The sequence below is a fragment of the Barbus barbus genome (assembly GCF_936440315.1).
Source record: "Barbus barbus genome assembly, chromosome: 5".
Taxonomy (NCBI): Eukaryota; Metazoa; Chordata; class Actinopteri; order Cypriniformes; family Cyprinidae; genus Barbus; species Barbus barbus.
Window position 1 is genome coordinate 31475980 of NC_136733.1, and position 72089 is coordinate 31548068.

The 72089-nt window shown below is 39.2% G+C and overlaps 1 protein-coding gene across 1 annotated transcript in view; it reads right to left on the reverse strand.

The window, feature by feature from the left end:
* The window catches only part of LOC306869310 (zinc finger protein 703), a 3798-nt gene extending 3198 nt beyond the window's left edge, over positions 1–600 (reverse strand). The window contains exon 1 of the mRNA XM_079416010.1: positions 1–600. This exon is cut by the window's left edge and continues 116 nt beyond it. Within this exon, the coding sequence (XP_079272136.1) occupies positions 1–142 (142 nt within the window). The 5' untranslated portion in view covers positions 143–600.
* Between the last annotated feature and the right edge of the window lie 71489 nt (positions 601–72089).

The window sequence follows — 72089 nt, forward strand, 5'->3', positions numbered from 1 at the left end:
CGGGATCACGGTACGGCAGTGAGGCTATCGAGTCGGTTTGGGGTCTTAAACAGGTGGGCGAACTATCGTTGTTAATAAAACGACTTTTAAGGGTCTGCTGGTTCCGTGAACTGACTGCAAATCCAGGAGGAAGTTCGCTCATCTGGATCGGGGCGGATCAGAGACCTGTCGAGGGCAGCGACGGGGCGGGTGTCCTTCCGTTTTCATTTAGAGATATCCAGTATTTTCGAAAAAGAGCCAAACGACATTATATCCTTATCTACTTGCAGTTAAATATCCCGTTGAAACATCAGCTCTGTGTGTAGTCCAGAGAAAGAGAGCTGTTATAGTCTCTATGAAGAACGTACACTCCGTCTCCACATCGTTCCGTCACCGAGTCAGTGTTGCCTTGAAGCCCAAAGCGATCGCGAGTCCTTGACGCGCAAACGACGACTTGTAAGAGAAATAAGAGAAGTCTTGTTTACTTGTCGTAAAATAAAAAGAAAGAAACTACGCAACAGAACTACTGAGAAATATGGTGTCAAATAATGGCATTGCGTTGGTCCGTGCGCGCTCCGGTGTGTGCTCCACAGCCTCCGTGCGCATATACACTCTGCTCGTGAAGATCTGAGGGAGAACTTCAAAGCGCTCCGCCGCCGTCCAATCGCCTGCATCTGCATTAGTAATAAGTGGGTAGGCACAACAGAGGAGGAGACTGTCCTCCTCGCTCCTGACCCGCTGGCCAAGTGCTTGCTCGTTGTGTGTCAAAACATGCAAAGACTCTAACATGACGTTTTTACCGTTTATTTTATTACTTATCTAGTTTTGTTAATGGTGGTTATTTTTATAGTTAATTTTTAATCACCAGTAATTTAGTATGACTTCAATTAAGAGTAGCTTATTTTGTATTCACTATTTATTACAATAGTAACTTTAATTAGAGTAGACTTTACACTAGTAATTAATTCCTTCACACTAGTCACTTCAAGTATCTTTTCTTATTCTGTTCTGTGTTAATGTAAAAGTGGCCATTTTTGCCACTGAATTCTTTGGGTCTGTGGTGATGTTGGCTCATTTATAAATATTTTTAGTAAATATGTAGACTGCTACTAAGCTTGAATTTTCATTAGTAAGTATTGGAATAGCCACTGTTGGATTAGTAGTCATTTTTAATAAGAGTAATGCATTCTAGTGAGTTTTAAAGAATAAATATTGAAACGCCTTGTGAACAAAGATATTATAGATTCATCACTAAGTTGACAGTTTTTCAAATATTGCTGCTAGTTATTAATAAGTAAACCAATTCAGATGTATTTTTACATGTTGTTCAAAATGACATTCATACTACTATAATTTGTCTTTGCATAAGGTCAAAAGGTTATATTAATAATATTGTCTAAAAAGCATTTCACACTTATACACAAAATTGTATAACTTATTGTATATTTTATTGTTATATCTTATATCTTAATTGTATATCTTAACTATAATAATAGAACGTTGTGTTAAAAGGAAAAGCTGAGAATGTGGTAGCAGTTTCTTTTTTAGGTCAAACAAGTCAAATGATATTGAGCAATACATTCATACATAATAACAGCGCATGCCTGTGTGTGCGCCTCCAGTTCTGGAATGTTAATAACTTTATTACATTATCCCATGTTACTTTGCCATTGAAGTAATTTAGCTAACTTAATTATGCAATGAATTGGCTTAATCATTGAAAAATGAAGCCTGACAGAGGCTATTACAGGGAGACTGTGCTAATTCGTGTCTAAGTAACTTTGAAGTTCAGCATATTTAATGGCTTTGATTGTTCGTAAGTGCTTATACCTATTAAACCTCAGACATTGGACCGAGTTGTATTACATTATTTTGGCAAGCATGTTTGCGAAGCGATCTTGTGTGTACAGACAAAATTGTTTGTGACTTCTGTATGCAATCAAATATGATATGAGAGCTTGCATATATGTGTGTGTGTGTGTATGTGAATTTATTTCATTTGATTTAGTTGTCATGTACTGATAATGCATTGTCCTTAGGATGAGCCATATTACAAACTGACAGTATAACATTTGCCCCCATTTGCACAGTGCTGTAAACATATGGACGGGAGAGAATATTTATATTTCCCTGAATGGCAATACCTGTCAGGTGAGTCAGAGAGATGAGAAAGGCCTGATCTCTGGAGCTGTTCTCGGGGTTAAAAACAAAGAGCACCTGGGAAGCTTCTTGAAAGGTGATGTTGCCTGCCTTAGTGTAATAAAAATGACAAAAAGACAGAATGCATGAACTGTTGACCTAGAGAGAGGAGGAGCCACAGGCAAACGTGTGTTTGCAGGGCTTTGTCTCGCGTATCTGGGTGGCAGAGGTGAATATTCATTTAATAATGGTGTGCAGGGAGGAATGAAAGCCTCGGGACACTGCATTTCAGAGGCAGAAAGAGTTTTAAGCTTGTCAGCAACCTGTCATTTTAGATCCCACATACAGCACACACAAACAGCCTCCCACACTTTCACAAGTACCTACAGACGATCAAAGTTGACTGGAGTGGCAAAGTATTAAACCGCTCTCAATCCTACATAAGTTATTTCTGTCTTGCAAATCTTAGCTGTTAAGTTAATTAAACTGTCACTCTGTCTCAGAACAAAAAGATCCATCTCAAAATATAGTGTTTGTTAGGTTTCAAACCCATGTTGTCTTATTTATTCAGGAACTACACATTGTCGAGTCAACATACAGGCGCATCTGCCATTGTTAAACAAGGATGTCTTTACCCACGGCGTCTAAAGCCATTTAACGTTCTGCACGTGTGTGTGTGTGTACATGTGTGTGTTGAGAGATAGTAGCGATGGTTGTATGAAGTCACCTCTCCTTCTGTCAACAGCCCTGCTGTTTGCTTTGTCTTTATTAGTGTCATCCATCACTTGCCACCAATACAGGAGCCTGTAATAGCTGTGCAAATCTGAAAAACTACAGGAACATTAAAATTCAGTTGCGCTCAGGGTTAAGTGATATGATGCGATCGCTTCCTTTGAACAGATCAGTTGTCTTTGCCCCACACAAACAGATACTTCAGGTTATGACAGGTGTGGTCTAACCTGTCAACGAGCGTGTTAATGCGGATAGCCGTTTTTTCTTTTTCTTTCCTGGTTTACAGACGATCCATCCCTGTTGCCACTGTAAAGTTTGGTCGAGATGTCTGGAATGTTTCCGTTTGTCTAGAATTGATGTTTCTAGTCAGAAACCCAGAATCACAGGGTGTAACCATTGTTGTATTCTTAGGACTGCAAAGAAAATGAAGGATCGCTGCCTTCTTGAAAATTTAAATAAAATCCTAAAACCTCAAATCTTAGAATTCCAATGGTTTAGAATTAAGATGGATTGCCTTACAAAAACATTTTCAGGATAAGTGAGTTTGGCAGGGGGCAAAGGTGTGGGTGGAATGGAGGGAGTTTAAAGGCACCCTAGAGGAGGAAGGGAAAATAAAAAAAAAAGAGAAAGAGAGTGAGAGAAAGAACTGAGGGCGGGCTGGAACAACGGGGAACAGCTCCTTTCAAGTCTGGCCTTGAAGTGGGCTGCTAACAGCTGTTTTGACGTATAAATGACGGATGGTCATTTCCTGTTGTGGGTTTTAAGGGGCAGGACTCCCCTTTAAGAGGCCTGTCTAACCAATCCCTGTTAAGCCCGAAGGCGTTCGCCTATGCATGACTGTATCAAAGCACGGGGCTTTACCATAACTTTGACTAAACAAAGGGCTAAAAGCAAAGGCTAGACATCCTGCTTGACCATAGCCCACTCACATCCCTCACTGTTTCTTGTGAGAGGTCACTCAGAACAGATTACTGAAGTAAAGAAAACCTACCGGAATTTTATAGCAGGCCATCATTCATGTTAATGCAAAACAGCAAAGATATGTAACATGGAGATGAACATGGGAAAAAGAAAAGATTAGAGTACAAAAATAAAAATAATCATTTAATTAAAACTAAAATACCTTGTTTTGTCTGCTAAAAAAACTGGTGTTATATTTTTATACTTGACTGGCACAGAACAGTTTGTCACTTTTCGGTACAGACTGAGAGACGGCAAAACCAAACAAACAAAAAGGATGCAAATGACTTGCATTTAATTACCTGTGACTGATTTATGAGGTGAGTGGTATGAAAAGGGAGCCCAGAGGCAGGGAGTCTGCTGCTCATGCCTGCTCTGTTCTCCAGAAATAATAATCCAGTGAAAAAAGAGGGACAGGACAGCTTTATGGAGTGTAGCTGACATGTGAGACCAACCCTGGAGAACTGTAAAACGTAGCACTCTCTTTCTCTCTTTGCTTTCACAAACCTCACAATCCTTCGCAGTGATTGTGAGATTTTTAGAATCAGATATTTAAAAGTGCACTGTTCCTCTGTGAAACTTGGAGTATTTCTAAGAGTAATGGTTGTGTGCGTGGAAGAGATGATAGAGAGAGCTTATCAAACAAGGAACGTATCATGAAACAAAGCCAAAAAAAGATTTATTTAGCTCGGCATGAATAGCACACACAACATACACGCAGGGGGAACAAATGCCACAAAAGGCTCTTCCCAGAATCCTCAGAGAATGGGAGATTCTCAGGTTGATTTAATGACTCATCTCTGTGTTTTGGTATAATCAGACTTGAACATCTTGAGTCTCTCTGATCCAAAGACGTGAGCGATGGTGTGATGACAGGATAAATATTTGTGTGAAACCACATGCACATGTGACGGAATGGAATATCGTACAATAAGATGGATGAGTTAGACTTGAGTAATAGTTATATACCCAGTAAAAGCTTATTTCCATTTTTTTTCATGATATCGGTGATGTTGAGTGCTCTCACAGGCTTAATGGCTCGTCTCTCTTGTCGCCTCTGTGATCAAGGGCCTGGCAGATCTACTCATCTTCCTGTCTCACTGATTATCTCTGAGTGATTATGTACATGCCCTACAGTTAATGACAGATCTTTATTTAGCTTTCAAACATGTCATGTGCACCAAAACACACAAGCACACACACACAATGAACTTAAATGCACCCTTCTCGCTCAAACAAAAGGTCCCATTGTCCTCCACATGGTGAAGTTATAAGAAGGGGTGGGAGAAATACCCGGCTACACACAGCAGAGCCACAAATCAGATTGCTCTATATTGTTGTGTGAAATATAAGCAGACATCAAAAGGTGTTTTTTATCTGTTGCTGGCCCAGAAAACAGTAGTGTGGAGCAACAGTCACTCCATTCATGAGGCTCATGACACGTTCCATTTTAGTAATGCATGGGGCAAATTAAATATCTCTATTCCTCAGGCAAGTCTGATTTACTTTTTAGAGTTCACAAGTTCCACGCTCGTTCCCACATTTAATTTCTGAGTCATACTCACTGGCGAGCAAAGAAATAATTAACTTTGTCACCCAAAATGGACATCAATGTAAAAGATGATACTGACCTAGCCTGTGTTAGTCTTATCAATCAGCTCACAGTTGACTGACAAGGCTCAAGCGCTTGCCAGTTGATCTCTAAGCAGGTTATGTCATTGTGTCGCACATAATGAAAAGATGTAAACTTGCTGCCTGAACAATAACAACTCAACAGCCCGGTTCTTGGCGGCTTGTAAAAACTGCAGTAAAAACACAGATGCTTTCCTTCATCACCTCCCTGGAGTCCTCCATCAATTCTGAAAATAAGATTACATCATATATTCATATACTGACAAGTACATGATGGCGCATTTTCTTCATTACAGAAGGCATTCTTTTTTCCACCATTTACTAATAGCTGTTAGAATAAAATACAGGAGATCACATCATTCACCATTTAATAATGCATTTTTTCATCACTATTCAATTAAAATATATTAATATATGATTTTTTTGTTATTTCTTCTGCGCTTTGTAACAATTTTGAAAGCATTATAAATGTTAATATTATTTAAATATTTAAAAAATATATATATTCTATTCTTACACTTTGGGACCAGATAGAACACTGTTTCTGTTTTTTTAGATCTGTATTCTTGTTTGTATTGCTGTTTTATATTTAATAATACAGGATTAGAATTAATTTATGGAGTGAGATTTTAAAGGCGTGTGGAAAAACTCTGGCAGAGTGTCAGCTGTCAGTCATCACGGCCCGAGGTATGGAGGAGCGCCCTGTGACTTTGATGTGATGAGAGATGGAGGCGCACAATTAAAAGCCTATCAGCATGTAAGTAAATCAACACCTATCAGCCTTGTCACTTCAAACAAACGTTTATTATACTGCTCTGCCCACCTCATTAATCTCGCACTGTTCGCCTGTCAAGATGAGGTCACAACTGAGGAACGCATAAGACAAACTGGATAAGGAAACGGATCTCAAAACATTTGGTCTAACTTAAATGCAAGCTCACTCGAGAAACAGGATATTATGATTGTTTCATTATGTCCTCTAGGCTGTAATCATAATTTTATATTATAATTTTAACATTCCAACTGTATAATGGTTTTAAATTAAAAAAATAAAAGAGAATTAATTTACGTTTGTTATAAAAATTGCTCTGGCATTTTCTATCTGGTTCCTAAATAAAATGCTCTAATGATGGGGAAGAAGTAAATTGCCTTACTGTATAAAATCATGATAAAGTCATTTGTGCATACTCATTTCAGATGCTATGTTAAGGATAAGTTAGCAATAGCTTACTCTTGCAGTCTCGCTAAAACTCTTTCCCCTTCCTCTTTCACTGTCTTTTTGTGCGATGCTAAATCACACATAAAATGCTGGGTTAAATACAACCCATCGCTGAGTGAAATATGGTAAAAACAACCCAGTTGCTGGGTGAAATGTTCAACCCAACCTTCTGGGAGGTAACCCAACCACTGGGTCAAAACAACCCAATAGCTGGGTTTGTCCATATTTTACCCAGAGCTGGGTTGTATTTAACCCAGCATTTTTTAGAGTGTAGTAAAGAGCATCACATGATGTTGTGCTAAAATTGTCTTTTGCCATTCGTTTAGACACAATTCCCCTGGTTTTCCATGATTCGTTTGATTTTGTTTCTCTGTAGAGGGCAAATTCAGGTTCATTCGCATTTTACTTTTCTGGTCCTGTCTGGATTAGTCTCCCGTGCCCAATGACATGGCCAAGTTTGAGCCTTATAAAAGGTTATTAGTTGCCAAGAGAGAGAGCGCACAAGCTTCTTCCACGAAGCCTGCCAGAAGGTTACACTGCCTGCGTGCTATAAATTACCCTCGACAGACCGCTATACCGGGGAGCTGGAGGAGAGGAAGAGGGGAGGGAAGAGGGTGAAGAAGTGGGTGCAGTTTTCTTTTCGGTCCCCACTTGATGAATGAGCCTCAGAACAAGGCAGAGAATACATCATATCACCTTTAATAGGTACACATTTCCACCACCATAACTCAGCGTTTAAAAATAGAGAAAAGCGATGAAATACGGTGCCGTATATTCCGGCCGTGACACTTTTACGAGTCCTCCCTGCAGTATAAAGGCATTGATTGCTATTTCAAAGTGCCGTGTCAGGCCCAATACTGAGTACAACCAGCTGCTACACCGAGAGAGTGAGAGGTGGGGAAAGAGAGAGAGAATGAGTTATGACTGCTGAGATTTGGGTGATCTTTTCAGAGAGTCATCCGTAGCTGTAAATTTACAGTGTTTGTGCTCGGTGTTATTGAAACCAAACCCAGAGCTGCCTGTCAGTCATCCATTCTCGGAGCTGCTGGAGAGCATTCCTCTCCTGACAGAAACAGTCCCTCAGCGAAAGGTGAAGGAGAGCACAAATTACACATGAAACGACAAAAGACTGGCGCTCGTGCTCTCTCTGTCTTCGTTTATGTCTCCCCTGCCTTTTCTCTCTCTTTTTCTGTCTGTCTTCACACTTGCCTGTCTGAAGACTTGGAGACTAGTATTTGTCTAAATTAAATGCTTGTGACTTTACCCTACATGCCTTTGTGCTCATTTGTAGGACCTTAAAGAGATAGTTCACTCAAAAATGGATATTCTGGTATCATTTACTCACCCTCATGCCATTCCAAACCTGTATGACTTTCTATATTTTGTCTTTTTTATTGATATCAGTGATATGCAGTATTGTTTTGTGTTCCAAAGAAGAAAATTCATACATGTTTAAATGACATGATAGCGGGCAAATTATGGTTCTTTTTGAAACTTTTTTTTATTACAGATTTTTATTTATATAAAGAACAATAATAAAGTGTGTAACCAGTAACACTTCCCACAAATGAATGAAAAAAATGGTGGAGAACTATGAAATCTTTTCAAGTGAAAATAAATAGTTTTTATAACTTTTGTTGTTATATCATTGGTCAAAACATAGGCCAAAATATGGATGTTGTATGTACTTGTATACTTATAGAGATTCTAGTGAAAAATAAATATACTTAAATGTATTTGAAATACATTTATTTCATGCTAAGTATACTAAAAATACATTTTCATATTTATATACTTAATAAAATGCTCTGCAATTGTACTTTTAGTATACTAAACTGGTATACATAAAGTCTGCTGAATTGGAACAGCTAATTTTGTAGTGCTGTTGTACAATTAAAGATATGCTTAGTATATTTGATTGTGCTAAAGTGGAACTATTTCAAGTACACTTCAGGTACACTTTAAATATTTAGCATTTAAAGACCGATATTATTTAAAGATCATGCAATTCTCATCAAAAGTGACATTAAAACACATTTTAGACTGAATATTAAGAAATGTATTAAGAAATGTGCATTGTGCACAAGTACTACGCCAAATAAAGTTTAATTATAATTTTTATATCAGTAAGTCTCGAGTTATCTGTCAGTAAATATGTTAATAGATTCTAACTATGCTTAGTATGAAATAAATGTATTTGAAATATATGACTTTTTTACTAGGGGAGTACTTCATTTATGATCAAAAATTCATTTCAAAATTCAGTACATGCTCTTAAACATGTAGAAATTCAGGAAGATATCTGCTTTTCTAATTCCAAAATCAGATACTTGTTGTAAAATTGAAAATTCAATTCTGCCTATCAATTCCTGTGTAAATCTTTTTTTTTTTTTAGGTGGTGAAAAGGGGCTGTTAAAAATGTATTTGTCTTTGATTCATTCATTCAAGAGGTTCATTCAAAAACACTGATTCATCTTGTAATGAAACAAGTAAATCTTGAGTGAGTCGTTGAATCATTCCATTCATAAATTCCATGAGATTTTGTTTAGTTGTCTAATATTTTTTCTTCAAAATTGTGAGAGAACCACAACATCCATTTAAAAAAAAAGTCTCAGTCTATCCAGAATCGTGCAGCTCTATTTTGCACATAAACAGCTCTTAATCGAGTCCAGTTTTTATGTAGCCGGCAGATTTTTGTTCATGGTATTCAGCAGCAATTAAATGTTTTGTGAAAAGAGACCCAGAATAAACATATTTTATATCTAAATATTTGACTTTGAATCAAAAAGCAGAATCAGAATTGGAATTGAAAAAATTCAAACGATACCCAACCCTACTTGCATTGTGTTTACGATATGCATTTTATCAAACGTATGCATTCCCTAGGAATCAAACCCATGATCTTGGTGTTGCAAGCGCTGTACTCTACCGTCAGGAATGCCGGTTGAAATGTTTTAACCAGATGCTGGTAGCAATTTTGTTCCGTTCACCTCAATAGCTTCCCTTCTTGTCTTTAATTTAGAACTTGTAAAAGGCGTTTGACCTTCGTATGCTTAAAAAACTTGAGATTTACAATATATGACCCCTCTTCCTTCCATAAACAGAGCTAAAGCTATCATTTGTGTCCATTAACATTTGTTAAACATGAGGGTCTTAACTGGCTCGTATTAAAGCAGTGATGAGAAGGACAGGATGCCTGTAATATTATTCAGCAGTCTCCCTGCCCTTGCTTTTTATTACCTATGATATTTATACACTGTTTTAACCTCTGACTCTTTCCAGTGTGCGCCGTAGTCTGTGCGAGCCAGTCAGATACATGCGGGGTGAATGTCTTCTGTTTCCAGCCCCTCTCCTTACAGTCTATTAAAATCTGCTCTGGACTTCTGCCATAGGCACATCATTTATCTCAGCTCTGGCCAAGAAGAATTATTGTTGTGTAAATCTCAAAGCCTTTTAGGAGATCAAAGTTCCAAAATATAAATCACATTTCTCTGTAGATATAAAACGCACACATGCTCTTGCACACATGCGGCGGGGGAAAAAAACGCACATTCGCCTTCCCCGTGTGTGGATACGAGGGAGGTTCTCCACCCAAATCTCTTCCCACAGGGTAGAGCGAAGACAGCCTATCCTCCTCCTTATCTCCCCTTCTTTCCTCTGTTCCACTCCTCCACCAATTCCCTCTTTTCTTTTCTCCACAGAGGATGCACTTAATCCTTTTCTCTTTGTTAACTTTAGCTTTTTTTGAAGTCTCTATCCATATTTTCACCTACACCTACACCCCCATTCTTCTTCAATTCAAGGGAAAAATATTTTAACCTGATTTAAATCACGACGGAATATGATTGATTTCACTATCATACATGTTTTTTTTTTGTAGGCTAGGGCTCACTTGGTGGAAACAGGAAAGCTTAAAGAGATAGTTCACACAAAAATGAAAATTCTGTCGTGTACTGACACCCAAGTCTGTAAGCTCAATTTCTTCTGCTGAGCACAAAAGATAATATTTTTAAGAATTTGTTTGTCACAGGGAATTTGTAGTATTATTTCCATATTATTATTATAATCTTTATTGCTATTTTTAATTGCATTTTATATTTTTTGTTTTAATTTTAGTTTTAGTACTTAAAACTTTATCTGTTAGTTGTCAAGGCAATATATATATATATATATATATATATATATATATATATATATATATATATTGTAAGTATAATATTGCATAATAATTTCAGCTTTTTTTTTCAATTAACAAAAATGCCTTTTAATAGTTTCAGTTCTAGTTTTAGTTAACAATAACCCATTTTTGATTTTTTCATACAGTGAAAATCAGTAGGGTCCAAAAGAACATTGGACACATTGCCTTTTTTATGTGGAAAAACAACAACAAACAAACAGAGAGAAGGAGAGGCATCTTAAAAATGTTCTTTTTTGTTTAACAGAAGAAAGCAAGCAGCGACTGGTTTGGAATGACATGAGAATGAATAAATGGTGCCGAATTTTATTTCGGTGTGAACTATCCCTTTAATCGAATTCTGTTGTGTGAGCTACAACAGGAATGCTGTCTGTTAGATCTTTTAGCATTGTGTCACTATGATCAGTTGATGTCCCATCTAGGTGTAATGCCATCATAAATCTTTTCTGATCCATCTTAGATATATGACTGCTATCTAAAAAGCAAATATCTTACTTGAATACAAAATATATATTTTTGTCCTACACATTGCTGGATGTTTTGTTTTTATATATAAAATATGATGATAATTTTTGGGTGGCATGTTAAAATGATCTCACTTCGGTGACAGGGCCTATATGGGGGCATTATTTTGACATCTCTCGTCTCTGCGATGAGTGTGTATGTGTGTTTGCGTGTGGCAGCATTCTGTTATGTGTTGATCTCAGTCTGCAAGCAGATTCTATCTACAAACACGGCTCGCATGTGGGAAGACTAAATGAAAAAAGGGGTTTGCCATTAAACTGCCAGGGATTATATACTGTGCACTCTGTGATGTGCCAGCAAAACAGATTTGGTGGCATTGATTTGACAGAGAAAAGAGTGACAGAGCGAAGAGAGGGATTGGGGTGAGTGAGGGGTGGAGGGTTGATGGAAGGAGCATTTTTTTGGAGTTTTCTTTTTTTATCCTCTCAGACACTTTGTCATTGTGTACTCGGTGCTTAGAAGTAAGAAAGTAAATATCCTGGATTGACTGCAACTGTCAGGACGGGTAATTTGCAGCATGTGTGGATTTAGTGAGATTTAAGTTACGTCTGTCTGGAGAAGTTCCATCGGTCTTTGAGTGAATGCTTTAGATCAGAATGGATGATAGGAGGAGCCTGTGGAAGACAAGATAATGTCTGTGAGGAAGGACAGATCATATCCATGTACAGCAACTGCCAGTGGAAACTTTTCCAGTGAATAAAACCTCACCGTGTGTTTCTTGTCCAAGCGGTGCAATTTGGAACCTCTACGCTCTCCATAATGTGGATCGGATTATATGCGTTCACTGGAAATATGCCATTCATATGGGGCTCATGATATTTTGACGGCATAGAGGGTTTTACAAAAAAACCTGGAGATGAATGACACTCCGCATTCGTGCAATAAAAGAAACCTTCTCGTAAGCGCTGACTCAAAGCCAAAAACGATGACCGCAGCTTACTAGGTGGTATAGAATTTTACAGAGCCATAACAGCTTCATATCCATTTCCTCACAGAGGTGGGATGTTATGTGTGAAGCAACTTTGAGTAACACCATTCTCCCCTTTAATGTTCTCTTGAAGCCAACTGTAGCATTGTGACAAAGTTTACACCTCATTGACAGGCTAATATCCTCATCCTGACACAGTGGGCGGCCGTCTATGGGAGTTTTAAAGGAAGCTGCGAAATGGAACGCCTTTGCTCATCAAAGTCAGCACACACATTTATAAAGCTGTGAATCCCAGCACTCCAGACCTTTGAAGAGAAGGTGTGGGTTTATAGCGGACAGCTGTTTCTCTAAAGAGCAGGAGCTGGCACTGCAGGGAGGTGAGGTATGTGCTGTTCATGGTGTCACGTGTCCGCGGTGTGCGCGTATGTGCGTGTGACTGAGAGCTGACGTTGATGTGTTAGATTAATGTGTGAACTCAGGGGGCAGAGGGCTATGGCATGAGTCATTGTGAGTTTTTCTCCAGTTTATGCGAATGGGGTCAGGAGAGTGAGAGGTACAAAATGGAATATATGTGTCAAAGGACTTTGAAAATAAATCACAACCTCCAAAAGTGACCGTACTTTAGCTCATCTGGACTCCAGACGATCAATATTATCTGGAAAAAAGGAAACTCGTGCAAGCACTGAATGTTGCAGGAACTGCAGTTCACCTTGGGCTTCACTTCTGAGTGACAGCACAGCTTCTCCCAAGATTAGCACTGTACCAAACATTTTATTAATTTATTAAGTAGTTTCGTCTTAAAAAATGTAAACATTGTTGAAACAAGTTACTTGATTTTCTTTTTTACTGAGTAAAATATTTCAAATTTAATTAGATTTATTTGATTATTATTATTATTATTTTATTTTTTGCATAAACATTCACAACTTCCACAACATAAAACCTAAAAAACAAACAAAAAATAATTTTAGACCTGACTTATTTAAAATATGACACATATCAACTCTCAGTGTCTCTTCCTGACCTCTGTAGTATTTTTGAAGTTGTTCATTATTACAGTTTGGTAATTATGCACTTTTTTGGCAAGAGCTTGTTCATTTGAGCTACTTTTTTGTTAATTGTGTAAGATATGACATGTTTTCAGAGAATATGTATCAGGTTGTTTATTCTTCTTTTATTCATAAAACAATTTATAAGAATTAACAATTTGACTCAATTCCAAGAATAGTTACATTCTCTGAAAACAAGCTGTTTTGCTTCTCATGTAAATTTATCTTGTTTAATAATGTTCAGATATATTTACTTTACTAGAAATAGGCAGAAAAGCCTGTTTTTTTTGTTGTTGTTTGTTTTTTGTAGTGTAAGATGATAAGCCAGTGTAGTTTACATAGCTCTAAAAACATATACTGTTTAATTTTTATTTGAGGTTTTTACAGACCGGAGGGTATGGAGCCCATTTCCACCACTGAAAAAAAAGAAGGTAATTGCGACTTTTTATCTCACAATTCTGACAATTGACAATCACAATTTTCTCACAATTGTGAGTTTATATCTTGCCATTCTGACTTTTTTCTCAGAATTGTGAGAACTAAGTCAGAATTATATACAGGTACATCTAAAAAAATTAGAATATCATGAAAAAGGTCAATATTTTTTGTCACTCATTTCAGAAAGTGAAACCCATATATTATATAGATTCATTACACATAGAGTGAAATATTTCAAGCCTTTATTTCTTGAAATTTTGATGATTATGGCTTACAGATAATACAGATAACCCAAAATTCAGTGTCTCAGAAAATTAGAATATTACATAAGATCAATATAAAAAGGATATTTTAAACAGAAATGTCAGGCTTCTGAAAAGTATGTTCATTTCTATGCACTCAATACTTGGTTGGGCCTCCTTTTGCATGAATTGCTGCATCATTGCGGCGTGGCATGGAGGCAATCAGCCTGTGGCACTGCTCAGGTGTAATGGAAGCCCAGGTTGCTTTGATAGCGACCTTGGGGAAGTCGTGGCCTAATGGTTAGAGAGTCGGACTCGTAATCGAAAGGTTGCGGGTTCGAGTCCCCGGCCGGCACGACTGAGGTGCCCTTGAGCAAGGCACCGAACCCCCAATTGCTCCCCGGGCGCCGCAGCATGGCTGCCCACTGCTCCGGGTGTGTGTTCACGGTGTGTGTGTGTGCATTTGTTCACTACTCACTGCTGTGTGTGTGCACTTGGATGGGTTAAACGCAGAACACCAATTTCGAGTATGGGTCACCATACTTGACAATACGTCACGACTTTTACTTTTTTACTTTTTTCAGGTCATCTGCATTGTTGGGTCTGGTGTCTCTCATCTTCCTCTTGACAATACCCCATAGATTCTCAATGGGGTTCAGGTCAGGCAAGTTTGCTGGCCAATCAAGCACAATAACACCATGGTCATTGAACCAGCTTTTGGCATCTTTGGCAGTGTGTGCAGATGCCAAGTCCTGCTGGAAAATTAAATCAGCATCTCCATAAAGCTTGTCAGCAGAAGGAAGCATGAAGTGCTCTAAAATCTCTTGGTAGACGGCTGCGTTGACTGTGGACTTCAGAAAACACAGTGGACCAACACCAGCAGATGACATGGCAGCCCAAATCATCACTGACTGTGGAAACTTCACACTGGACTTCAAGCAACATGGACTCTGTGCCTCTCCAGTCTTCCTCCAGACTCTGGGACCTTGATTTCCAAATGAAATGCAAAATTTACTTTCATCTGAAAAGAGGACTTTGGACCACTGAGCAACAGTCCAGTTCTTTTTATCCACAGCCCAGGTAAGACGCTTCTGACGTTGTCTCTGGTTCAGAAGTGGCTTGGTAGCCCTTTTCCTGAAGACGTCTGAGCGTGGTGACTCTTGATGCACTGACTCCAGCTTCAGTCCACTCCTTATGAAGCTCTCACAAGTGTTTGAATCAGCTTTGCTTGACAGTATTCTCAAGCTTGTGGCCATCCCTGTTGCTTGTGCACCTTTTCATACCCAAATTCTTCCTTCCAGTCAACTTTGCATTTAATATGCTTTGACACAGCACTCTGTAAACAGCTACACCTTTCAGTAATGACCCTCTGTGACTTACCCTCTTTGTGGAGGGCGTCAATGTTCGTCTTCTGGATCATTGCCAAGTCAGCAGTGTTCCCCATTACCGTGGTTTCAAAGAACAAGAGATACCCGGAATTTATACTGTAGGGATGGTCATTAATTGCAACTCAAATGTAAATATTGTAATATTTTGAGATACAGATTTTTGTCTTTCATGAGCTGTAAGCTCTAATCATCAAAATTAAAACAAAACAACTTTTGAAATGTTTTACTTTACATGTAATGAATCTAAAATATATGAAAGTTTCACATTTTGAAATAAGTTACAAGAAAAAATTTACTTTTTCACGATATTCAAATTTTTTGAGATGTACCTGTAAACTGCCATTTCTGACTTTTTTCTCAGAATTACATGATATAAACTTGCAATGGCAAGTTATAAAGTCAGAATTGTGAGATATAAACTCACAATTGCAAGTTAAGTCAGAATTGTGAAATATAAACGTGCAATTCTGAGACCATATCAGTATTTTTTTCTCTGGACTGGACTGAACTGGACTTTATAACTCATAATTCTGAGAAAAAAGTCAGAATTGCAAGATACAAACTCATTGCGAGAAAAATTTTTATTTCTCGCATTTGCTAATTTATATCCTGCAATTCTGACTTTATATCTCGCAATTCTGACTTTATATCTCGCAATTCTGACTTTATATCTTACAATTCTGACTTCATATCTCGTAATTCTGACTTTATATCTTACAATTGTGAGTTTATATCTCACAATTCTGAGAAAAAAGTCAGAATTTTGAGTTAATATGATGCAAATCTGAGCTAACTCACAATTACGAAAAATTCAGAATTGTGAGATCAAAAGCCACAATTAACATTTTTTATTTTTTATTTTTTAACAAGCTTCCATAGAAGGGAGCTGAAAATTAGTGGAATGGAAAATGGCATAATAGAATCAAACCTGCATATCTCACATGAGCACCACGTGCTAACCACTAGGCTAGACTTGTTGATGTCTGAAAACAATAGTTTTTTTGGTAAATCATTCTTTACTTTGCCTTACAGTGTAACATGTGATGCTACAAGAGTGACAGAATAAATATCACATTTGTCCCACTTAACATGCTACATATGAGCAAAGATATTAAATTATCTCTCGCTCTCTTTTTCTCTCGTTCTCTTTTTCTTTCCAAGGTGTCAGCCTTCAGATGTGAGAAGGAGAGAACAAAAGACATGGAGGATGAAGTAAAGAAAGTTAACGTTCCCCCTGTCCAATCCTTACCCTTAGGGCACAAGTCTCCTCTATTCTCTCAGCCTTTTATTTATCGTTCCCTCTTCTCCACGGACTGAAATGATACACTCTTCTTTTTCTTTCCTCTCATTTCTCCCCAGTCTAAAATTCATCTGTTTGAGCTGCCGGATCGAGTCTCGTGTGCATGTGTCTTTGCCGTTGCGGTCGACAGAGGTCCTCAAGTTTCACAGGGGCCCACCGGTCCCCCCCGGGAGACAGCATGATGTCAGCAGCCATGTCCTGAGCGCTTGTGTCAGTGACTTGTCTATTCCTGAGCCCATCAATGTGCCGTGGCAGCCATTCGTCACTTTGAGTTACCGCACTTACTGTCGCCGCTCAAAGCACAAACACTGACACTGAGGTTTCGCCTTTGATTATCACCATGGTGATCCTGAAAAACACAATACACGTTACGCAACGGCAAAGAGAGATCAGATACGCAGCTTAGGTCTATTTGTTGATCGCCAAAGCCGCTGTAGCAGTACACCAGATTTTCTTAGCATATGTGTGCGAAACTATATGCGTGCGTTGTTTGTGATTGACAGCCCTACTGAGGCAAGGCCAGGTGGCGTCCTGTTGTAAATTTGCTTCTACCTTTCTCTACACACTCGTTCCTCCCAGCTACAACCTGTCATGCTTGACAGCACACACAAAGGAGGAGAAGAGAGAGAGAGGCAGGGGAATGAGGATTAAAAAGAAAGAGATAAAAAAAAAAAAAAACTTTAAAAGATGAAATTAAAGAAAAGAAGATGAGCTGACAGCAGCTTGTGAGAAGGTATTGTCTGATGGGGAAATGTATCTGTGAAAGGGAGGCTTTGATCACTAGAGGACACAAGAAGGGGGGAAGAGCTTGTAAAACGGCACTCTTCAGATGGCGGAGAGACTGCAGGAAAATAACTAGGCCTGCAATTACAGGAGGGGAAACAACACTAGTGCTAATGACACTACAAAATAGATGCTGGGAGGGTCAGTGACAGGAGGATCTCTTGTTTGGGTTTCTGATACTCTTTGTACTGGCACTTTATAGTAGACGACCTCATAAAAGTTGTGTACAGGAACTAGACCAGAGATTTAATCTGTTGACTCTACCGTTCAAAAGTTTGATGTCAGTACGATACATTTTTTCATTTTTGAAAGAAGCAAGGACGCTTTAAATTGGACCAAAGCGAAAGGAAAGGCATTTTTTTGTAATGTTACAAAAGATTTCTATTTCAATTAAACCTTGTTCGTTTTTTGTCCTGTATCATGTTTTGCCAAAAAATATTGAGCAGTAATGGGTTGCTATTTTCAACATTGATAATAAACAGCGACTATTTCAACATTGATAATAATAATAAGTGTTTCACCAAATCAGCATATTAGAATGATTTCTGAAGGATCATGCGACACAGAAGGCTGGAGTAATCACAGGAAAATTAGCATTTTAAAATATATTACAATTTGTTATTTTAACTTGTAATAATATTTCACAATTTTACCCTTTTCTACAGTATTTATGTTCAAATATATACAGTCTTATTGTGCATAAAAGATTTCTTTCAAAAATGTTATTGAAGTCGTTCTGGCCTCAAACTTATGGACGGTTTGGATGTGTATGTGACCAGAAACGTACGATTTTTAGGAACAACAGGAACACAGTGGATTAGTATGGAAGAACAGTTCCTATTTCCCAGGATGCTATTACTTGTTGAATTGTTTTGAATTGCAAGTCAGTCAGTTCCACTTTCTGTCCTTGCCATTCACATTCCAATTTGACTTCCTGTGGTATGTGGCCAATTCTATTCAAATTCCAAGTCATGAATGGAAAGGTATTTGGATACTAAAAATCATTTGAGGTGCTCTTCTCCAACATTTCTTGTACATCCCTGTCAGTATAAGTGGCGAAAGACCAAAACTACAATTAAAAAGCGAGAAGTAAAAGCTCCAACAGAGAGAGAGAGAGCGAGAGAGAGAGGCATTTGTGTGGGTGTGTCTTTGGGAGCTGGGGGTGAAGGATGGTACAGAAAAACCGCTGATGGGTGAGGTCCGAGATAATCAGCCTTATTTAAGGATTTGAGGTGTGTGTGTGCTGAGCGTTGCTTCAGTGCTCTTCTATAGCTCTGTGGCACTTTGATAAGCAGAGCAGCTCGCTGCTGGTGGGGGAACTCATGAGGGGGCCTGTCTGATGAGGACCTGCCACTGTCTGCGTGGGGTCTCTGACTGGAACATGGCCTTTGATGTCTCTCTCCTTTCTTTTTTCCCCCTCTCTCTGTGTCTCTCATTCTTTCTTTGTTTGTATCTAAAATGTAGGTGTATGTTTATGTTGAAGCTTGGGTGTCAGAAATGTACACTTGTGAGAATGTGGTTCGTAGTGCAAGGGAGAGTAGAGGAAATAGAAAAAGAGTCAAGCTGAGGTTTGTGTGTGTGTGTGTGTGTGTGTGTGTATGTGTAGACTCTAATGGAGGTCAAACAGCACCTGTCAACAGCCTTGCTGCTTTAATGTGACATATTAATGTGACCTGCCAATGCCAATAAGTCACTACACATTGCACATGTGCACATATTTATAAGCCTCCATAAATTCAAGTGGCTTGTGAAAAATTTAATCTCCTTTCATGCCCAGAACTGCTGAGTTGCTTCATAAAGCTTTGAGCAAACATTTTTTTTCTACCTGTTGTAAAATTGTGCCATTTTTTTTTTTTACCTCACTTATGATTAATATATATTTATATATTTCTGTACAATCTGTTCAGATATATTCAGATGCAGTGTCTATACAGAGGCTTCAGTTATATCAAACGGCTCAATTAATTAAAGGTAAAAAACCTTGACTAATTAATTCGTGTCATCTCTTACTTATTAATTAACCTCACTGATCACTGTATTAATTATCAGATCATCTCAGTTATGTGCACACGATTGTCATAAATGAGAATTACTGGAATTTTAAGTCCACAAATGACTACAAATGGTAATGCTTCTATTTTGTATTGCCTCATTTATTACCATTTTTATCGAGAGATATGTCATCAGCATAACGTTTGAGTGAAAAGTTTAATTTCAAATTCTTAGTAACTTCCAAGTCTTAACAATGGCACACACCTTGTGAAGTTTACCAATTTAGTTGTCAGATTTCGAAACTGTTCTATGGAGTTTTTGTCTACTGAAAGTTTTTTTTTTTTTTTGGAAAAATGTTTTGTCAAATGGATAATTGGTATGTTGTGAACACTGAACACACTGTGCTTTCGTCCCTCACAGCCTTGTTTTCATTCCTTTCAAAAATTAAATATGGTGCTACCCTGTTAAAACCTGATGATTATTTGAGAATGATCCAAGGCACATCTTGTGCTTCAGTGAAAAAATATCTGACCATCTGTACACTGAAAAAAATAACTTGTTGGATTTACTTTAAAAAAATCTATGTAACAGTTTGCACTTACACATTTTAAGTCAATTTTACTGCTACTGCTCTGTACAATCTAATTACTATTTAACTTAGTTAAGTAAATATGACATAATTATATATAATTTCACATATAGAATTAAGTAAAATTTAAAGTAATTTTAAGTTTGAGTAATTTTTACTTAGTCAAAGCTTACTTGGAAATACTTTAATTTTACTTAATATAACACCTAATTAATAATAATAATAATAATAATAAACTTTATTTTCTATAGCGCCTTTAAATGAAGATCTCAAAGCACTTTACAACAACAGATAAAACCATACACAATAAAAAGATCAAAAACAAAAACACTACAAATAAAACAATATAAAAATAATACATTACTCTTTTGAGTAATACAAATGTTTAATTAAAAGCTACCCTAAAAAAATGAGTTTTAAGGCGAGATTTAAAAGTGCTAAGAGTTTTAGCTTGCCTTATCTCAATAGGTAAAGAATTCCACATTTTTGGAGCTAATGAAGAAAAAGCCCTATCGCCCATCAATCTTAAACGGGTTAAAGGAACAGTTAGAAGACCAGTTTCAGATGAGCGAAGGTCACGTGTTGGAGTATAAGGAATTAAAAGCTCAGACAAATATTGTGGTGCCAACCCATGTAAAGCCTTGTAAGTGAGCATCAAAATTTTAAAATCAACCCTAAAACTAACAGGAAGCCAATGCAAAGACTCCAAGACCGGTGTAATATGATCTCTCATCCTAGTTCTAGTAAGAATTCTAGCAGCCGAGTTTTGCACTACCTGCAATTTGTTTAGGGTAGCTTTTGATACCCCAGCCAACAAGGCATTACAATAATCAATCCGGGTAAACACAAAAGTGTTAATCAACCTCTCAGCAACAGGAAAGGACAACATTGGACGTAGTCTCGCAATATTTCTAAGATGAAAAAAAGATGTTTTAACAGTGCTTTGAACATGTGGTTCAAAAGTTAGATTGGAATCGAAAATAACCCCCAAATTCTTTAGTTTTGTTTTAAACTCCATAGTTGAACCATCAATGGACAAAGTAACCGACCCAGCTTTACGTAATTGGTGGGGTGAACCAATAAGCATAACCTCAGTTTTTTCACTGTTAAGACAAAGAAAATTTTGTGACATCCATTCTTTTATCTTAGAAATACATGTGGAAAGAAAATCAACCATAATTAAACCATGCTGTATGTTACTTAGAAACATCTAAGTAAATAATACAATAGATATCCATATCGACATAATTAGTAATGCGGCACTCATCCGAACACAGAGACTTCAATACTTGGTATGCAATTCACAATGATGGTATAAATGTGTCATTTTGAGTAGAAAATTAACTCCAGAAATAACAAAATCGCAAGTTACTTACTTCTAAAACAGCTGTAAAACAGGGGAAAAAAATCTACCTTGTTAATTATTCATGCCCCAGTGCATGATGGGAACACCAGTATTAGAAAAGTTGAGTAGGTTTTACTTAATTTTATAACGTTTATGTTTATGCTTTAACTTCTACAAGCTTGAAATGAGTACTAATACAGAATTTTCTTTTTTTTATTATTATTGCCTGAACTAACTTTTTCATGTAGAAAGTTCGTTCATGTAGAAAGTTAGTTAACTTTTCATGTAGAAATTACTCTTGTTTTTCTGTAGTATTTATTTACTTCACCACAGAATCATTTTTATCTGTGTACAAAGTTTACATGATCAATGTCACAAATTTCTTATTTGAGTAAAGACCTAGAAGTAGTGCAGAAACTTCAAAAAGTTTGTTTTAAATTGTTCGACATTCTAAAATGGTCTGCTAATGTGATCTTAGAACTTTTCTTCCTGAAAATGGGCTCATATCTCACCTCTGCTGTTTGATAATTCAGAACATATTCAATGCACTTTATTCCCATAAATTTCTGATCATCAGAATAGGTAAAACAGGAAAAGGCAGGTACGTCAGATAGATTTGCAAGCTCTAGTTTGAAAAGAATACTCTCCTAGTCTTTGTCTATGTAATTTTCTCTGCTCTCCTCAGTCCTCTCCCCCTGAAGTGATCGAGGTGGATGCAGTTTGACAGATCGACAGGGCTCAACCTCCTGACAGAGTTTCATCCTGGAAAGCTCAATGACTTCAGACATGCCCTCGAGTAGAGAGAGGTTACACAAACTGGCCCCTAACCACCAACGCTAATCACAAACTTACAGTCCTCTGCCATAATCAATGTCACACATGTGCTTTACTGCTGTTATCTGCCCTACATCAAAACAGAAACATAAATAAAAGAAATGCCTGAACCCCATGAGAGAGAGGTTCAAATGAACTCTGACAGCTCGACACACAATATGGCATCCGTAATGTGATTACGGCCGTATGGCACTCACTGCCTACACTCACAGCTCTCTGAGGGAAAGTCTGGACTGGCAATTCCAAACATATTACCACAAGAAAGAGGTAAGAGGGCTTTTTAGCCACTAGAGTTTACGTTTGGATGTTTCATGCTTTAGGAAGCCTGCGGATGACGCTAATGTTGAATCAAAACATGCATGATCACTAACACATGTGGAAAGACCCGGAGAGGATGAGAGAGTTGATGATGTTAAGGTATATTATGAATCTTTCGAAGTTAAAATGGATTGGTTTGTAGTTTAAGACTATTTCAGATTTCCTGGCTTGCCCTGGTTTAGCAAGGTTGGAGAGTTGTCAAAAAACGAAGGGCAAAATGGAAAAAATGGCAATACAAGGCAATGAACTATGGCTGTCACACCTGTGAAAAAGTAAAATGGAGAGAAATGGAAAGAAAGAGAGAGAGTGGAGGGAGCAAGACAGGAAAAATGGCTCTTGCTGTTAAGTCCAGCAGGACATCCAATAAAAATTCTTCAAAAGTCCACAGCTGACATTGAAAAATAGCAAAAGTATAAAGTGGGGCAGGGTAAATAAAGAGAGGGGTTATTATATTTGGCAGGACAGGACTGCATTTTGAAACGAGCTGACAGTAAGAAAGGGAGAGAAAGAAAAGTACTGCAGCCATGTTATGAAACCGATAAAATGGGAATACCATGGCACTTTGATATTAACATGGTACTGAATGATAAATATATAGAATGTATCGGCCAATAATCTGTATGAAATTGCAAATGCATGGTTTCCAGTCATCTAACACTGATTAGATTGAACACTTCTTCACTTAAACACTTAATCTCAAAATCCATTTTTCATACTATACGTCAGAATGTTGTGATGTCTAAATTAATTTGCAGAATTTAAAATTATTATTTTTATTTTTTATGTTTTGTATCATTGTCAAAATAGAATTTTAATATAGCCAGTAATTGGCCATAACTTAAAGGTAAGCATTGGCCAAAATGTTAATATTGATGCATCCCTATATTTGCATATTAAGCCACAGTGTTATGCCAAGTTGCATGTACATTGATTGTGCCTCTTCTCACATGGCCAAACTACACCGCTACTTTTTCTATTGCTTGTTAATGAAACACTGTTTTGAAAACAACTGAGCTATTGTCCTGTATCTCAAAAAATGTAGCCAAGTTAGTTTCTCGTCGGCACTGTTCAGCAATGGTTTATCCTCTCTCCTCATACCAATGTTTATTAAATTTTTTTTTTTTTAGTCATATGCTGAATGAACAGTGATAGCATTGCTTTTAAGAAGAGAGAAGTGAGTAATGTTTGCATGGCAGCCTTTGAACTGGGAGTGTGTTTTACAGCCCAAAAGGAAGGTATTATTCTGCCAAACAGAGCAAATCCTTTAGTCTCCAGAAATTACAGTTATTCTTCAGCACTGTTTTAAAATGTGTCAACAGCTATGGAGATGGGCTGCATTTGCCAGCGGTCTAGCATTGCTCAGTTCTCCTCCCCCATTTCTTACCCAATAACATGTTAAATGCTCCACTAGCATGACCTGCTTCTCTCTCTCCCTCTCTCTGAACAGCCAAAGCTCACAAACCCAGTCCCTAGTAAAAGAAAATGAATGCTATCCATCATTTTCTCTTTTCACATCCAACCCCGTTAAACACGTGCTCACACAATTTAAGGATCAGATGTTTGTTGTGGCAGAGGTGAGTGACAGGTTGAAATTGTGGCGTTATGACTTAAGAAATGTTGTGAATTCTTAAGGGGCGTTCACACTGACAGCAATCTGTAGCAGCAAAGTGATGAAAAGTCAGTCATTTTCAGAGAGTATTTGAGGTGATGCGATGTGGCAGTGTCATAAAGCTGAGGAAAGTTTAACTTTATGCCTGTGAGACAGGCTACTGGAATAACACTCAGTACTGAGGTTTAGCGTCTGCAAAATGGATAAGTTTGTGTTACTGTGAGCTATTTCTTGGTTCTGGTTTGTGTGAAAGCATGTGTGGAAAATCATATCAGAAATATTTAGTGTTACAAATGAGTTTGATTGTCCATTGATCATTTGTCTTGTTCATGATGCATTATGCACTGGAATAATTTATGTAAAATAATTCCAATTTTTAGTGGGATTGCATCTTATTGTTAATTAATTTTTTATTATTTTTATTTTTTTATCATATTTTAACAGCATGGTCAGTTGCCCCTACAAATAACACAATAGGACAACTAACAGAAGAAACTCCCTCTGTCAACAACAAAGCAGGGATTTGGCAACCTTAACCAATACAATTGTTGAATGTGTGAATAGAGCGTTATTCAGGACAGTAATGGGCTTTTCACACATGAAACCGTATCATTCCTAATGATGCTTAATGCAGTACTGGAATAGTTTGTGCTGTGTATCACATTTATATTACATTTACATTTATTAGAAGGCGCCTTCATCCAAAGCAACTTACAAATGAAGAGCATCAGAAGCAATTTGTTCTAATGTTTTATTCACACTACTCATACATTACCCTGGGTAAACTGATTTCTTCATTTGACACCATACTTTTGAAAACCCTGGTTTATTGTTATTTGCATATTTATGGGGTTAATACAAATAATCAATGGTATTCTATCTGTGGAAATGTTGCCATAGCATGTGGACACTTTCATGCCTGTACTAAGTACATGGATATTTGATGAGGAAATCTTTCTGATTGGCTTGCCGTGACATTTCAGACTGTACAAAAGTTTGGGGTCAGCATGATTTTTTATGTGAAATAAAATACTGTAATATTGTGAAATATTATTATAATTTAATGTGACAGTTTTCTGTTTTATTATATTTTAAAATGTAATTTATTTCTGTGATGGCAAAACTGAATTTTCACCATAAATGTCTTGACTGTCACATTTGATTAATTAAATCTGTTCTTCCTGAATAAAAGTGTTCATTTCTTTCAAATCTTACTAGCCCCTAACTTTTGAACGGTAGTGCTTTTTATGGCTCAGCAATTCTCCGGGGGAGGGTTACATAACCCTAGATTAACTGCCTTATAAAAATTACAAACATAAAAACATTTCTTTACCCTGGTTTGAAAGTAGCTTTAACCTTAGGTTAAGTGCAGTGTGAAAGACTAAGACAGACACAGACACATTAACAGCTTCTGATGGGTCCATTCTGAAATAATGGAAAGTATTGAAGGAAAATACACATTAGAACCTGTTAATATCAGCCTGTTGTTAGTGTGCTTAGACATAAGGTGGTTGCCCTGGCCCCTGTTTACCTCCAGCCTGGGGACGATGAGGACTAAATGGAACGGGCATTTCCTCCTTTAGCCATCTTAGTCATGAAGTGCAGAGAACTCTTCGAATGCCATTCATTTTTCTTTGTCATGCTCCGTGTGTCACAGTGCCATATTTCCACGTGCTTATGAACAACACATGTCATGCATGGCATTATGTCTTTGTGTGTCACGGCCTACTACATGTTTTATTCGTAAAGTCGAATAATGACTTTGTGTGTTAACCTGAGGTTGAGTTGTACTTGAATTGATCTTTTGAAGAACAATAGAGGTGTGTTCTGGGGACAGGAAGGTTTCATAGCAGCAAACTAAAGGTGAAGTGAAGCATACTGTTCATGGCGTACGTGTGTATGTGAGTGTGTGTGGGCTTACCGCCTTGGCTGCAGGCCACCTCGTCAAAGTCACTTACTCAAACTCTTAGTGACGCGTGTAGCTCCAAGCACCTTGGCTTAAGTTACAGTTCCAGTAATAGAGAAGAAAGGCCTCATACTTGCTGTTTGGCATCGATAATAATATCTTGGTTGCACTTCATCTCTCCCTCTCACTTTCACTCTCTCTCTCTTTCTGCTCGTTCTCATTTCGAGAAGCTTGCTGCAAACACATCCACCTCGTGCTTGACTGTTAAACTAAAGAGACAGTTTGCTGACAGGCCTTCTACCGGTGAACTACAAGCCAACAAGGAAGAGTTATGAAAATATGCTGTCTGTCGACTCTTATGCACTTTAAAACTCCTCTTTATGTGAAGGGAAGGATGCGTATGTTGGTGTGTTTGCGCCGTTCAAAGCAAAAGTGAGAGTACCTCACCGGAGCGTGTTTTGATCTCGAGCGTTTCACCCTTTGAATGACTTATTCATCGAAACTTAGCCCAGAACGTCCCAGGTAACATCTTTGATCAGGCTGATGTGCTAATACACGGCAGGCTTGGAATAAATGCATCTTTCACTTTCATTTTTGACTCTCTTTCTCCTTTTAATAGGCTTCCTTCAGTTTTACAGCGCTGTTGAAATGAGAGCTGGTGACAGGGATGTCAACAGCAGTTTGTTTCGCGCTACGCGGGAGAACAATACCCTTCTCTGTTTCACCCCGGACCTCTCCGCCAAGCGCTCTAACCAGTAACGGTATTACTGTCAATCTCCCAAGCATTGTAGTGACGTGAGGAATCACCCCGAGACACCTCCGCATTCTCCAAACCTACCTTCACCTCGCTGTCAGAATGAATAGGACATTAACGTGCCGTGACCATGCCAAACCACCACGAGAGATGGGCCGTGGGGGGTTGGGGTGAAAGGGTTTGTGAAGGCGCTCTGCCACACAAGTCGCCGGCACGCTCTTGTATTGATAAGCTTTCATTCCAACGTATTCTCCCAAGCACAGCTGGGATCAGCTCCACTGTTTCTGTACGTTTTGATTTACACAGCAAATATAACTCATTGGGTTAATGGATGGAATATTTTTCTCCTACTGCAATCAGTCTTGACTTTAAATCCTCATTGGAGGTTAATCTATAGCTCTATCCCTCCCGTCTCTTCTAAGTCACTTATGGTAAATTATGGCGGTGCATATGAAAAATCCCCACTGTATAGACCAAACCGTGATAAATCTTCAAGAACATCCCCCTTTGGTTGGAAAAAAAATGACCGCCTCGTCTCCGAATCCCTCCTGGAAGAAGAAAGACAACCTTCTGTAATAAATGTAAACGATGAAAGGAGGGGGAAAAAGTTTACATTTGGCAGAGGGATTGATTTTTGTGATGAATTAGTTAGTGCGCTTTCAACTGTCAAGCTGTTAATTTATGAGTGTGCAAACTTCCAAGTGTTTGGCTTGGCCGTTTAGCTCTGCCTCCCCTCAGCTCTCTGAGGTGACTGTAAAATGAAATATGGAGGCAGCGTGTTACTGTTTTATTTATTTCACTGCCTGGAGCTCTCACACAGTTATTTGTTCAAATACTCCAGAGTGCCGTGGAGAGCTTGATTCCTGCTCACATTAATAAAGATAATATTTTGCAGACCGAGTATAATGGTCAAAATGTCACCTCTGACAACGCTCTCTCTCTCTGACCGTAACTTAACAGCCGTCCTTTTTATTTGCTTGGGTTTCTACCTGGTTTTAAGACTTTTTTCTCAGTGTTTGCACATATAAGGTTGTCCAAATGTCACCTAAAGTAATTTGGAAGTTTTAGTTGTCAAAGTGCTTTACGGCTTAAGGTGTCATTTCTCTTCTGTCAATGCTCTCTTAAAGGGATAGTTTACCCAAAACTGAAAATTCTGTCATCATTTACTCACCATCATGACATTTCAAACCTGTATTACCATATTTCTTCTATGGAACACAACAGAAGATATTTCACAGCATGTTTCAGCCGTTTTTGAAAAAGCAACATTGGACTCCATTGACTTTCATTGTATGGACCGGTGTTGTTATTGTTAGCTAAAACGGTTAGAAAAACTTAAACTTAAAAAACTTAATAATTTTGCTTTGGCAAAATGAAATAACATAAGTTTGAAATAAGTTGAAATACCAAAATGACTAAGACAAAAATAAAAAATAAAAAAATTTCATTACAAAATCAAAAATAACTGAAACTTAATCTAAAATTAAAAACTAAAAACAAAGCTAAAAGCTAAAGTCAATGCTAAAAATGAATAAAAAATAATAATAATATGATAGTAATATTTATTTATTTTTATTTTTGTCAAAATATCTTGTATCTTGCGTTTCATAGAAGAAAGAAACTGATGTTTGAAACATTTATTTTTGAGAGTAATTTTTGGGGGTAATTTTTTACATTAAAATGTTTTTTTGTTTTTTTTGAGAGACATTTTTGTGTAAACTATCCCTTCAACTCACTTGGTTTAGGTGAGTTCTCTTTAACTGCTGGTTTATCTTTAATGCTTGCCAGCGAGCAGACACATTCCTTGTTCTCCCAAGAGTTCCTGTCCTACTAGAATAATAAAAGAGGGGTCATGCTCAGTGCCAACCTTTGGAGTAACAGAAGAAGAGAGAAGAAAAGCGAGGGAGAGGAGGGTCAAAGGCAGAGGTTGTTAAAATATGGTCGCAGACCTTGCTACAGCAGAATTTGTCTGAGATGAGCACAGAAGTCAGAACATGCAGCGACACTAAGTTTAAGGCTGGGATGAGATCATCACAAGAGCAGAAGACCGACGGGGAGGAAGAAGAAGAAAGAAGAGGTGGAGGAGTGCATGGGGAGATCTAAGGGAAGCAGAAGTTGTATTTCAGCCACAACTGTCCCATGACCCGGTGACCCTCACAGACCACAAGCTTCTGTGTATCAGTCTGATGGACGGATGGAGTGCTTGTCAGCAGGGGAGGGAGGCTTTCTCTCTCTCTCTCTCTCTCTGAGCTCAGGAGAGTCTGTGGCTGTGTGTGCATCTGCATCTGTGTGTGTATTTGGGCCTGTGTGTGTTCCTGAATTCCTGCAGAGTTCACGGTGAGGCCAGCCCCGTTGTGGAGTGTGCTGTGGGCTCATTAATTAAAGGCTGTGACAGTGGGAAGGCAGGCTGTAATTGATGCCTCCTATGCAGCAGGGGGGCCGCTCAGACACACACTGAAAGGGTCACTGTTTAGACAGGCAAAACACGCTGTCAGCCGTATGAAAATACATACACACAGATTCTCATACATACTAAACTAATACAGATACTAGTCCAGGATACACACCCATATGCAGTATGCAAGCTAAACTCTGTATACTTTGAATCAGCGCACACTTTGGGTTTGGCAGTTTGAAAGTGTGTGTGTGTATGTGTGTGTGTGTCTTTGCTCCCGTGACTCCTATTCCTTGTCAGTGAGGAATGAGAGATGACCTGTCAATAGTGAGGACAGACTGCCTCTTGTCAGGGTCCTCAGAGTTCCTGCTGGGCATCCTTTGATCTGCCTGATGAATAATGAATAACAACTGACAGGCCAGGTCAGACACACAACCCTCTGAGAGCGCTTTGAGTGTGTGTGAACTTCTCAGTGGGAGGGGGTTCACTTTCTCCCTTCTTAGTATGATTGGCCCCTCTCATGCTTTTCCAGTGTGTGTGTGTGTGTGATCTGTTGCATTACCAAGCAGTGTTGGAGGTGTGTGAGGAGACAGGTATGATTGAGTAGGCATGATAAAAGGGTCATTCAGAGGTCGTCTCCACGGTTCGGTTGTCACTCTGAACACACACACCCACACACAGATTATGTTCATAATATCAGCGGTACTTTCAAACGTTAGCTTGGATTTTGTTGTTGTGTTGAATATACTCCACAAGGTTGATATTTACACAAATGCTTAAAAGAGTTTCCTGTGTTTACTTTCCTTGTTTCTATTTATGTTCTCTAATACAGGGTTTCTCAAACCTGAGTTCACAAACTTCAGGTGGTTCTTGAATGACTGAAAAACTAGTAATTAATTAAATTAATTAAAAGTCTAGAAGTAAATCAAATAAAAATAAAATCAGAGAACCATGAACATACAAATGTGTTGTTAAATTATTGAAATATTAACTTAAAATCTCAGGAGGAAGATAAATATTCTAGGAATATTTATTAGATATATTCAGGGTATTCTAGGAATATTTATTAGAAATATTTATTAGAATATTTAGAAATATTCTTCAAGTAAATATTCTAGGTCAAATAGGTTCGGCTGACAAATAAGTTTGGGAATGCTTGCTGTAATATATTTGTTGAAATGTACATTGTTTATTCTATGTTGCCAATGGCTGCTAATGTATATCTATGGATCTATTTATCTATCTGTCCTTCGTTTAATCATCAATCTATCTATCATGGTTGTGTGCCATTTAGAATAGAATTAGAAATGCTTTTTGAAGAGGATGCAGAGTTACAATTTGAATTTACAGGTAATGGGAAAAAATAAATGAATTGAAATGCCAATAAATAAGTAACTAGATATATACTAGACTTTTTAAAGTTATTTTTAACTAAATAAGTTAAAAATAAAAGTTTGCGAATGTTAGCTTGACAATTTTTTTGAATGTATAAAATAGTTCAAAAACCCTGGAAGATTCAAGATTTTATAGGCTAAGATTTTAGGCATGCTTGAAATGCTACCTGTAGACATTTGTATTGTAATTATACATTTAATCATATTAAGAAATTAACTTTTGAAGACCAAGGAGGAAGAATATTTTATTTCCCAAATTGCATTACCCGAGTAAAACTTCCTTGAATTGCAATTTAGTAAATTCTTCTCCTGGAATTCCAGTTCAAATTCCCGTGGGGTGTCACAATGCAAATTCACACTCATGAACTAAATCACCCTCATGTTGTTCCAAACCTGCATTATATTTCCTTTGAAAAAAATAGCATTAGTTCATTAGTAGCAACTTTCTGAACCATTTTCTAGTGCATAAAGGTTTTGTGAGTGGTTCAAAAATAAAGATTTTTTTCTGCTGGTGAGTTGGGCTAGTACTTAAATTTTTACTTGCCCTACACACATTTTCACTGATCCCACTATAAAAAAAAAAATAAAAAAAATTCAATTTTAAGCAATGCATTTTTATATTTGCTGAAAATATTTATATTTTTCAGGGATAATTTATCCAAAAATGAATATGCAGTCATTTACTCCCCCTCATGTCATTCCAAACCTGTATGACATTTCATCAGTTCAATTCAAATTCATCCTTGTGAACTGAAAGGGAACCAATTCTTTTATTCTGAATTTTTACCAAACCCTGCTGTCTTTATCTAATATTGTTCTGATGAAGCTCTCTCACACACACACACACACTGCCTGTCTGACTCAGTGAGCCAGAAAGTGTCTTTTCAGAGGAATTAAAAGTGAAAGGTGAGAATGACGGGCAGGTGTGGAGGTCTGGGGCAGGCTCTGGTCATGACCACTGCTGCAGGACTTTAGAGGTCAACACCGGGGCTACAGAAAGAGAGAGACTGGGGTGAGAGTCCTGGATGCTGGTTCCTGTTTGTTAGTTTAGACCCTGCTGTCACAGTCTCACACACCCTACACACACATACACAAATGCTTGTATGCCCCTGGGCCAAACTCCCCAGTTCACACAGGAGTCAAGAGGCTGAGGAACAGGAGAATGTGGTTTCAGCTGCTTAAAGCCATCAGTGAAGTTTCAGTCTATTAGGCTCGGAAACCACATTTGCAACAGGTCTGGTTGTAGTTAGCCAGGGCCCCGTTTCAGAGTCATGCGCATGTGTGCGTGCACGCCGGTTGTTCATTTGTCTTCAAAGATCTAGAGTACTCATCAAGACTGCGCTGAGATCACTTCATCGCTGGGATTTACAGCGCGGCGCGTTTGGTCCTCACCCCAAGCCCTGTTAAAGTCTGAGATCACACACTCTGTCAAACACTCACGCTGTCAGACACACCCTGCATGACATTTTGACAGACTAAGACATGAAGAGACTTTCTTTTTTATTAAGTACTACCTGTTGATGTTAGGGTGAGGTCAATGAATGAATGACTGGGATCAGCCTTTAATCTAGTAGTTACTCATTTCCTTTATCTGATGACATTATCATTGAATGGGGTGCGGAAGATCATTTTGGTAAATTCTTTTCATAATACTTGATGAAACTCCCCTTTTAATAGTGCATTTAGAACACATTTTTATGGCATGTTAACTAGACTTACTGTCAATGTCAAACTTTACGGAAACCGCTTTGTAAAAACATCATAAATATGCTGCGTGGCAGAGAGTTGGCATGAGATGTGACTTTCAAACTGATGAATTCAGATTTCCTTGGAAGGTTTGAAAAATAGCAGCAGGTTCAGGATTTTTCCCCACCTCTCACCCAAGTTCTAAAGCATCTTCTTCCATGTTCTGAGGTTAAAGGGTTACTCCACCCCAAAATGCAAATTTTGTCATTAATCACTTACCCCCATGTCGTTCCAAACCCGTAAAAAGCTTTGTTCGTATATTTTATATGAAAACCGTGAGGCTTGTGACTGTCCCATTGACTGCATAGTAAATTGCATGTAGCGCATGGATACGCTGTTTCCGTTCAAATCAGTGTAAAAAAACGTACAATACGTATCCATACGTTACTGATGACAGAAAGAATAGCGTGCACACTTTGCGTCCATCGAATGCTTTCCAAAATGGCGCTACGCTGACACAAAGAGACAGTGGAGACGAATTGTTGAATAAATGTCGTTATTTTTATTTTCTTTGCGTACAAAAAGTATTCTCGTCGCTTCATAAAATTCAGATTGAACCACTGATGGTAGATGGACTATTCTGACGATGCTTTTCATTCTTTTATGGACCTTGACAGTGCAATTTACTATGCAGTCAATGGGACAGTCACAAGCCTCCCGGTTTTCATCCAAAATATCTTAAATTGTGTTCCGAAGACGAACTAAGCTTTTGCGGGTTTGGAACGACACGGGGGTAAGCGATTAATGACAAAATTAGCATTTTGGGGTGGAGTATCCCTTTAAGGTGTTTTTAATACATATTACTATCAGGTTGCTCAACAGCAATAAGGATTTATTTTTTTCTGCTGGCAATTTGGGCCAGTGCTTACAATTTTTACTTGCCCTACCAACACTTTCACTGGTCCCTCTATAGAATAATCAACTTTTATTTTCCTTAGCAACTTATTTTTAGATTTTCTAATTTGATTTTCTATTTAAGTGATAATTGACCCAAAAATTAAAATGCTGTCATGTCATTACAAATCTATATCACTTCTTCTTATGTAGAAAAAACATAAAATTCAGTAAAAAAAACGGAGACTTTTTTGTCTATTTAATTATTTTTTAATTATTTAAGAAGAAAATCTATCCAGGGGGGGGGGGGGGGGGGGGGCAACTTCATAAATTCATAAACACACTTCTGGAAAATGATGGGATATTACTTGGCTGAAGTTTTCACCCCATACTGATGCTTTCAAAAGTATTAAATTGATTTTGTTTTTATTTGTATTTTGCACATTTGACAGTTTTATCTGTTAGCCAGATAGATTACAAGAGCTTTGCAATATACAAGGTAAATGCAAGATTTTGGCCTTTGTCTGCGATTTACATGCCAAAATATTTAGAACACATTTTTGAGAGTTTGTGCATCATCTCAATGATCTTTTTGAGTCGCGATCAGTCCTAGATTTGAGTGACTGCAGGAAAGGAAGGTGCTGTTGACATTTAAGCAGACAGGCCAGGCAGCAGTCTGCACGTACACACACACGCACACACACTACTGAACTCTTCACTCCACAGTGTAAATATAAGCGCCCTCATATCCCCCTCTATAGAGTTTATGGGAAAGACAGGCCAGTAGAGAAGTGTCCAAACAACATGAGTTATCGCCCCGCGGACACTCAGAGCGCGAGGAGAGAAGACGCTAAGCAAACACAGACAAAAATAAAAGACAAACAGGAATAAATCTAACACTGTGAACCTTCAAGGAAGGAGAAAGGAGAAGGAACGAGTGATTTATTGGTATAGAATTTACAGATAGAGCAAAGTGAGATTGTTTTGCACGTTTCCCCGGTTTAACCCCGACTGCTGACAGCGATCCTCCATGTCCTGTACACCTACAAACAAAAGAGATCAGGACCCACTCTCACGTCACCGGAGCCATGCCAGATGCAGATAACACCGACGTCAACCCAAGTGTGTGTGTGTGAGTGTGTGTGCACTTTAAGTGCAGTAATGGAAGCTGAGGAGGAACGGTGTTATGTGGTGCAGCTTGGCAGGCCTGAGGTTGTACGGTGTCAAAGTGATGTAATAATAGTTACCAAGCGATGAAAGAAGTCTGCTTCTCATTTTCTACATCGACCTAAAGGAAGAGAGAGACATGGAGCGTTCGCTTTGGGTGTATGCGAACGATATATGAGTGTTGAGAGAGCAAGGGAAAAGAGGAAAGAGAGAGAGAAAAAAAAAAAAGAGTAAGTGAGCCAAAAGCTCAAGATTTGACGTGGGCGTTTTTCTGACAGCTATAATTCTCCAGCCTACAGAATTTCATCAACACGAGTTGTGTTAAAGCTCAGCCCGAGGGCCTCAGCCCTTTCAAGTCCCCCGCACTGACAGGTAGATTTATTAGTCCTGAAATTTGTACGGATCACACGTCACTCATGGCAAACTGTCAGAGTGTCAGAGCAACGCGTCCCTCCGGGGCCCGGCGCCATCTCGCTCTGCTTTAGCAGCGACACACACACACACACATGCAGGCCGAAGCACGGGCCTCAAAGACTCTGTTCAACTTAGCACTTCATGTTCACGTCTAAATACACTGTTTATTTAATGGCTACATACTGTGTGATTTTTCTTACAAAGTTTGGGATCAACTGCAGTCATTTCTGATTGCTTCCAGTCTGTTTGCTCTCACTGTAAATGTTTTGATCCTAATGGTAAATTAGACGTAATTATAAATACTCCTGTGAAATTTGTGGTCTGTGAGCGACGGAGGAGGATTATTAGGTACGGGGTCATGAGTGAAGAAGGAAGAGAGGTGATGGAAATGAGAGGAAAGTGCCTGTGAACTGCAGGATGTGCAGCGTAGCCAGGAAATTTACTCTGGACCTCAATATGACAGGTCACACATTAGAGACGAAAGAGCCTGACTTAAAATAAAATCAGTAAGGGGAGAGAATGAGAGAGAGAGAGATTGGCATGTTCTTTTGGCTGCTGCGTAGAAACTTCCTTTACACGAACATCTGGTTCCTATATTTCAGAGTTAATTAGTCATATTGTGGTTGTCTGAAGATAAATTTATCATAGAGAAAAAACACAAACAATTTGAAAAATGAAAGGAAGTGCGGTGACACACGGCTGACGTTAAAATAAATCATTTCAGTGTGATTAAAAACTTACAGTGCTGATGATAGAGTGAGTGAGAGAGAGCGAGACATGATGGGATTTATGGTCCCTCCATCTCAAGTAAAGCCCCATCTGTATTTCTTAATTATTGGTTCTGCTTTCTCTGTTCTTTTGGCTCTTTTTCTCTCCTCTCTTTTCCTGACTTTTCCTATGTATCTGTTTGCGTTGATTTACAGTGTTGTCTTTTGCATGTTGACATGGCTCATTCATGTGCAAATGGCTTTCAGTGAATCTATTGCACTTCATAGATTTAACGACTGATTGGGACAACAGTTGGTCGTTATGGTGGCATTACTGTAAGAATAAAACATTGGTCAGTTTCGGTCATTTCTGTTTTAGCTGTGTTTGTCGTTCAAAGGCTGATGACAAACCAAATACGATGTTAATTTGTGTCTCAAGGGGCCTGTGAGATGGACAGAGTGAGGAAAGACAGAAGAAGGGAGGAGAGAATATGTCTGTCAGACTGTCTGTTAAGGGAAGAGGCATAATTACACTCTCAGCAGTGAAGCAAACACACACACTCACACACTCTCTGACAGTTTCATTAAAATCTGTCTTCAGCCCTCTTCTCTAGGAAACTGAGGGCTGAGATCCAGAGGAAGAGAGAGAGAGTAGAAAATGAAAGAAGCAAAAGTAGACTAAAAAAAGAGAAAGTTTTTCGCTCTTTCTGTTCACACATGAAACTACTTTACATGCTTTTTCATTATCGAGAAAGAGCAGCAACAAAAAATACCTGCAGATTTAAAGGGAAAGTCAACCTAAAAAATTCTGTCCATACAGTGGAAGTCAATAGGAACCAAAACTGTTTGTTCAACAGCATTCTTCAGAATACCTTCTTTTGTGTTCCACTGAAGAAAGAAAGTCATAGTGAGTAAATCATGACAGCATTTTCATTTTTGGGTGAACTAAGATCAGTACTTCAGTAAATACTTTGGAAGTCAGTTTCTATAGACACCTCAATTTTTGAGAAAAAGGGTGATTGAGAACATCTTTTGAGAAAACATGGCCCAGTAGGCCTTGGCCCATGTCACAATATCAGTTTTTATTTTATTCTATAATATATTAATATAACTATGTATATACAACATTGCAATAAGAATGATAATAGGAATGGGTATGTTCATGTGTCAAATTAAAAAGTTTTAATATAGTCCAACTTTGTGACAACACGCACATGTCTCTTCTGTGTATGAAGTAAGCTGTTTTTTTTTTAACTGTTGTAATTCTTTCTAACCTTTTAATTCTTTCTAAAATTAAAAGGAAGTATTCAGTACAGTGTATTGACATCCAGTGGGTAGCTTTTAAATGTGAATAAAACAAACTCTCTCACTGGCTCTGATCTGCAGCAGTGACTTCTTATGGAAAATATTATGCCATAAGTGCCAAAATCTGGTTATAGTGCCAAAGGCCATCGTATCAAAGGAATTCTCGTCTTTTGCTTTCATCACGTTTCCCATAAACATGCAGTGATAGTCTTGATAAGCAAGTGTTTTGAGTTTCTGTGTGTTGTTAAGCTGCCACGATGAAATGCCCCATGGGTAAAGAGTGTGTTTTTGATATGATCGTGTTTGACATCGCAGTATGACACTGCACATTAGATTGACAAAGCCAGACACTTTAGCTATTCTGTGACACTTGAGTGTGTATGTTTACTGTCTATTTCTCTAGGATACTGTTTGAGGGTTCAGAATGAATGTAAGTGTTTTTATGTAGCAGACCATTAATAATAGGATAATACGAACAGATAAGAGAAAACTGTCTCGTAAACAGAACTGTTGTCTCGACTGGCGTCAGAGCAATTATATTAGATTGATGCTGCAGGGATTGTAGCTAATTTATAGTGTTACAGTGAGAGTGGATGTGTGTGACAGAGAACGCGCTATTCTTCACAGAGAAACCAGCTTTTTGAGGTCAAGCCTTTACATATTTCATACACATTCGAACACACGTGCAAGCACACATACTTCTCCACAAAGCGGTTTGGTCAGGTTTTACTTTTCTGGAGAAATTTTTGAAATATTGGCCCTACAACCATAGCAAAACCTGCCCACACACAGACTTTGAATTGTGTATATATCAAAAGCATATTAATGTGTATTCAACTTGTGTGAAACACACCGGTACTTGGAGGTTAGCTAATCAAAACAGAGGTCATTTATATACAGCCGTCTTAAAGGTACAGAAGCAAAAACAGCCTGTGTAACTTTAAGAGTCAGAGAGAGGACAGACAATGGTTATATAACCCCCCCCCCCCCCCCCCCCCATTTTAATCAGTTAGCATGCAGCACTACAATACAAGAGTAAACCAGACGTTTTGCTGCCACATACAACTTATGTAGACTTCAGGTAGAAAAGAAAATGCTGCAACAATGTGGAGTATCTTGACAAATCAGCTAATGCTAATGTCAACCGGTGAGGATTAGATTGAACTCATGAAAAAAAAGCTAATACAGTTACAGATGACTGTGTGGTTGTCTGATTGATTTTCTTTTAAGTCATCAGAATGGAATAACTCTTATTGTTAGTCAACCTTTAGAGTAGACAAACTTAAGGCTCCATTCTTCTCTCTAAGGGAATCCAGCTTGAAATATTAGACCTTCGCTCCTGTTTTTTTCTCTGTTCTTTATGTCTTCTGCTCTCTCCTCCCATCTCTGCTGAAGGATAATTTACTGCACCTTCAGCTGTTGGAATGCATTTGTAGTTGTGTATAATGGAGGTCATCTATCCTGCCTGTCAGCAGCGGGAAACACTTTTCTGACCGCACCGGGGAGAGCTATGAGACGTTCAGATCGCTCAGATTGGCCAAAAAGGTTTGCGTGCGTGTGTGTTTTGGAGACGAGTGGGACTTTGTGGGTGTCAGAGTTTGAGAGACTGATTTTGTGAGGCAGCCTGTTTTCTGAATGAGTGCACCTCCAACTCTACATGACCTTTACACTACAAAGATTCAGTGTTACTTCTTAGGAATTAATGCTTAATTGGTGCTTGTAAGAGTGAATGCCATCCTGTTTATCGCTACATTCTGTTCAGTTTACATTACTGTTCAAAAGATTGGTGTTGGTAAGATTTTTCTTTTAATGTGTTTCAAAGAAGTCTCTTATGCTCACTAAGGCTGCATTTATTTGATAAAAAATACAGTAAAAATTGTTATATTATTAAAAAATTAAATAAATTGCCATTATTCCAGTCTTCAGAAATCAATCTAATATTATTCAAATGAAATTAGAACGAAATTAGAAAAGCATTTCTTAGTATTAGCAGTGCTGAAAACAGATATGCTACTTAATATTTATTTGGAAATCATGATTTTGTTTTTTCCCCCAGAATCTTTGATGAATAGAAAGGTTCAACAATGTATAACAATGTAAAATCTTTACTGTCACTTTTGATCATTTTAATGTATCCTTGCTGAGTAAAAGTAATACATTCTTTATTTCAAAAAATCTAAAAATCCCCAACTTTTGAATGGTGATGCACCTTAAATGCAGGATCTGAACCTTGTATGTTCAGCTCAAATTAAGTTGCATGCAATACAGTGCCATAAAAAAGGCCAACTACGCCAACACTCAAAGTCCAAAGAACCGAATTCTGATTGATTTGATATCAGTTTTCACACTCTCAGTTTTCTGACTTGAACCATTGTCTTAAGAAACCCATCTGTTTTGATAAAATCAATAGCCACTGTGTTTTGCACATGGCAGAACATCCCCACACATTTCAAATTCAACATGGCCGCTCACACTGTCTGTTACTCATTAGAAATGTCAGCTCGACCTTTGTCAGTATTGCTTACAAATTAATTGGATTCATTTGCATAAATTTCAATAATTAAGTCTTTCTGTTGCTTGTAGTATCACTCTGTATTCCCTATACAGCATGCAAGGGAAATTAAGTACATGAAACAGATCATGAGTTTTGTGTTGCATGCAGTGCGTAATGTAAGTCTGTATATTTTGAGCAACTACATTTGGATTACTAAGATGAGACAATATTATAACATCCACTGTTTCTCATCATGCAGACCTCTTGATCTATGTGCTTAAATGCTTGAATTTTGGACACTGGACACTGTAACCACACCATCTGACTGCGAAAAACATTCAATTCCAGTGCTAAAAAAAGTTTTTAATGCATTAATTTAAAAAAAATTTAAAATTGCAAGTATTCCATTATATTGTGTAGATTTTTATTAGTGTCGGATTTGGGCTCTTAAAGGTGCACTAAGCGATTTTTGCCAAATGATGTTGATATTTGAAAGCACCAAAACAAACACGCCCATACCCCAACCGGACCTCGCCTCTATTTTGATATCTCCGCCTCACACGTATCTTCCATTTCTCTCTATCTATAGTTGATTTTTATATGATTATGATATGATTTTTTTTTTGTCACTGCATAATTCACATACTTCCATTTACTTCATATCATAAAAAAATGACTTCACTATTATAAAATATAGAAAATAGTAATAATAAATTATGAGTAGTTGTGTCCAAACCAATTTCTGCATATTTGTCAAATTATTTTACCTTTCAATTATCAATACTGTTCAAATTAAGTTTGAGTATTGCTATGTTCAGTATTGGAAAAAGGACACTTTTCATAGTATCCTACTTTTTCACTGCATGTGTAATTTCAATGAACCATCTTGATCAGGGATACAGGAATCAGTCCTGCATTCCATAAGCTCCACACTACACACTAAACGTCTGGAAATGAGTACATTTCTTCTACTTTTTATTTGGTGGAGGAAACAAAATTGTTTTGAAAGATTCCAGTGCTGTGAAACATCAGCCCGAAGAAAGTGTGTCATTTATCATGGGAGAGAGAGTGAGTGAGAGAGAGACGGAGAGGATAAACACAACATTCACAGTGGACGACTCTTCCCATACATGGCCAGGCTCTCCAAAACACCTGTTAGCACAACATTAGTCCATCCAGCACCTGCATCCCCTCAGTCACTCCCTGTGGAGGAGACAATCTGATGTACACACTGAACAATAAACACCACACAACACCTTTTAAGGGCATGTTCTTTGCTTATCGGTCTTGTTTCTAAAGTGCATAATTAACAGTAAAATTTGAAGTGGGTCTGAGTTTAAACAGTTTCTCCTGGTTCAAGTCTATAATGAGATGCCTTTTCAACGAGAAAAAAAAATGTAGGGCAAGATTTCATTCCACTGGGAATGGATTGGATTCCTTGGATTATGGAAAGTGAGCATTCCCTGTTATAATTGAGCCTTTGTTTTATTTTTGAATATATATAGCTTATATTTTATTACAAGTCTGTTTTCAGCTCCATCAGCCATTCTGCTTTTCTGCATGGGTAAAATTTGGATCAAACATGGCCCCCTGCCCCCTCTCAGTAAGGCCGGTGTAGGGGTAGGATTAACGAGTGATTAATTGATGTCATGGCTGCGGATAGACAGTAAAAAGCACTGGGGTCCTGGAGGCTGTGTCAGTGTGACTCATTAATGGCCTTGCTGGCCTGGCCTGAGCTCTGTATTACATTAGAGCTGGTGAGTGAGTGAGGGAGAGAGAATGACAAAACTAATTACAGTGATGTAGTGGCTTTGTTGCACTCTGCTGCACATAGCCGCCGAGTGTTGTAACCGCTCACACATGTGCATGCACAGACACACATGAACCAAAAAAAAGTGAGTGTATTTTATTCACATAAACCAGACTTTTGAAAACGGCACACTTCAGCTCCCTCGCACATGTGCTGCGCATAATGCAGATGGATTGGTTATACAGTCACAGGCTGTGATGACACTGGTGTTATATCTTTCTTTTGGGTCCAGATGTTCGATCTGTCTTAGGGTACAGCGGGATCTTTGCACTCAGACATGGCCTATTCATTAGGCAACAATCAGACAGTAGGATCTGGAACAAAGAAGAGGGAGAAAAAGAATAAGAAAACACATCAGGAATGGGTAAGAACTTCTCCAAATTGGTCTCATTTACTGGAGTGTGATTCTGGATCACTGACTTCAGTAATGATTCACACTAAGTTTACTAGTCAACACTTTGTTTTGACTCAAGGACCAGAGGTTTAACAGAACTACAAACAGCACAAAAGTATAACTATTAACAATTCGATTTTTAATTACTCATGTGTATATTTGACAGTTTTTTGCACTAAAAAAATTGTTCACAGTTCCAAGGTCATGTCTCTGAAAAGTTAGCTAAATGGATTGTTTGGAATTGGAGCAATTAAATAATAATCAATATTTTTACCCAAGTTATAGTCTTCATTTACTCACCTTCAGGTTATTCCAAACCTTTTATTTCTGTTGAACATAAAGACATTTTGGAAAATGTGGGTAACCAAACAGTTGTTGGACTTCATTGACTTCTATAGTATGGAATAAAATACCATGTAAGTCACTGAGGAACAAAAACAGTTTTGTTACTCAAATTGTTCAAAATATCTTCTTTCGTGTTCAGAAATTGATACAGGTTTGGAACATTTAGATATTGAGTAAATGATGACTCCGTATTAATCTTTGGGTGAACTATCCCTTTAAAGTCAAGTTGAAACAGAAGTAGCAACAGATCTCTTTTGTTTTGTGCACTGTACATCTGAGTGAAACTGATTATGAAAAAGAAAAACAATGTAAAGTGGAAACTTCTATCCATCGGTTGTTGATTGAATGGAGACAGATCTGAATGTGAGCTTGCAGGGTTTAAGCGGACTAAATACTTGGAGAAGTCTGGCAAACATCATCAGAGAGAAGTCTATCATTGCATGGATGAATTGTTCACAATAAAATCCATTTAGAAAACAGATAGGGTGACTTTCCATTTTATGCTTACTTTATTAAGTAATTTATTCTAAAACCCTAACCTAAGCATTCGGTATGTATAATTTGGATGTAAACAAAACATTATAGAGATAGGCTTATCTGGGTGAGCTCTTTTAACTTGGCCTGGTGAGCAATCATTGGCAATGTCCTAGCAATCACAGAGTTATGCCTTTCCATGCACTTACAATAAGTGTAGACTGCATAGCAACATCCTGTTGACTTACGAAAACGAAAACACCCTAGAACTGTGCATATGCAAACAGCACTCATGTTTAAATAGTTTTCATGTATAAAAATTGGCTTGGATTAAATAAACATTTAGATGAACAGATATTGTTTGAAACTAGATCACACCCTAAAACAATAGATGAATGAAGGAAAAAACAGACATCCTATTGCTGAAGGGAGTTTGGCTCTGTTTCTGACCCATAGTAAAACTCCAACCGAGTACGGGGGAGAGATTCTGTCACTGTTTCTAATGTGTCGTGACGTTGATTACAGGCCCCAGATGCGGCCTACTATGACTACAGCTACAGCCTGCAGAGAGATGCTGTGAAAGAGTGCTAGGATGTAGAGGTCAGCGTGTAGAGAAGGTCAAGAGGCAGACCTGGAGCAGTAGGTTAATCACAATGCTCATAGCAAAAAGCCAGTGTCACCAATAGAATTGAGCCTTTATATCTCTGCTAACATTACACCTCTGTGGTTGCTCTTCGACACAGTGTCACCTCTGACATTGTGAGGAATTTTTTCCAGCCCATCCTCCTGGTGTTTGTGAGGCTAGAACAGCTGTGGACTTCAAGTCAAGCATTGTTCTTCATTAGGTTAATAACACTGCCTCAAGAACTGGGTCATCAACAATGATCACTTACGGTGTCAGTCATTCCCTGTTATTTCTCTCTAATTAAAACATGTAGAAATGATAACTGCTTGGGAATTAGTTTTATGTTTTCAATCATTCTTATAACTGGCTTGAAATTAGAAATGGCAAACATTCATGTGTTATAAGATATGACTGAGATGTACTTATGGGTAATAGGTATTCTCAGTCATGTTGGAAAGTGCCATGTTATATTTTATATGTTACAGCAATAAGAAATTATTATTATCACTATTTGGGGTGGGTGATATACCAGTAGACATGATTAACCAGTAAAACTTTGTCAACTGATTTTTTGGACTTTCATCTCTATGGAGGTTACACGCTCACGTGACATTGATGTGCTTCGTAGTCACGAAAACTTAGCGTTTGCACACATTTTTCAGCACTGCAGTTTAAAAACAAGTGATTTTAAGTCTGAAAGAGAACTGCACTGTCTTAGAGACTGTTTCTGAGAGCTGTCAGAGAGGCGTGCGCACATGATGATAGTCCTCATAGAGCGTGGGAGTATTAAATTGAGTTATTTTTGCTGCTTTATAGGCCTTAAATGGTTAAAAACACACAGTTGTATGTGTCAAGATTTCCCGTCTTTGCAAGTATCCTCGTAAACACAGTTATTTAGATCTTAAGTGAAAGCAAACAGCTGAGAAAGAAAACGTTTATATTGCATCCAGGCAGCTCTTAAAGTGACAGCAGTCTAATATTCCAGCTGTCTGTCATGTTAAAGGGGACCTATTATGCCCCTTTTTACAAGGTGTAAAATAAGTCTCTGATGTCCCCAGAGGGTATATGTGAAGTTTTAGCTCAAAATACCCCACAGATCATTTTTTATAGCTTGTTAAAATGGCCACTTTTAGGGTATGAGCCAAAACACGCTGATTTAGAGTATGTTGCTTTAATGCAAATGAGCTGGTGCTCCCGGAGAAGAGGGCGGAGCTTGCTAGCCTTTGCAAATAAACATTCCCCTATTAGTACAAGCCTGTTATCTTTACAGAAAATGTACTTGGTTTCAAAGTCAGTCATCTGATTATACTGTGCATAATAAATTTGCGTTTATGAATTACACAGACGGGGAGCACGGCGGGATAAAAATAACAACATAGCTGGTCTCATGCTGGTAGGATGGTCTCATCACAAACTTTATAAGTCCAACCTCTGATTATGAGCTCGACAACTTCAAGCGATCGACTCACATTGCTTTCATATGCAACTTTTAACCACCACATTCCTATTCACGATCATTCTGATAGGACTTTCACGTCAGTGAAAACAGGCAGAGACAATGATAGCTTTAGCAATTAGCCTTACAGAGTGCCAAGAAGCTCTTTCAGAAAGGCAATTTGGAAAATAAATGCATGATACTTACTTTGTCTGGAGCTGACGTTCGTGCACGGAGCATTGGTATTGATTCCTACACATTTAGGGGACGTTACCGATTTTTTTCCTTTGAAAATGAAATTTAACCACAGTGTCCTCGGCTCAGATGGGGGGAGATTATGGTGACTCCTATGTTCATTAGTGCATCCCAAAACACAACACGTGTAAAGCCTCTTTGGCGCTGACATTGTATATATCTCCAGTAATGGCGGACCGCAGCTTCTCACTCAGGGCTGTGTTTATGCTAATAGGGCAGAGATGTCACAAATGGGCGGGACTTTTTCCCCTCGGTGACATGAACAGAGGGAGAATCTGAAACAGCTGTTCATGTTCATGATTTATTAGTTTTATTAAAAAATGAGTGGGTGGATTTTTAACATTATAGGCTGGTTGTTTTCACACACTGCGGCCACACAACTGTGTTCAAACACCTTATAAAAGTGATTTTTGCATAATAAGTCCCCTTTAATCAAACAACAAAAGAAAGAAAATCTTTCGCTACTCTTGACTAAATCACCTTTGTAACTTTCGTAAGAAGAAACGTGATTACTTTATAAAATGTATTTCTTATTTATTTGTTCTGCTGTAGTTTTTTTGTCCTATTGCTTGTAGCTAGTTTTAGTTGAGTTTTCTTTTGTTTTTTTAAATTTAGGCTAGCATTAGTTTTTTGTGATATTGACACCAGATATCATAAAGGCCTTATTTAAAGCAAAAATAACTATCTCATCATATATATCGCTACGGTGAAATAAAATTTCAACAATTTCTTATATAACACATAACATGGCACTTTATTATTCTAATTTTTATTCATTTTACTCTTTAAAAAATATTTGAATTTATTGTTTTTATTTTTTTATTTAAATTCAATTTTAAGTAATCAGGAAAGAATGTTTTCAAATATCAAATCCAATTTAGAGTCAGCACATCTGCTTTACAATGTTATATTAGAACTATGTAAGTATTGTGCATGTCACGTAAGAGCTGTATTCATAATATAGCCATTTCAGTCATTATCATCAGTATGCACTGTTATAATCGATTGGTATTAAAGACGATATAAAAGGGAAGCAACGCTGAATCTTTCTGTGCTATTATCTGCTCAAGACTGTTCCATGTTTCAGAGCCCTGCTAACATTTCATCCTTTTTTAAAGGCCTTTAGTGAGCATCTGAGCACATTAATACAATTAATCCCAGTGTAAGGGGACATGTGGGCACTCATGATCATTGAGCTTTGCTACATTAATAGTAAAACTAATTATTTCATGACGGTAGATGGCTAACGACCTGCAGCGCACCCAGAGGACGGGCTCATGATAAATGGTCTCATTTACCCTTATAAGGATGCAATCATTTAACACAAGGCAAGAATCTCTGCAAGCATTTAATCCTGTTTAATGGTTAGGCTGAGAGAGAAAGCGAGAAGCCGACGAGAAGAGAAAATAGATCTACATGAGAAATTGGGATTGTGTCTGTGTGTTTGTGACAGACAAAGAAAGAGGATAGTAGGAGGGGGTAAAATCACAAATGAACTTAACAGTTAATCAGAGAGGAGAAATGGTTGCTGGGTTTATGTCCTCCTAATTAGAAATAGCTCAGATCTATCCTCTTGCCACAAGTGCCTTGTTAACGACTGTTTCACTAACGAGCTTAGCTCAGTGGCAGTTACGCAGATAAAACCCCTTCCTGATTGATCTGAGCGGCCTTCTGAAATTTGTTTCACTCCAGCGTATTGATTTAATTCTGTTGCTTGAAAAGCTCTAAATAATAATGATAATAAAGTGTCCCAGCTCGTTAACATCAGCTGGTATATTTTTTCCCTCCTGCACTCATCCTTTCTTCTTTTATCTGCTCTTGCTCTCTCTCTCTCCAATCTTTGAGGTCTGCTGGTGAGATGTTTTCTCTCCTGTTATGTCTCTTGGGTTTAATCAATGGAGAGCTGTGTGGGTGACTATGAAAGGCCCTTTGGTTCTTTGAAATACGTAAGTGATAGCGAATTTTGGAAAGAAAAATCAATTTAGCTGGCTCAAATATTTGATCTGTTTCTACATCAGACAAGATCTTCAGATTTCTAGTACCTGTTGAAGCAGCAGCCTCGGGACAACCACCGAGAACACAAGACAGAAGTGATTTTGTCAGCGAAAAGACGGAAATGTTGAGGTTTCAATTTATTTTGTTCCAATCAAAGTAAAGTGGTGTAATTAGCCACGAAATGCATCTGATTTCTTGTTGTTTGATATTATGTTTCTGTCTCTAGTGTTTTTTAATATCATTTTTAAAAATAGTTTGAATTAGTTTTTTATTTTAAGTTTAATTTTAGTTAAATTTTTAGTAGCTTTGTTATGTTTGTCAATTTTGTTCAATATGTCTATATAGTTTTATTCATTTTTATTTCAGGTACAATTTTAGCTATTTTTGTACGTCAGAATGAAAAATAGTTCCTTGGAGATATATTAAGTTTATATATATATATATATATATATATTTGAAGTTATTGTTTGTTTGACTTCAAGCTACAAAAAAGAAAATTGGTTTAGTTTGGCATTTGTTTTAGTTAACTACTACAATAACCTTGTCTCTTTCTTTATTTTTACTTCTCACTTCACACGGCTCTCTTCTTCCACACCTGTGCACTCTTTTCCTTCTCGGCCCGACGGGGGGGCGGGAGTGGGGGCTGCGTGAAGGCGTTGGGGGCTACTGATGAAGATGAAGCTGTCTGGCTGTGTCACAAGGGGCTGTTCCACCACATTCTGACTGAGGGAGGAGATGGAGAGCGAATGAAAGAGAGAAGAAGAGAGTGAGAAAGAGTGCCTAATCCATCATGGGAAGGGAGGACTGACACAACAAAAGACAGAGTGCGGAGCAAGGCTTTTTGGCGGCAAGGGCCGAGGCAACTTCGACAATATTTTTTGGCGCCTGTCAGGCTGTCTAATAAAGCAGAGCTGGAATATGAACTATCTCTCACTGCTGTAATACGCCTCATAAATCAGATTTAATTACGCGGTGTGGGGACAGGCAGTGGGAGCCGTGGCTGGATTTATGGGGCCTTGACTTGGCATCTTAACAACTTTGCGCTTTTAATATCATTACACTGTCATCTATTTTGCCTCCTGCCACAGAGCACGCCCAAACTCCCTGTGTAACAGCACATTTTATTTCTCACAGAGCCATCTTTTTTCTTCGCTCCCTCTTTTTTCACCCTGAGAAAAGTGTGTTGACACCACGTAGAACCAGCCGTTACGCCAGGCGCACATGCCTACAGGTCAGCACATTTCCACCCGGAATCTGTCCGTCCATCCGCTCAAGATTTCACTCATCCTTTCCTCTTTCCTTCCTCGTGCTTTTTGCGTCATTGTCCTCCTTTCAGCACCGACTCCTTTCCTTTGCTGACCCCCGTTTCCTCCCTTTGCTTAATCTCCTTCGAGCCTTTCTCACCGGGCAGTTTGTCTTGCCCATTCTTCCTCGTCTGCAGCGCGGGCCTTTTGACAGAACAATAAGAGAAGCAGAAGACAAAGAGGAAGGAAAAGAAGAAAGGGGGCATAAAAAATGAGCGCGGAGTGAAAGCATAACCCTCTGCTATCCTCTTCCTCGTCTTACTAATGGCCCCTAGAGCGGCGTTCCACATAGGGCGCAGACGCTCGTGACGTTAGCCATCTTGTTAATGCTAGCCTCTAAATGCCTGCGCGAGCCTGGTGACAGTGACATATTAGTTTTGCAGCCCTGCGTAATCTGATATTTCAAAGCATGCTGCTGCACTAAAGATTTGATTAATGCTGTTCCATTTGGGCTCAGTAATTGGCCAAGACTAGAGCGGAGAGAGAGGGAGAAAGCGAGTTAGCCGGTGAGAGAGAGCCGTATAGAGAGTGTTAATGAGAGAGAGGGTTAATTAAGCTTCTGGCATCATAGGGACAGTTACTGATGACTCCCTATAACAAACTGCCATTGCTAATATGCGCTCGCACACACGTGCGTGCACATGGTGTTGGTAAAAGCTGTGAGTTTAACCTCATCCCGGCTCATGCGTGGGGAACTGGCTGCTTTAGGGCAGCAGGCCTCTGTGTTTTAGGCCTGCAGACCCTGGTTTATTTTAAGGTACAAAATGCAGTAATTACAGCAACAGTTTCAAGAAACTAGGTGAGTTACGCTGAATCCATGCAGCTGGACCCAGTGTTTGTGCTCCTACTTAAATGGAGTGACTTTAAATAAGGTGCTATCATGAACTAAGTCGCTATTAGGCATCGAGGCCGCGTGTTGTGGGAAACGACTGAAATATCAGATTTATCTGTGGCTCATTAAACCTGTTCAGTGCCCTATAAACTGCATGAATGATTCAAACCCACGCCAGGGGCCTGGCTATTTTCAGTCTGTGCTTCACCAAGCCAAACCACTCACTCCATCAGAGCAAACACTCGGACCAGTCAGAGCCGAGGTCATTGTTTATGCATGTGTGGAAGTATTTACACAGACCAATGGTGTAGTAAAGCTCAAACTGATGGAGAGACACTTAAAATGCCATTAGTCACCTTGTGTTGTTAACAAATCGTGAAAGTGAGCAAAACAGACTTAATACCATTTACATTTACATTTACATTTAGTCATTTGGCAGACGCTTTTATCCAAAGCGACTTACAATTGGGGAATACAAAAAGCGATTCATCTTCAAGAGGCAGTCAGACAGAGGAAGTGTTCGTAACACCAAGTCTCAGTCATTGTTCAAATAAGTACAAGCTAGTAGGTGGAGAGAAAGATAGAGGGAAAGTTTTTTTTTTTTTTTTTTTGAGTTTAGGATGAAGTCAAGTACTGCCGAAAGAGATGATTTTTCAGTTGTTGCTTGAAGGTTGCCAGGGATCCGGCGTTCCGGATAGGGGTGGGAAGATTATTCCACCAGCCAGGAATGGTGAACGAGAATGTTCTGGAGAGTGATTTTGAGCCTCTCTGTGATGGTATGAAATTTGCTTTATAACATCAGCGAGCAGCGCATGCACAAATATAGCTGTTGTATGAAGGCCCTTAAGGTCTATCTAAACATCGTTCATTGTGTCAGGGCTGTAGTTTTGTCTGGGTTATGTAAATCAGCTGTGTTACGTTTACACAGAAGCAGACAGCACCTTTCAATATAAGCAGCAATTGTTTTATACATGGGGCAAGAGGAAATGTTGGTGACAGACGCTTGGATTGTGATCTGGAGTGGTGAAACTTTACAGCAAAGGTTATGTCGACATTAATCAACGTGATTGTTAACATGAACTAACAATGAACAAGACTTTTGTAGCAATTATTAATCTTGGTCAAGACTATTTTGTACATATGCTGATATATTTATACATTACAAATTATACATTTGGTGATGCATTCATGTGAACTGATAATTTGGGATGCGCTTATTATTAATGTTATGTTTGATGCTAATAAGCCGATCATTATGTTCATGTTAAGGCCAATGTATTTTGTAAAATAAAACACTAAAACACTTTTAAAAAATAAGTAAATAAGCATCACAATGTTATAATGCACAGTATAAAATATTGAGATTTTAAAAAATGTAAATAAAAAATTGATATGTAGTGGATACAAAGTAAAATATTAAATTAGCCAAGATTAATAAATGCTGTTAATTGATCATTGTTAGTTCCTGATGCCGAATACTTCATCATATGTATTGTAAATGTTACCAATGGAGTAAGCAAGTGTCATATATTGAACTTTTATTGACATTGATTCGAAATAAAAACTAGTTGGTAGCCGAGAGCTGTGTAGTATGATTACGATGTGTGTGTCTCTGCATGTAGGAAGGAGAGACGTTATGAGAGGGAGTGTCTGTATTGGTATTTATGGCCACATTATTCTGTCATGATATGTGTACTCAAGCAGTGTTTATTGTTTGGTCGTATTGTGCGGGAAGGTAGAGAGAGCCATATTTCTTCCTCTCGGTCCGACAAGCATCCTCTTTGTGCCCCCCCTCCTGAAGACGAATTACAGAAAACAGAGGGGAACAGCATCTGTGGCTCTTCAGGGCTGTCTGAAGGAACAGGGGGAGGAGAAAGACGAGAGGAGAGATGGATGTGGCACAGAGGAGGCCGGGAGGGGAGGTGCAGTTGGTGCTGTATTGAATGTGCCCCGACCTCACTATAACCTCACCACCTCTCCCTGACCCTCACACACAAGACCTGCAGGAGAAAGGAGGGGAGGTCAAAAAGTTAGTCACTGACTTATGAAAGAAGGGGAGCAGAGAAGAAAAGAGATCCCCCTTTCAGAAACATCTGGTGCAGGGTCTTTCAGGCGGCCCGGGATGAATAGAAACGGGCCGCCCTCTCCTCAGAGCTACTAGAGTAATTAGGCCTGGTGCAAAGGTTCTGGGTACGCTGTTCATCTAAAGAGCCTGCTCAAGTTTTATACACACCTTGAGTAAGCGCTTTACGTTTGTCAAACCGACAGGGTTTGGGAGGAATTACTCTTCGTTTGAAAGCCATAATGAGGTTGGTGAACTGTTGAGGGAATTTCAAACCATTAAAGTCAATATACTTTTTTAAAGGCAGTTTTTTGGTCTCATTGCAAATGATTTATTGGTGGATGTTTCAGTGTTTGTCTTAGTAATATTATTCAGATGTGCTGCTTACTGGACAATGAGCATGTAGCTATTGAGGAAATATTTAAGCAGACTCACATTAAATCTGGCTCCAACTACCATTCAAATGTTTTTAGGAATTAAGACCTTTTATGTTTTTTTATTTTAAGTATCATTAGCTCACCAAGGCTGCATTTACTTGATCAAAAATACAGTAAAAACTGTTGAAATTGTGAGTTATTATTATTACCATTTAAAAGAACGCATGATCCTTCAGAAAGTATTCTAATATGCTGATTTGGTGCTCAAGAAACATGTTGAGAACCAACATGAAACATGAAAACACAAAACGTTTTTACTGCTTAATTTTGTGTAAACCAAAACCAGCATGATTTCAGAAGAATCATATGACACTGAAGACTGGAGTACTGGGTGTTAAAAATTCAGATTCACCATTTTTAAAATATATTAAAATAGAAAGCGTTTTTTTTTTAATTGTACTGTATTTACTGCATTTGTGATCAGATAAATACAGCCTCGTGAATATAAGAGACTTCTTTCAAAACGACTAAGAAATCTTTTGAGCTGTAGTGTAACTCTCACTTTTCACAGTCAAGTCAATTCCTTATAGAACAAATTAAGTCCCGCCCCACATTTTTCCTCATTGATGTATTGAAAATACATTGTATTGTGAAATTAAAACAGCTTTCAAATGGCAGTTCACTCCGACTTGACATTGGTGTTTGGCCTGTTATAACTTGTGTTTTTTGCTTTCATTTCTATTCTTATTTAATTGTTCATTATTTCCAGGGCTGGGCTTTTTTAGGGTCAATGGATAGATAAATGTGGATGGATGGATGGGAAATGGAAAAATGGAGAGAATGTGAGAGAGGGTGTGTATAGATGAATAGTGCTCTCTGCAGTTAGGTGTGTGTGTGTGTGTGTGTGTGTGAGGGAACTTTCTGTAATTAAGTTTTACAATCTTCTTCTTGGTAAATGACACATAAATCTTGCCCCTCCTCATCATGCAAAGATCGTAATCCACTCCTCAATTTCCTGTCTCTGTGGACACTCACTTGATTTAATGGTCTTTGATGATTGCTCAGTAAAACAGTACATGGGGTTTCCTAGAGGGCAGTGTGTGTGTGTGTGTGTGTGTGTGTGTGTGTGTGTCTCAGTCAGCATTCGTCAGTGAACAGTTGTGTTGAACTGACATTTGTTAATGTTTCTATGGCAGATCATCAAATTACCATTGACGACATTAAACGGAATTGCAAATTGATTGTTTTTTTTGTTTTTTTGCAAAGGTTTCCTGAATAATCCTCTGATCTACCATTTGTTGGACCAACAATTAGTCCCGCCCCATACTTCACGCCATTGGTTAGGCCAGTGTTGTTGTGTCGGGATGCCCATTCAATCAGATAGTGCCCCATGTTTATGCGTTTCAAGCAAATCATCCAGTAAATAACTTACTTATAGGTGTCTGTACATATTAAGCGGAATATTAGAATGTTTCAACAGCCTTTCCTCTCCATTTTTCCTGATCCTCTACAAATATTTCCTCACAGTGCATGAAAATAGTCTATTCTCATTAGTCTTTCAGAAACCACATTATCTGCACAAGTCAAGCAATTAAATCAGCACGTCTTAATGTAGCTGTTATGATTGATCATGTTTATTGGATTGACTCAAGAGCTCTTGGGTTCTTCATCAGTTATCAGACATGAGAGCAGCAGAAGGACGGGGGGGTACGAGTGGCAGCAAGAACAGATAAACACTCACCTTGCTTGTGTGCTAATTGTTGTGCCTCCTTCTGTTAGCGTCCCCTTCCTTTTGTTTCTCTGCTGTCAACTCTAATCAACCATTAGATCTTCAGCAGATGGAAGAGACGAAGTGGGAACGACAGAAAGAGACCGTGGGAATAGCTGCTCGGTTTTAGCAACGCTGCCCTCTATCTGACAAGGAGAATGTGTTGGTCTTTCACAGCACCACAAAACCTGATAGAATTAGAGAGAAGGATATATAGTTGATTGTTGTTATAATTATTGTTTTCGGGTTCTCGCCTGCTAGCTCGTGGCTTGGACTACGGTCAAACAGAAAGGTAATTATTTATTCCCATGGTGCACTGTGATTTCCATAAACACAAGCATGCAAGCATATTGGGTTCCTGCAGATCATATTTTACACTATTAATACGCCATCTGCTTCTGCTAACACACACACACACACATACTCACAGTCAGCAGAAGAGCTGAGAATGCACGCTGAAATACAAATGATCACAGGGAGACCAAAATATGCAGATACACCGACACCAAAACATGATTTTGCACACTCGCTTACACAAGTCAGTCCAACAAACACATGCAGGCATATGAGATTTTAAAGTTGGCAGGAACATTCACCCTGTCTGTTTTCTAAATACATTTTTGATCTTATTGTAAATGATTCATCTATGCATGTTTAATTTTTTACATTTTTGTCTGGCAATTTTTAATCTTTTGGTAAAATGACTTCTTTTGGGGGTTGTATATGCCAGACTTCTTCAATCATTTATTCAGCTTAAACTGTGCCAATTTCTTACACTCAGCTTTAAGTTCGCATTCAGATCTTCATTCAATCAATAATTGGAGGCTTGTTAAATAAAAGATTGTCGCTATATCTGTTAAATCATGACTTTACAGATTATTAATCAAAGTGAATTGTCACTTGTAACCCATTTTACTTCCATATTGTTATTCTGGCTGAAACAGGATATTCAATAAGAAAAGAGGGAGTTGGTTGGATTGAGAAAAGTGCAGCCATTTAAATAGCTATTCAACTATTGCTTAACAATATCTAATAGCCTGTGCGGCCTCAGTTATGTACGCAGAAAGGAAAGACATTCAAGGGCAAGAGAAACTTATTAAACTGTGATTACAAAGACAAACAATGCTTTTCTTTGGAATAATATACACCAATGAATCATTCACAATTAGACCAGGAATGCGTATTAGGAAAATAAATAGTCGATTTTGATTTTGTGTTGACTTGACAAGTCTCTGGAAGGTTTTAGGGGCTTATCGGTCCATCTAATTTTCTGCTAGGGAAAAAAAATTAGACACAGGACGTAAAATCCACAGAACAATCTAGCAGAGGTCTTGCTATTTATTTCTCAGGTCAGTCAAGAGTCTCTGTTGGATTAGAGTGGAGGTCAATGACAGGTCGGGAGATAACTGCAGGCTCACCGAGGAAACTGCTTTAATGAGAACAGCTGATCAGCTGCCACGGATTAGCATTCCTGCCATACTACGGTGGGGGCTCTGATGATGGAGGGGATTACACTAATGACTAATGCATTTAATATGTCTATCAGTTTGTCAGCAGTGACATCAGGAATTACATGATAGGGGTCGACCTGCTATAGTTGTGCAGATTTTTCAAGTGACTGAGGGTTTTGTTTGCATAAGAGAGGCAGAAAGAAGAAACGGGTTGGATCACCAACCTCCATGAGCCAGAAACTAGAGGAGAAAACCAGGCACTGAGAAAGTGACAGAGAGAGAGAGAGAGAGAGAAGGAGGAGGGGTGTTCTGGCTGGGTTGACAGCAGCCCATTCATCCTCCATGCTAGAGGAGACAAAGTGCTGGCTGGCTCAGGACAGGCCCCATAAATCACCTTCCGTAAGACACACTACCTACTGCTTATTACATTCAGCATGACAAAGCCTCTCTCCCTTCCCCTTTTTCTGTTTTCTCCTCTCCACTCTTTCTCTCTGTTCATTCTGCCTTACCTTTCCTTTTCTTTGTGCTCGTTTCCTTTTTCCGTCTTCTTGTCTTTCCTGTCTCACTTTCCATAGAGGTGCATTAAAAAATACTAAACGAAATGAATAGTATTTAAAAAAAGACTCGTATCATTAGCCTAATAAAAGCTGATTTATTTTACATGCACCAAGTCACCTCATGGGGGCAACATGTTGAGATCACATGACCCGCCTTCTTTTCGGTTTACGTCAGTAACCTTCTTGTTATTTGACAGTTTTACTGGCACATCTTTCCACTTAATGAGAATGAATGAGGATCCAGACTGTCAAGCTTTAAAATGACAGAAAAGCGCCATAAAAGTATCATAAAAAATATTGTCTGCTATGTTCCATGTCTTCTGAAGCCATAAAAGAGCTTTATGTGATGAACAAACCCAATTTTAAGTCATTATTCACTGAAAGTTATACCATCTGTTAAAAAATGGAGCCTGTAGATGGAAACTGTCAGGTTTAACAAACGTGTGTCATGTGATGCAGCAAATCTGAATATGCAGAAGGAGTAGTGAGATATCTCAATGAGAGCTACAGTGGAGGTATATGAATAATGGGAACATTTTGATTTATTTCTCAAACAAAGTTATCATATAGCTTTAGAAGACTTGGAATGTAGTGCAAAGTTCTAATATATATATATATATATACAGTATATTAGTGCTGGGCAACAATTAACATTTTTAATACTGATTAATCGCATTGTTATGCACAAAAAAGAAAAGAAAATAATAAAACAAAAACACTCCAACTAGCACCAATCAAAACTAAGCTAAACAAAGGAATCAAAGAAAATTTTGTCTTCAGCGTAGAACGCCACTAGCAACGCTGACTGACAAACATAAATACAAAAAATGGCACTCGCTCATAAACTAGTGTGTTTAGACAACTTTACCCTGCATGTTGTAAGATGTTAGTCACGTGACATGCTGAACTGGTCCCATCACTATGTGTTGGAAAAGGACTTGAATAAACTCGGATAAACCGAGGGTCGTTTCACAGCCAATGAATAGTAAAGTTTCACATAGAGAAAACCGAAACACGCAACTCAAACTCAGAAAATTAAAACAAAAACAGGAACAAACACCAAAGTAAACGTGGGAGAGCAAACAAAATGAAAAGGAAACGCCCCCCCCCCCCAAACTTGCATCACATACAGGTCTTTATACGCGCCCACTAACGTCTGATTGGTCCTCAAAGCATCGAGTAGAATTGATGAATTGACGGAAGCATGGTCCACTCACAGGTCCTGTGAGGTGAGAGTGAGGCGAGAAAGAGAAAAAGGAGAAAAAACATCTCTCCCCGAACAATATGGGACATAACAGTTATAGAAAACTAAGTTTTGCAGAGTCCCTGGCTCAGTTGGAAGAGGTGGGCCAGAGCGCTGTTCAGTTGGGCTCGGGTACGGTACGCAGGTAGTGTGAGCGCTAACCGCACCGGAGCGCGGAACTTCTGATACATGCAGCATGATTGCGTGAACATTTGTGAGCGGCAAGAGTGATAGATCTGTAAAGCAATATATAGGGCCGTGTGTTCCCGCATCCCATACGACTCAAAATAATAAACCACAAAGTTAACAAAACGATGCACTCCACTGTGTTGAGCGAGAGCGCTTCTCTGCTGCCTTCACTATCGGAAACTTCCTATTTCCCACCTATGAAGCGTTAACTTGCCCAGCCCTAATATATCTATATATATTTTTTGGGGGGGAGGTTAAAAGCTTCCAACTCAGTTCATTGTAATTGCATGTAAAAGAGAGACCAACACAGTCTTCAAAATGTCTCCTTTTGTGTTGTACAGAAGAAAAACATTAAAACATTAGGGTGAGTAAGTGACAGAATTTGTATTTTGGGCTGAACTTTTTTTATCAATCATCATGTGAGGCTGACAGAAATCTGTACAGATAAATTTCCTCCCTATTTATTTTTACTTGGTGCTTTCACTGTTGTTGTTGAGCTATATTTAAATTCAGGGTGGGTGGCTGCGTGCCTGCTGTCTTTGTTGGACATGTCGCTAATGCTATGAGTCAGATAAGTAGAGGCCAACAGAGACGATATTAAGATGGAATTGCAAAATACGTCCTTAGGCACTGTGCACAAGACACAGAAAATTCCAGTGCTGTTTTGATGCATCGTGGCCTTTACCTGACGTGACCCTGGTAAGATTTCATGAGATATTGGGAAAAGACTTCGGCCTCCATTTTTGTCCATGGTTCAAAAGAAGCCCAAACCCCTCATCAATCTCTGCCACTACATTATAGAAACACAATATTTTCATTTCCCTCTCCTTTCCATTCTTTGTGTGCATATGTGTTTGTGTGTGCTGCTTTATTGGAGGATGCGTTACAGCAGGGTAATGATCTGTGCGTGTGTGTGTATTGATCAGAGTGTGATTTATTTCAGCCGTCTTGTGATTATCGGGTCGTTCATCATGCCTGAATTACCCTATCAATACTGCTGCCTGCACAGACCACGAGAGACTGCACAGAGAGAGAGAGAGAGAGAGATTTGTTACGAGGGCAGGAGTGAAGGGGATGCATAAGGAAAGAGGAGAGGAGTAGAAAAACATTTAAATACTTCCTCCCATCTTATCCTACATGTCGTAAACAACTGCCTTCTCAGCAGTTCCTTAATACGTTGAAACCCCACTACGCTATTGGAGTGGGAGACCAATCTGTTGAGCTCGCACTCTGATTAGAAACCTAGTGAATAAACACAACTAACAAGGCTTTCCTGAAATGGGTTCAGCTAAATGTGTACGGCCTGCATAAGTAAGTAAGATTTCATTTACACATAAACGTAGGATCAGTTTAATGACAGACAACTGAGACTGAGTAAAAAAAAAATCCCTCGCTATGGAAGCCAAAAGCTTTTTGGGAACTTTATCTTTAGTAAAGAAGCAGTACCATAATTAGCATCCTCTAGGCTTATGGTGAACGAAATGGAGCATGAGAAGGGTCTGGAGAGGTTTTTAAGATGTCTGGACACATAAACACACATGCAGTGTTTTATGTTTGTGTTCGCAGCAACATCATGAGCACAAGGGCATTTCTTGCGACCGTGCTGGTTTAACCACTTTGAAAAACACTCGATTTGCAACACTTTTGGCAGCTTAATTATATTCTTTGTGATCTCTACCATAATTGCTGGCACAGATTGTCCCTTTGAGTCTTTCACTGTCACCTCCTTGTCTGCGTCGAGGGATATCTGCTGTTGCTGTCTTTTTACGTGGCCAACATCATCATTTTAAAAGCTCAAAGGGCTATTCTGAAAGCCAGCGAACATGATTAGATGCTAACGTCTTAGGTTACGTATGTAACCCCAGTTCCTCGAAGGAACGAGACGCTGCGTCAGGAGACGCTTTGGGGAACGCCTACAGCATAACCGGCTCTGAATACCAATGAAATCTGTCTAAAGGATGGGAGGGACGTCATGGGCGAGGTGACGTAATGACCAGCTGGTATAAAAGCACATACGGTGAAACCGGCGTCAGCTTCTAGAATGAAGCAAGCGCTGGCAGGGATGCCGGAAGTGTGACCTCGAGGAGGGAAATCAGGTCCGAGAACCATACTCGGCCCGGCCAGAAAGGGGCTACTAATAGCAGCCGGAGTCCGTCCCGGCGTACTCTCTCCAGAACTCCGGGGAGCAGACCAATCGGGGGAAAGGCCTCGGCCACGTCTGTACCATGGCATCCAGCCCCTCGGAGCTGGATGACGTAGAGAGTACCAGAGGGGACATTGCGCTGTCTGAGTGGCGAAGAGGTCCACCTGAGCCTGGCCAAACACTCTCCAGATCTACTTCACCACCTCAGTGTGAAGCATCCATTCCCCGGATAACAGCCCCTGCCTCGACAGGGTGTCTGCTCCCACATGCTAACCCAGACGCTCAGAAGGGAGCGGCATGCTCAAGGTGACCCTCAAAGTTGAGGGGAGCAATGCCAGCTCGACCAACCAGGAGAGCTCAGCCTCATAGCCCACGCAGGGATCTGGTGCGCCAGCCTGTACAGGGGGCGCGAACCGCAGACCTCCTTGGTGATTGCTATAAGAGACCACCGATGTGTTGTCGGTGCAAACTAACACATGGCAACCTCTTCGGTCTGGTAGAAAGTATTTCAGAGCCTGAAACACGGCCAGCACCTCGCTGACCAAGCGAGATGATGACCCCTCCACAGACCGTGGGCAGGGCGGCCACTCATGACCGCTCCCCGGCTGGTGAAGGATGCGTCCGTCACTAACGTACGCGGCGTCACGGAGCTCCCAACACCAGGCCCAGGGACAAGAACCAAGGTTGTCTCCACATGTCCAAGGCACGTAGGCACCGCCGCGTGACCTTGATCATGCGAAGCGGGTTCCCCCCTCGGGGAGAACCCCCTGGTCTTGCGCCATCACTATAGGGGTCTCATGTACAGCAGGCCAATAGGTAGCACGTTGGACGCAGCCGCCATCAGACCCAGCAGTCTCTGAAACTGCTTGACAGTGAGTGACTTGTCCGAAGGGAAGTACCCGGTACTGGTAAACTTCACCCCCGAAAGCAAACCTCAGGAACTTCCTGTGAGTGGGAAGGATGGAGACATGGAAGTATGCGTCCTTTAGATCTACGTGTCAAACCAGTCCTAGGACTTGATCTGAGATACTTACCTGAGGATCTTGAACTTCAGTCTAGCAGACTGAGCGGTTCAAATGATGCAGATCTGAAAAGGGGACGCAATCCTCCATCCTCCTTGGAACTATGAAGTACCGGCTGTAGAATCCGGACTCTCTCGCGAGGAGGAACCACCTCGATGGCCTCCTTCCTTAAGAGAGTATGTACCTCCTGTTCCATTACCAGAGCCTGCTCGGGGCCCACTAACGTGGAATTCACCCCGTTGAATTGAGGCGGACAAGAATCGAACTGGATTCTGTAGCCTCTCTCTACAGTTCGCAGGACCCATCTAGACACATTTTGTAGCTTACACGCTGCGAAATAGTCTACTAAGGGAACCAGTCTCTCAAGACTGGCCTCTGGCCCCTGAAGCGGCGCACCGGCAGGGAACGACCGAACTAGCTGCTCTAGAGACCCCCGAAGGGGTGGCGAGCATCTCAGCTGAGACTGAGATGTACGCTTGCTGGAGACCGCTGCGCCCTGATGCACCATAGGTGGCAGGGTTGGCATAACGATCTCCTGAGGGCACTGGGGGAAGATGAGCACCGTATGCTGCGGTGAATCGTGCTCTACCCCAGCGGGGCTACCCTCATAAGCCCTGATCCCACTCACATCAGGGATTCTTGGCCGAAGCCATCTTCGCCTGCTTGCCTATACAAGGAGCCAGCACGCGGCAGGGGCTGCTCTCGCCCAGCAGCCCCGTGAGCTAGAGAGCGGCGAGGGAGAAACCCCCGCCCTCATCCAACTCCTTGAGCAGGTCAGCCCGGCATGCCCTCAACACCACCATGGCGTGCAGACATAAGCCCGACCTGCTGCCGCGTACCCCTTGCCTTCAGAGACGACGCAGCGTCATGGGACAGATAGCTCGCAAGCGTGGGACAGATAGCTCGCAACCTCAGTGTGGAGGTCGGGGGGAAAAAAAGGCAGGCTCGGATGTGGAGGCGAGTCTGAAACTGCAGAAAACCCTCTCTGCGGTTCGACAAGCCACTCCGCAAGCTCCTCATATTGGGGTGACAGTGTGGGTACAACATGCTCGACACTTCCCATGTCAACCTCCTCGGAGGAAAACACGAGAAACGCCAACGCCGCTGCCCGAGGGGAAGTAACCGCGAGGCGGGCTTCCGAACTCGAGGAGCGGTCATGGGATCTGACAGGTGAGGATGGAGATAGAGACTCGCTCGTCTCCGATCCCTCCATCATTTTCCCGCCGCAAACCCCACGAGCGCTGCCTCCGCTCCGCCTCAGCGGAAGCGGGCAGCGCCGCGGGGAACGCCAACACACACAAGCTGTGTGTATCCCCCGCATACACAAAAAAACATCTGCAGGGAGGAACACACAGCTCGTATTGCGCTTCTCCCATATTCCAAGCCTTAAACTGGCTCTTATTAGCCATAGCTAAAGACAGACAACAGTAAATAAGACTGACAGAAACACAGAGCGCTTTGCTGAATGACAAAAAGCTGACGCCGGTTTCACCGCACGTGCTTTTATACCAGCTGGTCATTACGTCACCTCGCCCGTGATGTCCCTCCCATCCTTTGGACAGATTTCATTGGTATTCAGAGGCGGTTACGCTGTAGGCGTTCCCCAAAGCGTCTCCTGGCGCAGCTCGAGTTCCTGAAGAGGAACTATATGGCCCGAAGCATGTTAGCATCTTAGCAGCTAACCTTGAAGCTGTAATTCAACACAGACACTGGCTTTGGTGGTTAGCATGGGTGTGTCCTTAGCTCACCTGTGGCTTATCCTAGAGCTCTAGGGTTTAACATAACTGAAAAGAGTCTGGACGATGACACTTTTTGAAGTCTGTAATATGTAATTATTATTATTTATTTTTTATGTATGTGTTTATACTGGAACATAGCAGACAATACACCAAAAGGTCAAAAGGGGGATTGTATTTTTTTATATAAATGCATATCTCTTTGGCATTTGGGAGTTATTGGATCCCAGTCATCTTTGCTTTTTATTATCATTTTTATTGTATTGTATTACTACTATTATTATTATTATTATCTTGTTTTTTCAGTTTTTGTATTTAATTGTTGTAAAGCACTTGCAGTGTTTTTAATGGTGCTATAATAAAAAATAAACCAACTTGACGGTAAACTTTGCAATTTTGTTTACTACTTTAAAGTTCTAAACAAGTACTTTAGTACTGTAAATTAATACTTTTGTTTAGCAAGGATGCATTAAATCAATCAAAAGTGACAGTAAAGACATTAATAAAGTCGTAACATTGAAATTTCTATTTTATATTGAAACAACTGTTATTTTAAAATGGTAATACGATTTCACTATATTAACAATATTATTGTTTTTACTGTATTTTTGATCAAATAAATGCAGCCTTGGTAAGCATAAAAGACTTCTTTCAAAAGCATAAAGAAACTTTTCAAAAGACCTCAAACCTTTGAACAGTAGTGCATATATATATATATATATATATACACATATATATATACACACACACATTTATGTATTCAGTCATAAAGATGAACACTTTTAATATCATCTGACAAATCTCCAAAAAAAAAAGCAAGGTTGATATACAGGTTGAGACAAAGCAGTAACACTAGTCATCCCTGCCAAATCTCCCTGAAGCCAGTGAAGCCACAGTCCCAAGATATCAACTCTATGAACTCCATTTTGAGACAGACGCTCACTTTCCAATACCTTTTCATATAGTCATGCCCAATTCATTCATTCAGCCAGCTTGGAATTTTTCCAGATTGAAACAGGACTTAAACTAATATGGGTGCTTTACATTCGGGCCTCAGAGTCTCTCTCTCTTTCTCTCGTGCTGTTGGGAGAGATTATACTTCTGAAAGATGAGAAACACTGTAGACAGTGTGGATGGGATAATCAATCAGGCGGTGCAGGAGAATGTGAAAGCACAGAAGCTGAGGCAAGGAGAGGGCAGCAAAATAAAATACATATACACGGTTATGAGTGCAGGCTGCATCTGCACCAGGGAATTGGAGCCATAAATCAAAAAGGCTGTCAGAGGACAGAGAGTGAGAGAGAGAGAGAGAAAGGCAAAGGTAGTGTGTGTGTGTGTGTGTGTGTGTATGTGTGTGACACTGTCACTGACTCCTCTGCTCCCTCCTTCACTGGAATGCAATTTCCTGGAATGTCAGGCGGAGAGATGGGGAGCAGATAACGTGCCATGAGCGTGAGTGTGTCTGTCCTCCACCCCGTCCACAGCGGCAACGCAGCTCAAACCAAATCTCATTACAGAGACATGATAGAATTTGCTCAGTGTGTAACCTCATTATTCTCACTCACAGATAAGGCCTGTAATTGGCCAGATCTACAGAATGGAGGAGAAAGAGGGACTGGCAAGGCAGGTGTGCGTGTGTGTAACTGGCCAGGACTACGCTGTGTGAGACAAGAAGTGACTGACGTTGCAAGATGTGTGTATGTAAGACTGACCAAAAGCATGTGAGCGAAGTGGAACTGTGGGTGCAGGAGATCATTGCTGTGGAAGTGGGGTTCATTGCATCATGTGGAATTAAACAGTGGTCAGACCTGTATACAGTTACAATGAGTGTGGGTGAGAGCCCTCCGGGCAAACACTGTTACGGTTTTGTTTTTATCCAGTCTCAGTTCCTCTATTCTTGCCAAAAAATCACAGTTGATTTGAGAAATCCGTATGGAAATTGCTTGAAATTGCAATATGTTTACTTTCAAGGTGATTTCTGGAGGGACGTTGGATGGAAATTGGTTCAACTCTGGGCAATTGTAACCCTAATTTGATATGGGAGAAATGCAACTTTTGTCTTAATTGTGTCAGAGAAAGCTAAATAGCATAGAATAATAAAAAAAAAAAAAATGTTTTTTTTTTAGCTAATCTTAAATACCACAATTTGACCAAATACAATGATAAAATATTATATTATATTATTCATATTTTTTGTCAAATAAATCTTTAATAAAATAAAATCTAAATTTTTTTTATTTTTTTGCTTTGTTTTGTTTTTTCAAAATAAAAAATATATATATTCTTTTTTTTTTTTTTGCTTTACATTAACTGTGCACAGTTAATATAAAGTAAAAATATATAGTGTTCTGGATCATCCATTTGAGTTCAATGTTTGTAGTGATCAACTCTGATACCTAGTCATGTAGCTTGCTTTAAAATATAGTTACCATAGTAACATTCAAAGTCAGATAAATTCAGTTAGTTGCTTTTTTTAAGTAGAACTTCACACAACAAACTTGCAGCAGCCATTCATCTTGTGATCATCTGTATAAAGCATTGTCTGTAAGTTTGTTTTTATAGATAATTTGTATTCAATTTGATGAATTTATTGTTTATAAAGCTATGAAAGGACTGTATAGCATAATTGACACTAAAAGGAGATATTATTGTGTTGTTAGAGATAATTATAGCTTCAGTATACTTCTCCTTTCTGTAGTTTCACTCTGTTTCAACATACACATTCAACGTGGTGTGGAATAAAGCAGCATTCTCCCACAGGTCTACGGGAAAGAGTTTATCTATCTGTCTAACTTCGGGAAGAGAGACACCAAAGTGAGGGCAGAACATATAGACATAATGAAAGTCCATCTTTATTTAGTCAAAACGTTTGTACAATATTTCTGGAATATGACATTTAAAAAAAAAAATAAGTATTCTAATGAAATTTACTGACATTTTCCATGGCTGTTCACTATATCTGTGCTCTGTAGTAATTCATAGAAGTTCAAAGTGTATGGTCAGGCTGCATACTTGCTCGAAACCACAAAAGACGTATCTGAAAGCCATAAAACCTCTGAATCCCATGTTTCTCCATCAGTGCAATTTGTCAAACAGTACATTGAGCTAGAAATCACCCAAATGAGAGAATAATAACTGTAATGTGGTGGAGACCGCCGTAACTAAATATTGTGTGTGTGTCTGTGTGTATGTTATCTGTCCCAAGGACCACCCATCAATCCGTCCACCCCGCCGCCACACACACGCAAGCCTTGAGGTCACTGCAGCTTTCACTCTCACACACAGTAAACGTCTCCTATCCACCGCACACCCTGTGCCGGTTCAGGCGCACCGTTCCAAACCTAACATGGAAAATCATACTGTGGCTGCACTGGTTCAGAATGGACGAGTGTGCTTATTCTGCAGGCCTGTTTCATGTCCAATCAAGCCCACCGCAGAGAGTGTGACCAAAACATAAACATTTATTCTGTATTTAGCTCTCTTTCTGGCTTATTATTTCTCATTAAGAATTACTGTATCAGACCACTGCTCAAAACCAAAATAAACAGGCTTTATAAATATGTCTTTTTTGGGTCTTGATTCTACAGTATATTCTCTTGAAAATGCTCCAAATAGAACCAAATAGGGTTATTTTAATAAGTTTTAATTTATAAAACAGTAGATGCTGTTCAAAATTAAAGAAACTGTTCATCCAGAAATTATAATTCTGTCATCATTTACTCAAGCTCATGTTGCTCCTAACCTGGAAGACTTTCTTTCTTCTGTAAAGATACACAACCGTTCAAAAGTTTGGGGTCAGTAAGATCTTTTTAAAAAGAAATTAAGGTAACACTTTAATTTAAGGTGTCCTTGTTACATGTTACGTGTATTTACTATTATAATAACAATAAATTATCCATAATTAAATGCAAGTAACCTTAAGCCAAACTCTAATCTTAACCTAACCAGGTAGTAAGTACATGTAGTTAATTCATATTCCTCAGTAATTCAATGTATAATTACACTGTAACAAGGACACCTTAGAATAAAGTGTAACAGAAATGAACATTAAATTGATTTTTTTTATTATTATGTTACAAAATATTTCTGAGTCAAATAAATGCTGTTCTTTTTTAATATTTTTGTTCAAATAAATACAGCTTTTGTGAGACTTTCACAAATATTAAAAAAATCTTAAAGACCCCTAACTTTTAAGTAGTGTGTGTGTGTGTGTGTGTGTGTGTGTGTTTTAGAATACCTTCTTTTGTTTTACACAGATAAAAAACATGACAGTGAGTAAAATTAAGGCTTGAAGTGTTTGTTTCTGATTCAAAAACCTTCCTCAGCACATCTCTTACATTCACATTCTTCTTTCCTTTGTATTTTAAGACCCTTCGTCTACTTTACTTCCACAGCCACCCCCAGTCTGAATTCAGATCCCCACTATTACATGAAAAAAAGCAGGCCTGATCTCAGATCAGTGGCAGCATTTGCTCTCTGAACCACAATCAGTGCCGGAGTCTGGAGTGTGACATATTCATCTGCTGACAGGGGGTGGAGGTGGGAGGGTTTGACTACACTGGGACCTGCCAGGGCTGTCATTACATTCTGAATGGCTTCTCCCACACACACACATACATACACAGGCAGCTGGTTGTCTGTCCTCCGAGGAGGCAGACATAATAACACAGAGAGAGAATTCAGATCAAAACAGGAAAACAAAGTGAGAGGAAGACAGAAACTGTGGATTTGTGAGTAAAAGAGAGCTAGAGACAGGGGGCGTATCATTATCCCCCTTTTTCCCTCTCAGTGAAGGCATGTTGACATGTCGTGAATTCAGTTCCTGCTGCGAGCCGGCTCTGTGTGTGTGAAGTCAAACAGCAAGAGTGGCCCATTAGTGTCACACACACACACCTAGAAAAACACACACGGCTATCATGTAAGGGGGATTATGAGTGTGAAAAGGGCAAGCAGGCCCTCTTAGAGAACAGGAAGGCGTCCCAACCTGACTGTGTGTGTGTGTGTGTGTGAGTGTGTGTGGCGTCTCCTCCTTCCCTTTCAAGTGTGACAGTGATTAATGATTCTCAGCTGTCAGGTACATTACTCACATGACCTCTCCTTTTCACTGACACATTTTCTTTCTGTCTCTCTATACCAGAGACACAAACAGAAAGACAGGAGAATGAAAAAAAGGAAAAGAGTGGAGGGTGGAGGAAACAACATGTGTCTCCCTAAGGACAGTAAGTAGGAGTGCTTTCAGCATGCCGGACAAAACCACTAATGAGGGGACAAATATTTTCACATATGCATCAGTGTGTCATGGCTTTGTTAGTTTGAAGAAACCAAGGCGTTACTCCATCTCCCTCCCTCCCTGGAGGATGGATGGAGAGGAATGAAAAGTTTCCTCTCCTGGATCGAGCCGACATCAGCAAGCAGGCATCTGCTTTCCATCTCCGCCTTCCACCCGGCCACAGATCTCCGAGCAGAAACCTTCCTAAACCCCGACATAGACTGTTACTGAAGGAACCGATCATAGATCTGCTCCGTCAAGCAACGACAACTCCAGTCCGTCTCTTGAGGGTCAGAGAGGAGGCGTTGCGGTGAGGAGAATGGGCTGGCAGAGGAGGAAAGCCTGACGAGGCATTGTCTCGTCCAGAACAGACTGAAAGTTCTTTAGGGAAATGACTTCGCTTTTAAGCACCGCAAGTCAGCCAAGTCTTTGATTTATTCGACTGGATTTTTCTTCAGATAACAAAAAGACTGGACTCGGAGCGGGTTCGTCTTCTGAGGCCTAGAATATCGTAAACCTTTCAGAAGTGCGCTAGCTTCACAGAAATCTTCCTTTAGCTCTCCTCCTTCCAACACAGAATACAAAAGAGAGGATTCTCTGTGGGGGGGAAAAAATGAAAACAGGGGAATAGGAATAAAGCGCTCCAAACTTCAGAGTAATTACCCATGAGGCTCCTCCCCGCTCTCGCTCTGCAGGGCTGTCACAGAGTTATGGCAGGAGTGGAAAGTATGTGAATTTAAACAAACGATTTTAATCGCAGCAGCGCAAGCCTTTCTGTCACATTTGATTTATTACCAACAACGGATTAATGCCGGAGAGGTGAGGAGGTCAGCGGCTACAGAAAAGAGAGAAGAGAGAGAGATTTTTCAGGCCACACAACACAACTGTCATGAATGTGTAAACACGCTTGTCCGGTGTTTTCCGTTCGTTTGCTTACAGCTGCTTCCACTTCTCAATCTTTCATATTAGTCAGGAGGAGGAGAAAATTCTGAAAGAATTGTATTAATGAAGGTAAGCATATTTGGCTGCACGTGATGGAGGGTTTGAACATGAGACTTGACTCAAGCTCTTAATACTCCCTGCACCTTTTAATCAATGACAATTATATAATATCTGATGCATAATAGAAATTCATGAAAATAGAGATGGTGAGATGCAGGAAGAATATCCGTAAGCGGTTATATTGTGATTGACAGGACTAGATGGATACTCTCCCCAAAATTAATTTAGAACTTCATTATATAAAAAAAGAATGGCTGTGTCTCAATTCATAGAGCATCTGTCCTAAATGGTATATGACAGTGGGAGTTCCTCAGCACTGCACATTTTGAATGTGTCCTTTATTTTACACACCTAATTTATCAGCTCATTAGCAGAGACTCCAAGACCTAAGTGGGTGTGTCAGATAAAGGAGACATCCAACATGTGCAGTGCTGGGCTGCTTCAGGTCCACAACTCAGAACCAGTGATATGTAAGTCAGGTCATAGTACATTTAAAATTTAAAGATGAGTTTGTAACAGTTCTCCATCAACATTTGTAGTTCTTCAGTTGTAAAGCTGACACAGCAGTTTTTAAATATATGAACACAAAATGTTAGTATAATGAATTTTATTATAATGATTTTTTTTAGCTAGATGTTAATGTTTACATGTAAAACAGATTTTTGTTTTGTTTTTTTTGTAAGTATTTTGCCACTTTGGGTATTTTTTTTTTATCAGTTTTCAGTTTAATAGATTTTAGATGTTTTTTTTTTCCTGTGATGGCAAAGCTAAATTTTCAGCAGCCATTACTCCAGTCTTCAGTGTCACATGATACTTCAGAAATCAATCTAATACTTTTATTCGCAAAAAACATTTCTTCTTATTATCAGTGTTGAAAAGTTTTTCAGGATTCTGTTATTTTGAACCCTTTTTAAGCCCTTAGTTATGGACAAACAAATCCCTTTAATGCAACAAGATGGTCTTTGCTATAAAGGCGCAGTTTTATAACTTGCAAGGTGGAATGTCTCAGTAATGGCTTGTAATGTCTTTTAATGTCATCATGTACTCAAGCTGGCTTGAGAGTTTGTGTAAAAAATGGTGAGATTTTATCCTTGCATGATTTGTGTTGTTGGTTTTTTATTAGTAAAGTTAGAAAGAGCATCTTGTGCTTTACTGGAATCAAGAAACAGAATTCACAAGAGTGTCACAAATTCATATATTTGATTAGTGACCTGTAAATAGTGCAGAACCTTTTTTTAAATTATTTTTAGTTTTAAATATGATTTTTAAATCCTAGATTTTCAATGTGGTCTCATATTTTTAGATTTTAGATCCCACTGTATGTATTTTCCCATGACCAGCCAAGTAGTGTACATACTGTGCAGTTAAAGTCTGTGAACTGGGACTTGGGCAGCGTATGGGACGTTATCCTTACACACATGTGGCCGTTGATCTGCCATACATTAAGGGGAGGGAAGGGGTGTGTGACTAAGTATGGTGACCCATACTCAGAATTTGTGCTCTGCATTTAACCCATCCAAGTGTACACACAGTAGTGAACATACACCCGGAGCAGTGGGCAGCCAATGCTGCGGTGCCCGGGGAGCAGTTGGGGATTCGGTGCCTTGCACAAGGGTCTCACCTCAGTCGTGGTATTGAGGGAGGAGAGAGTGTTGGTTATTCACTCCCCCACCTACAATCCCTGCCGGACTTGAGACTCGAACCCACGACCTTCAGGTTACAAGTCCAACTCTCTATCCATTAGGCCACGACTGCCCATTAATGTTTCTTGGTTCACGTGCTGGAGCATTTAAGCTTCTGACCGTGGGGAGATTGTGTGTGTTTAAGAGCGTGCGTATGTCTGAATCTGGTGCATGGTATTTTTCACCAGGACGGTTAAGTTTGTTGCAGTTTGCACAGATCACCTGACAGCAGGAACCGATTTTTCTGCTCTCACATGCACTGTAATGCACAATGTCACACACACACACACATGCACCCACTTTATTCCAGACCTCTCTGTCATCTCATCCGCAGATATAAAACAGACTTCCTCCCTTTTCATAACACACACTCAGTGGAAAATGTGTGGCGTATTATCTCAGACAGACAGGGAGAGATGACAGGTGACAGGAGACAGGTGAGATGAGGATGACAGCTATGGCATGTGTCACGGCAGGTGAGTTACAGGTGGGTGTGACCTGCCAGTCAACATCAGTTAGACTAGCAGCGTCTAAACCACGTGTAATCATCCACCTACACCACACACGTGTGTGCAGAAACAGCTCTGTTTTGACAGAACGTTGTCTCGGCATCTGCACTAATACCAACTTTTTTTAATTCAGAGTATGTAAATAAACCATGTGAGATGTAATTCCAGTTAATACAACACAATAATTAGCGTATATACACAGAGCGCACTTGTGTTGATCTGATATCAGCATGGATACACAGGAATAGCTAGAATAGGGGTGTTAATGTGTGTGCGTGTATGTTTCGCTATAACCTGACAAATGCTGACATATTGTAGCCATCAGAAGTGGAGTTGGAGATCGGTGGTCCAGGGGGAGATCATCCATCATTTCCATCCTCATGGCTGTCTAACAGCATCTGACAGCCCGCTATGTCTCTATTATCCCTCCTATCATCCCCCTCCGCTCTATTCTTCCACACTTCTCTTATTCCTTTTGTCTCTTTCTCTCATTCTGGCCCTTCGCTGATGCACATGCTGAAGTTCGACACGCTGTGGCATTCAAAGAACATCTGCTTTTCCAATAACATAAAAAGTTACTTGATGTAGCATTTTGTGAAATAATTCTTTGTTACTTTATGTAAGCTCATATCTCTTTAATATCTCAATTCTTTCTCCTAGACAGCAGAGAAATGAAATGGAGAGCAAATGGAGACTTTGACTTAGGTCTTCTGCTTCTGCTTCAATTCTTTTTTCTATTGAGAGAAAGGACCTCAGTAGTCTCATATGTGTCTCCTCTAGCTCCACATTTCTGCTTTGAAATCCTTCAAACTTTGCTCCACTTTCGTCCATGGTATGTGCCTCACTGAAACCTTTTTCTTTCTTTTTTTTTTTAAGAAAACAAAGGACGATCCAGAACCCACAATATTCTTCAAGTCAAGTCAACAGTTTATACAACACAAAGCAGCTTCACAGTAACAAATAGGAAAATAACATAATCGGTGATGCAAAACGTCAAATCAAATACGAAACGAAGATTTAAAAAGGCAATAGTGGCAAAATTCAGAAAAAGAGTTCAGTTCAGTATTGGTTCAAGTTCAGTTCAATGACTGTATGTTCATCAATAATGAAACAAGTTCAATTTAAGAGATAATCTGTTACTGGATATAACAAAATTGAGACTTCCATTTAGTCTAATGACTACCACTCAATAGTTTGGGGTTGTAAGATTTAAAAAAATAAAAATAATAATCATTGCAAAGTATGCTCACCAAGGCTGCATTTATTTGATCAAAAATACAATAAAAAAGTAACATGAAATAATATTACAATTTAAAATAAATGTTTCCACTTTTAAAATATTTTAAATTAATTTATTGCTGAGATGGCCAAGATAAATTTTCAGCAGCCATTACTCTAGCCTTCAGTGTTACATGATCCTTCAGAAATCATTCTAATATACTGATTTGACACATTTCTTATTATTTTTAAGGCTGAAAATAGGTGTGCTGCATAATATTTTTGTAATATATTTTGTTTTTAGGATTCTTTGATGAATAGAAAGTTCAAAAGCACAGCATTTATTTGAAATATAATTTGGGTCACTTTTGATGAATGCATAAAATTAGTAGTATATATTTTTTAAAATAAATAAAAAATCTTACTGACCCCAAACATTTATGCTTCTGTCCTGCAGGGTAGATTTTTTTGTTTGTACTTCTTAAACACAGGCAAGAATTATTATGAATAATTTTCCTTGTAAGATGTATTTGTTTAGGTGTGGTTTAGAATTTCATAGTCAGATATAGAAGAGTAATCCTTTCACCTATCAGTAACAGTTTGACAAGCATCTCTTTCTCTCTTAGTGTTTCACCATTTAGCTGTGTATCCATCACTCTCAATCAATAGTCTTGTGGTTCAGTGAGCTGGTGCGGCAGTCACCTGACTGACAGAATCAATCGCGGCCTCTCCACAACAATGAGCTCAACCCGCACTGCCAAATTCCACTTCAGACAGAAAGCCAGTGAGCGGAGAGCTGGAATTCTTCTCTCTGTGGGACGCATGACTCAGAGAAAAGTGAACTGGAAGACTGGAAGGAAGGCGGGTGCGAGATGCTTTGTTCAAGATTTTGCCGTATTATACGTCCTCGAGATGGAACCCTGGAACTGTCCCGTGCGGCACATGGAAAGCAAATGAAGTAACTCGCCCACTTAAAATTCTTTCCCACACTCTCTGGTGGTGAAATGTCAGGACCGTTTTGCCTTTATGAAGTTTTACACAGGCAGCGTAAGTGGCATCTAATGGGCGAGTTTGATTGAC